Source organism: Staurois parvus, unplaced genomic scaffold (genome assembly GCF_062004578.1).
Source record: "Staurois parvus isolate SC_StPar_1 unplaced genomic scaffold, SC_StPar_1.0 ptg000424l, whole genome shotgun sequence".
NCBI lineage: Eukaryota > Metazoa > Chordata > Amphibia > Anura > Ranidae > Staurois > Staurois parvus.
The window spans coordinates 1,470,762-1,542,850 of NW_028318220.1; positions in this window are offsets into that span (position 1 = coordinate 1,470,762).

Here is a 72,089-nt window from a genome sequence, read left to right on the forward strand (position 1 = left end):
TTTTTAAGTAAATTATTTATTAATTCTTACTACTGCACTTGCAGATTATAACTTTCAATGCTGCTGGATCCTGCTCTCTTAGTGCTGCTTCTCTGAACTTCCAGTCTTCACAATGGACAGTGCATTTTCAAGCCAGTCTGTTAGCTTGGAGTGGGGAGGGAGGGAGAGGAGTAGGAGAGTGCCTTGTTAGTCTAGGCTACAAGACAGCGTGTTTCTATTGATAAACACAGTGTAGGAAGGCACAACTCTAGTCCCTGCATCCCAGCGTTACTCCATAGGATGCCACAAGTGAAAGGATTCACTGCAAAGCAGGAAACCTAGGACAGCAGTCTTTGCACTAGCTGTCAGGGACCTAGGTAATGATTAAGATGTAGTGCCTTCTAGTGTATATAGTTTGTTGAGAATCGTTAGAGACTTGCTAGAAGCCTGGGTTTAGACAGAGGGTTACTTCAGGTTAAGCTACAGGGCTCTACAGGTCAGTCCTCTGATACCTCCTCCTGCCGTAGAAGCTTTTAAAAGCAAGTAGGCAGAGGTGAGGAGGGGCTGATCTGCATATTTATGGGAGTATGACAAATCCCAGGCAGGAGCTTAGCAGTGTAGCAGACCAGGCCATAAATATGACAGAGCCTGGCCAGCAAGGGCAGTTGGGTGGAAGATGGACTTGTGAAGTGCTGCTCTGTATCTTGGGAGGGGGCCCTGGGGAAGGGTGGGTTCTGCCTCCAGGCTGGAGATAAGAGGAAAGCTGAAGGAGGGAGCTCCACTGCTCTGCAGTACACTGGGGAAGGAATGCCTGCATAGTTTGTAGAGGAACCAGTCCAGTGGAAGGTCTGAAAGCAGTTCTATCCACAGCTGAAGGACAAGGACAGTGTGAGTACCTCTACACCCCCAAGGCCTATAAGGGAGAGTCTGCTGGATGCAAGTTCTTGGCAAGTCTTCAGGGGACAGTTCATAGCTAACCCAATCCCTTGTCCTGGGATCAGATACCATAGCCAGGTGCGCTGGTATTTTATTCATTTAGGGGACTAAGCGCTCTTACAAGTTGGGACTTTGCTTAAAATCCACTCAAGGGGACTCAGAGCTCCTGCAAGGTATCACATTGCTAAAAACTGTCATGGTTTTTGGCTGGAACACAGTCAAATATCTGCCATTTTTGTAGTAGTTACAGAAGGAAATTGTCCTCATTTGTTATTCTTAAATTTTACTCATTTGTTATTCTTCAATCAAGTTGGGCATCCCATAACCCCTTTATATCCAAGTTAAATTTCCTAATAAATAAAAAAAACAAGCCCAGTTAGGGCTCGTTCACACTTGACTTTATTTCTAACTCTTGCCAAACGCCCGTATAGAGTTTGACAGGCGTTTGGGAAGCGTTTTTAACGCTCCTCAAAAGTTCCACAAATGCCCTATGTGTGGTTTTGAGGGGGTTGATAGGCGTTTGCCAAGCATTAAAACCGCACCACAAGCACATATAATGACGTTAAATGGTATTAACGCTCCGCAAATGCCTCGCAACCACGTCGCAAACGCCTGCCAGACGATTGAGGAGCTTCAATGGGAGGCTTCAACTCCTCCTGACTCAACACGAGGCATCAGTTTTGCCGCGACGCTAACGCTTCAGTGTGAACAGCACTGTGTGCTGCCATGTGCAGAATTTTCATAGGCATTTTGAGAAGCATTAAATACACTTCCCAAACACCTGTCTGACTGCTGACAAAGCTAGTGTGAACGTAGCCTAACGGTTTCTTGTGTTTGGAAAACACATGTTGCCTGACTGTGCAGGAAATAAGAAGGACCCAAAACCAGCGACTCAAGAGGGTAGCGCTACAAAGATAAAGAAGCTGCCTACTCACTAAGTGAATAAAGAAACATTCATCTTTGGGTGTTCCTTTTATACATATCACAACTTCACTATGCAGAATAAAGCTCTATCATGCCCCTTCCTGCATTCCACAGCTCAGTATTAGAGATGATATTTCCATCATTGAAATTCCCAGGTTCTGGTGCACTTGGTACATTTGGTTTGTAAAGGTACAAGTAAGCACCTAGGGGGTTCTGCTGGTGGTCTAACATATTTATTTATTTATTTTTACAAATAAATAGGGTGGTCTATCATTTTTTAGTCTGAGCACAGGTATACTGTTGCCAATAGGAAATTTTTACACGTAGTTCATGTAATATGTTTTTTTTTCTAGAGAAATATGGAATTTCTTATATGAAAAAGATATAGCAGGTGTGAAAGACTTGTTAAGTGTTCTTGCATGGCAAGACCACTTTCTGTTATCTCACATATATATTCTTATTATTATAGCCAAATTTACCACCCTAACTCCTCCCACAGTTTTTACACTACATAGACAGTAATATACTGAAACCGCCCTGTGCTATTACTTTGTGGAACGTTTCACCGAATGGTTCACGAAATATCAGCGTTTTTGTGGTGAGATTGGTCCCATAGGAATGAATGGCGGAATGTTCAAAACTAGAGTGGGAGCTGACAAAAGCTAGAGTGTGAGCTGAAAAATCAGGATATGATTTGTAAACTGCCATCACTCCCTCATTTTCAAGCCCACCTATACAAATCTTATAGCAAAACGTTCAGCTATCCCTGCTGCCACTGAAAATGTCCACGGCTAAGCCGTAGTCCTGATAGTTTTCACAATATGATCATTTGTTTGCAACTCACACCGCCCATTGATATTCATTGAAACTCCACTCTAGCCACCTCAAATTTGAAGGGCAATTTCTAAACTGCGACTGTGCCTTAATTTTTAATATTTCAGAGACATACTAAGCATCAAAATGTAGGTCTGGGTCTTGTGATTCTCACAACATAAAGCTCTTCAGTGTAGGATTTACAATTTTTAAACTACAACCATTTGAAGATGGCAACCGCCAGTGAAGTGAGCAGTTTGTTTTTAACCGCTCTTCTCTGCCCTTGCTGTAGAGTCAGTTGCCATAGGAACCCAGGTGTGGGAGCAGGCAGCAGAGTGACAAAAGCTAGTCTGTGAGCTGAAAAATCAGGACATGATTTCTAAACTGTAATATAAGGTGTTATAGTGAGCGCAACTGCAAACAGCGTATAAATGCATATACACAGAAAATGTTACTGAGCAGCTGATACACCGAAAAGGTAACCAAAATAAAACCTCCAATCAAACATATATGTTAAGTAAAATGGTGCAGCGCTAAATACTAGAGTACAGTTCATATACATGCGTGATATCACTCTAAAGGTGATCAAATGCATAAAAGTTCGATGCAATAGTGCGGATCATGTAAAGATCCTAATTCAAGGTGAGTGGACGTCCTGATCCAAGGTGTGATAATAGGTGTGATCACACAAATAGGTGAAAAACGCACTCACCAGATGTGCGTTTAATACACGCAATATGTAATCCTGCGTCACCAGGCAAAGAAACGATCATCAGATCCCAGATCAGATTGTAACCAGATCACCATCCCGGCTCCACGGACGTAAGGTCATCCGTGGACCCTATGAATATGTGCATCGCACGAAACGCGTCAGAGGGGCAGCAGCAGCAGGACACCTAACCACCTTATGAATACATATGTGCCCATCTGGAGGACTCAGGACCCTGGTGGTGATACCTGGTAGCGGTTTCGGATGACCTTACGTCCGTGGAGCCGGGATGGTGATCTGGGTACAATCTGATCTGGGATCTGATGATCGTTTCTTTGCCTGGTGACGCAGGATTACATATTGCGTGTATTAAACGCACATCTGGTGAGTGCGTTTTTCACCTATTTGTGTGATCACACCTATTATCACACCTTGGATCAGGACGTCCACTCACCTTGAATTAGGATCTTTACATGATCCGCACTATTGCATCGAACTTTTATGATTTCTAAACTGCCATCACTTCCTCATTTTCAAGCCCACCTACACATATCTTATATCAAAACATTCAGCTATCCCTGCTGCCACTGAAAATGTCCACAGCTAAGCCATAGTCCTGATAGTTTTCACAATATGACCAGTTTGCAACTCACGCCGCCCATTGACATTCATTGAAACTGCACTCTAGCCACCTCAAATTTGAAGGGCAATTTCTAAACTGCGACTGTGCCTTCATTTTTAATATTTCAGAGACATACTATGCATCAATGCATGTGGTCATACCTTCATCTGCTAGGCTTGATAATGCTGCTAATGTTTTTATAAATGTATGTTTTAATGTAACTGTGAAGCACTTTGGGCAACAACATTGCAATTAAATGTGCTATATAAATAATTAAAAGTTGAAATGCATTTCTCACTGGATCAAGCTTGCCATGTGCACTTTTTAAATTTGATCAATCAATTGGTTAGTGTAATGTTTACTATCTTTACTCACTCCAAACACTCCACACAGTTACTCTGCCCACTCCATAAAGTTACTCTGCCCAGTCCAACCTTTTCACAGTTACTCCAGCCACTCCAACCACACAACAGTTACTCAATCCACTCCACCCAGTTACTCCGCCCACTCCAGTTGTAGACTACTGGTGGAGGCAAGAACACTTCACACAATTTCCCCAGAAATTGTAGCTTTTCTAGTTTCTTTTTAACATTGTTTCGTCCTGTACAGGCATTATTGGCATTCTCAACACAACACTCTAGTCTTCCTAGAATGAAACATTTTCTCATGCCTAAAAATATCCCATCTTGTCCATTCTTATCTTTTTACTGTAAATCTTTGAATGCTTATTCAACAGAAGTTTTCTAAAATACCAGCAGACATACACAGACAAGCCGTCTGCTTTCCCAGAGCTCAATAACTGTATCCTTTTAAGATAAAGTACTGCAAGGCCTTTTCCCCTTACATGCCCCCTTCCTGTCTTTGGATTTCAGGTGCCAGATTTCTAACAAGTATTTGAATGGGTGCTGCCTTTCACGCCACCTCTGATAAGTGTGTCTGCAGCCAAAGGTCGTTAAATAAAAGAAGCATGTTTACACTCCACTGCCAACACTGAAGAAAGCATATGAGTCTGTGCCAGTGGAAAACCGTACTGATAAAAACAAATGCCACTTCAGAATCTAAATGTGTTGATTTTATAACTTTACATATTTTTTAAATAGGTCCTTACCAGCTGTGCATCAGCAAAGGAGTCTGTCTAGAATATGGTAGGAAATGTTTTGGGCAAATAATTAAGAGGTTAGCAGATAAACTGTTTAAAAGTGGTTTACCATTTGCTAAAAGATTTTGGTGTTAATGAAAATGAAAAGTCGCACACCAAGGGTGTCTGTAATCAGCTGACAAGTTTCATCACATGATCAGGACCAACCTCTACTGCATTTTATTTTTTTAATTACAGGTACTTATATAGAGCCGACAATTTTACTCAGAGCTTTACATATAATGTACATACATTCACATCAGTCCCTGCCCTTAACCACTTCCAGACCGGACACTTTTACCCCCTTCCTGACCAGGACAATTTTCAGCTTTCAGCGCTATCACACTTTGAATGACAATTGCGCGGTCATGCAACTCTGTACCCAAATTAATTTTTTACCATTTTTTTGAGACAGATAAAGCTTTATTTTGGTGGTATTTATTCACCACTGGGATTTTTATTTTTTTTCCTATGTAAATAAAAAAGTCCAAAAATTTTTAAAAAGTGTTTTTTTAATAAAATTTTGCAAATAAATAATATTTCATCATAAATCTTTGCCAAAATTTATTATGTTATCTTTTTAGTAAAAAAAAAATCCAAATTAGTTTATAACCAAAAATTATAATTTTTAAACATTTTTTTTACATTTTTATTTTATTTTTTTATATTATTATTTTTTATTTTTTTTTTTTTTTTTACATACTGTCACCCTAGCAGTACAGTGTCACCATGGTGACACTGTACTACTTGTGGGGGGTGATGAAGATTTTTTTTTTTTTACACTGATTGCTTTTACATCCTATATGGGTGTAAAAGCAATCATTTCTCTTTCTCTCTGTGTGCATTCTTGCACTCATTGAGATGTACTGAGTGAGCTGTGATTGGTCACAGCTTGTCACATGGTACAAGGCTGTTGTGAATAGCCTTGTACCATGTGACCTCTGTGATCATTCACAGATTTCACACGTAGTAAGCAATGATGTCACAAGTGACATCTTGCTTACTACTTTGCATGTGATCACTGATTGGTCAATCAGTGATCACATGATCGGGACCTCGTACAGAGGTCCCGTCCGACGATCGGTGTTTCACTGTGTCCGGAGGGAGCGCGCACAAGCAGGGTGCAGGGAGGCCATTTATAAACGGCCACCCGACTCTGCACTGCCACCGTCCGGCCGTTTATATGCAACGGCTGCTCGGGAAGTGGTTAAGGAGCTTACAATCTAAGGCCCCTAACTCACATTCTTACATACACATAATAGGGCTAGTTTACCTACCATAATGTCTTTGGAGTGTGGGAGGAAACCAGAGTTCCCAGAGGAACCCCACACAGGCACGGGAAGAACATGCAAACTCGTGCAGGTAGGTGCAATGGTCGGATTTCGATCCAATGACCCTAGTGCTGCTTGGTGGCAGTGCTAACCACTTAGATACTATGCTGCCCATATGTTTCATCCAATGGGCCTAATTCTAGAGGATGCCAAAAAGATTTTGCAATTTATAGGTACAGCTAAGTCATACAAATCTGAATGTTTGATATAGAGTATCCGAAGTTGTGCAGAAACCAAAGGAATGTTGCACAGTGGTCTACATACGGCCATCTAGCTTAAATGATATCTGGGGGTGGGTGGTTGTCCCTTTCTTGGTAAGCTCTGTGACCTTAAATTGTTCTTCTTAATCCTTTTTAGCCACTTTTTGTTTTTGAAAACGTGGATTGGCTGTAGATTACAGAAGTCCTTTAGCCATTTTGGCTAGCTTCCTGTGCATTTTTCCAATGGTTCTCCTTACTTTATGCATCAGCCTGAAGAATAACTCTCTTCTAATGCTGCTCAAAGTTTTCTACAGAATGCATTAACATGTATTTGACAAGTCAAGGTACATTTTTATCTGAAAATTGATATTACCCAGTGAAAGCAGATAAGGTATTATAAAAAGTCTCATACATAGGCTCAGGGCTGCTTATCAGCTTCTTGAGGGCTGTTTTAGCGTGCCTATTTTCTACCTCTAGTGTGGCATAAGTATATATCCTTGCTGCTTATATTAGCTGTTCTGCCTCATTGTTCTGTGGTCAATATATGCAACTGGTAGACAAGGACCCAAAGAGAGGCAACGCAAGAAATTCCTTGTGGTTCCCAGAATGTTAGAAATTACAGTGTGTTCCTTTTAATAAGGATGTACTGGGAAACCTTTATTTTCAATATCAAAACAAATGTCAAATTGACATTTACAGTTTCAGAATGCTTACACTGACTAATATAAAAATTAATGAGCACCTCTGTTTTAAGATACCACATAAAAAAGTAGTTCTTTTACATTCCAAGATATAGTAACTTGCCTTTATTTCAGGTAGTAAACTTTAGAGGACTGTCTATTTTAATGCTCTCCAGCTGGAAACAGCTTGTCCACCATTACATCAGTGATATAGATGTATACGTCGTTTGCTCTCATTTCTGTAATTGAATAACATTTTCTTACAGATTAAAAAGTCATATACAATGAAGTTTTTAATAAATCCTTATGGTGGGCCCCATGAAACTGATGTCACTACTTTAGCATAACATTTCTTCATAGACTAAACTGAGTTACAGCAGACTCTTTTACTGATCTTCTGTTACCTGCATGGGCCCCACTGTTCTTTACACTGACCTATTTAAACAATGTAGCTTTTACATTTACCATTTCCCTGTGGTACAAGAAATTGTGAATACAACTCTTGCACAAGTCTATATATGTACTTCAAACGACACTTTTCATAGTGTCAGCCATAGGGTTGGTGAGGCATACTAGGTAAATGGATCCTATATGTTCTTCCCATGTTTGTAACAGTTTCTTTCAGGTGTATTTGTATCCTTCACAAATCTATTCTACTTATATACTATTAAATTTATTTTTCTCCAGTTCTGAATGCACAGTTGGTTCAGGGGCAAAAAAGTGTAATTTGGATGGCTCAGCCCGAAATTCTTAAATGAGGTGTGAAACCCATTATTTTATGGATTTATGATGAAAGGGAGGCATGCATGTAAGCCCTGTTTAAAAAGTCTTTATCCACTTCACCTCCAGAAGATTTACTCCCCATCCTGACCAGGCCATTTGTTTATGTGATATGGCGCTGCGTTAATTTAATTGGCAATTGCTTGGTCATGCAATACTGTACCCAAATGAAATTTTATGTAGTTTTTTCCCCCACAAATATAGCTTTCATTTGGTGGTATTTGATCACCTCTGCAGTTTTTACTTTTTGTGTTTATAAATGGAAAAAGAACAGCAATTTTGAAAAAAAATTCTATGTTTTTTATTTTCTACTATAAATCCTATCCAATAAAATTTTTTTAAAAATCAAATGTCTTCATAAATTTAGGTGCAAATGTATTCTACTACATATTTTTGGTTAAAAAAAAATCCCCTTAAGTGTATATTATTATATTATTATTATTATACAGGATATATACAGTTGCAAGAAAAAGTATGTGAACCCCTTGGGATGAATTGGGCATAAAATGTGCTCTGAACGTCATCTAAGTCACAACAATAGAAGAACACAGCCTGCTGAACATAATACTACACAAACATTAGATGTTGCCATGGTTTAACTGCACATAACATGTAAACATTCACAGTGCAGGGAGGAAAAAGTATGTGAGACCCTAGCTTAATGCCTTCTCCCAGAGCTAATTGGAGCCAGAAGTGAGCCAACCTTGACTCCAATCAGTGTGATTATATTGGATGTGTTGCTGACAGCTGTCCTGCCCTTAAAAAACACACACCTGTTTTGGGTTTACTTGTTTTGGGTTTCATGCAAAACTCCACGTAATCCCAAGGGGTTCACATACTTTTTCTTGCAACTGTATAGCGCCAACGGTTTGCTCAGCGCTTTACATTATAGTGGGCTCTTGCAGGTACAATTGACAGCTTGGAGTAATTTAACCATCTGTCTGCCAAGCAATAATTAATATTATTATTATACAGGATTTATATAGCGCCAACAGTTTGCTCAGCGCTTTACAATATAACGGGAGACAATACAGCAACAATACAGTTCAATACAAGAGGGATTTGAGGGCCCAGCTCCTTGGAGCTTACAATCTAGGATATTTATCAGTTTGCGCAAAAGTTATAGCGTATACAAACTACGGGACATATACAAGAATTTTTTTTAAACAAGTTATGGTGGCAATCAGCGACTTATAGCAGGACTGCGATATTGCATTTTTGCACTAACTGACACTTTGTGGAAACCAGTGACACTAATACAGTGATCAGTGCTAAAAATATACACTGATTACTGTACTAATGACACTGGTTGGGTGTAGGGTGATCAAAAAAGAAAAGTGTGTACCTAGCTATATGCTTGGTGTACATTATATGGCGCTGGTACAAGAGGAAGTGATGGATCATGTTCCTAGCTCTGCAGGGACACACGATCCATCACTTTCTCCTGTCACAACGTAGGCATAAGCTCTGTTCTTCCTCCCTCCCCGATGATCTGTGGGTGCCAGCAAAGATCCATTCCCCAGGACTCACAGATCAGCACCTGCTTGTGACAGTTCACAGCAGAAGCTATTCGCCGGTGGCATGCATGCCCCCATGAGGCAGAAGTGCAAAATCACGTATATATTCTGCACGTATATATTCAATTATATATTTTGCACAGGAGAGCCACCCTGTAGCAGTGAAACTGCTATAGGGTGGATGTAAAATGGTTAATAAAAAGTGAGTTCCTAGCTGAAGTTAAAAATACTGCTATACTTATCTCCACAGTGATACTCCTCCTCCAGGTTAAAAGAAGCCCACCATTATCCAACCTACTTAATTTGAGCACAGGGCATCAAGGCTAGACTCTGCAGTTATCCAAACGGAGAAAGACCCTAAAAACAAATATATCAGCTCAGTTATATCATGAGATGCAGGAAATATTGTCTTACTACCTTTGACATGACAAAGCCAGAACTTTGTGAAATATTTGTGTGCATTGAGACATATGGCTAAATATCTGCTCCAGGTACCAGAGAGAAGTCAACAGACCCCAGCCATGTGTGCTTAGTTTTGATTATGAATTAAACTTGCAGGGCAAAGAAACAGGTTGACATAACTGCCACGCACCCATTTGTTTGCCCACCTCTCTGTTAAGCCCCCAAAACAAACAGACTACTAGTTCTTCAAGATATAATTAGCATATTACCCATTCCTGCTTTCCTCATGATACAGCACTGGGTGCTTGAGCAGCCAACTGCAAGAGTAATTCCAAGCAGCTGGGGAAGCCAGCAATTATGTGAAACTGTCCATTTGCATTGTATATCAGTGAAGGTAGGTAAAAAAAACATTCATTTAATCCAGGTATGTAGGCAAAATAATTGAACATATTTTAAATAGTGTTTCAGTCAGTCTGTGTTTGCAATATTTCCCTCAATGTTGCAAAAAAAAGAGGGATGGATTGACATGCTAACATATTCTTTTACTTTAGAAAATCAACCCATTATACCTCGGAGTACCTTTCAGGGTTTGTATTATTAACTACACACAGCTTAAGAAATATTACAGGATATTGTATCATTTTTAATTTTTTGCCTGTTCTCTAATTAAAATCTTAAATGTGAATCTTTATGTTCAGATCTAACACCAGCTCTTTTCGACAAAAAAAGATGCATAATTTGATAGTTTAGATTTCAAGGGTGAAAAGCTATTTTATGCAATGTACCTTTGAAACAAAACAAGTATTGTAGGGCTACATTGCCATGCTGGTCATGCTGATTGTGAAGTTGGTAACTGAAAACTGTAATGTGCTTCCCCCCATGCTGAGCTGAAGAAATGTTAACCTAGTTTAATGTTGGGGTCTGCGGAAATATCTTCTGTATTTCAAGTTGTTTAGAGTAAAGAAAATTGTCTCGTGTTATACTGACAAAGGATATGGAGGGGCATCTAAGCTGATCATTTCCCTAAGCCCAATTTTGTAAGTAACCTACCGTACGTTTTAGCATTTTTCCTTTTGGTGGGTAATAATTTGAACAAAAACTAGAAGCATCTTTGTGTTTTCAGTAACTTGTTCTGCCACTTGGTGGAGCATGTTTGTCATGCAAGCTCTATGTCTTCATCCTGCTAGCTACAAGTTCTTTATCTTGCTAAAAGTACAAAGTAAAAAAGCAAGATTTGACATATGGTTGTTTCATGTGTTTGTGTGTATCAGAAGGAACTATCTCTGGTGCTTATTGCTGCTAATGAGATTTTTCTTTTCATTGTCACATCTGAATTAGTAGAATGAAATAAATATTCTTTAGAACACATATGGCTTTATTACACTAAAATGCTTGCTTTATTTATTATTTAGTTATTGCTTTAACTCATGTTCAATTGCTATACACTTATACAGATTAGGCTCAATTCACAACGCTTGAATACACGTAAAAGTCACTCTAGTTTAGCCTTGTGGCTTTAATTTTCAAACCTCTTTGGACTCCACTAAAAATAACTGTCACTTTTGTATATAAATAAGTATATATAACCTAGTGTGTTTAGCTTTTTGAATTGAGTCTTTTGCATTTTTGAAGTCTTTCATTTTAATTGTCTTTAGCCGCAAAATGCACGCGCAAATGCAGCCTCCTGGTGTAAAGGTTCCACATAAAACAAAGGTTTTTCTGATGACTGTGCATTTTGATTGCAGTGAAAAATGTTAGTAAGTACATAGAACTGTATTCTTTGTGAATAGGTGCATAATTACAGTTATTCCTTTAGATCAATGTTTCTCAAGTAATGGGTCATGACCCAAGTGGGTCACGACTAGGGGTGGACTGGGCTGCAGGGCAAGTGCCCCACCCAGGCCTCCCTAATGCCCCTGCCATCACCCCAGACTTTGAAACACTTATCAAGAACAAGAAGCATCCCCAATTTTCCTATTAGTTCTAATTACTTTCATATGTTTCAATTACCGTTTATTTTATTGGGTTTTTACTTTAACAGCACTTTCATTTTCACTAGCTCTGTGATTACTGCACTATCCATTTTGGAAGGAAGCTGTTTGGTTACTGTTTAAAATGTGCATATATCTTACTGAATACTGCACAAGTTTTTTTGTGGAATACATTTTATAATGTTTCGGAAATTAAATTATTTTTGGGTCACGAATGAATGACCAAAGACAAATGTGGGTCCTGAGGTTCCACAGGTTGAGAACCACTACCTTAGATACTTTGGTTCAGTAGGTCTTTAATGATGGCTCTTGCAGGTACAATTGACAGCTTGGAGTAATTTAACCATCTGTCTGCCAAGCAATAATTATTATTATTATTATACAGGATTTATATAGCGCCAACAGTTTGCTCAGCGCTTTACAATATAATGGGAGACAATACAGCAACAATACAGTTCAATACAATAGGGATAGGAGGGCCCTGCTCCTTGGAGCTTACAATCTAGGAATAGGAATAATCACTTTTACAATAGAGGCATCCATTCAACAAATATGTCACAGCACTGAGATCCAGGTGGGCTTCAGATCAGTGTCTCGCTGTCCCCAATCTATTTTGGTAAACACAGCAGAGTCTCCAATAAGAAGATGTTACCACAGATCTATTAAACAGGGAAATGTCTGTCCAGTGTGCACTATTACTAAAGTTAGGTATAAAAAAAACTATATACAGTGCATTCATAAAGTATTCAGACCCCTTTTACTTTTTTCAATTTTGTTAAGTTGCAGCCTGATACTACAGTTGTTTAAATTCATTATTTCCTCATTAATCTACACTCAGTACCCCATAATGACAAAGTGAAACATAATTGTTTCATAAAACCTGTGGATTTATGAAAAAGGAAAAACAGAAATATCACATTGGCATAAGTATTCAGACTCTTTTGCAGCAACACTGGAAATTTAGGTGCCTCCTATTTCTCTTAATCATTGCTAAAATGTTTCTACACCTTGTGTCGGAGATCGCCGCGGCGCTGGTCCCGGCGCAGGCGCAGTGCGCCACCCTGTGCAGGGACGCGGGCTCTAGGTCCTGGCCGTCCGCGGCGTTCGAGCCCCGCGCATGCGCAGTAGAGGCCGCGGGCGCGCGCTTGGCACCAATGACAGCGCAGAGCGGGATATTTAAATGGCCCTGAGCTGTCATTCAGTGCCTTCTGGTCTTTCCTTGTATCCTGTATCTGCGAACCTGTGCTAAGTGAGTTATTGACCCGGATTGTACCTGACCTTGTTGCCTTCTCCTGCCCAGACCCTTGCTTTGCCTGACCACTCTCCTGAATGCCCCCGTTTAGATCTGACCTTCCGTTGCTGACCTGGCGTGTGACCCAACTACTCTCTGCCCGCTGCTTTGTACCGCTCCGTCCCCTCAGTTACTGACCCGGCCTGTTTGACCTTGCACTTGCTCAGCCATCCATCCATCCATCCCAACGGGATCACCCGACCTCCTCATATCAGGCTCTTCCCTGTGGGAGCCCCTGGCGAACACTGCTACCACTGACAGGTGTACTCAGTAGCCACGACCTGGTCTCAGGGTACTTCAAGTCCATCCCCACCATCAGGGGCCCTGGTGAACACGTACCCTGGGGCTTATATTCCGTGCGCTGGGATTGTCTGACCAGTGGAGTGCTAGTAGTACCGCCAGGCGGTCCCTTACACCTTGATTGGAGTCCACCTGTGGTAAATTAAATTGATTGGACATTCACACCTTTCTATAAAAGGCCTCACAGCTGACAATGCATACTGTGTCAGAGCAAATGCCATGAGATCAAAAAGAACTGCCTGCAGAGCGCAGAGACAGGATTATTGCAAGGCACAGGTCTGGGGAAGGCTACAAAAATTTCTGTTGCACTGAAGGTTCCTAAGAGCACTGTGGCCTCCATAGTTCTTAAATGGAAGAAGTTTGGCTCACTCAGGACTCTTCCAAGAGCTGATCACCCAACCAAACTTATTAATCAGTGGAGAAGGGCGAGATGGGTGATGGGACAAAGTTTCAGAAAGACAGCCATCACTACAGCCGTCCACCATCCTGGGCTTTATGGCAGAGTGGCTAGATGGAAGCCTCCCCTCAGTGCAAAACACATGAAAGCCCGCTTGGAGTGTGCAAAAAAGCACCTGAAGGACTCAGAAGGTGAGGAACAAAATTCTCTACTCTGATGAAACCAAGATTTTGCCTCAATTCTAAACATGATATCTGCAGGAATTGTCTGTAGTATCAGGCTGCAAAATAACACAATTGAAAAAAGTGAAGGAGGTCTGAAAATTGTATGAATGCACTGTATGACGAAAAAATAAATAACTGAAAAGTACGTTATACACCTACACAAAGAAAATGTTCCATATATTAAAGTAGTGCTCCATGTTAAAGTAAAAGAATGAATTAGCAAGTCGTTTAAAAAAAAATTAAAATCTAGGGAAAAGTGATAGTGTTGGAGTACATGCCCAAGCCCCTATAGCCCACAACACACAACCACTCCAGTAATACCTCACTGCTAATTTCTCAGTTTTAGCTACAAAAAAAATACTCAGTGTCAGCTGGTTTCAAAGCCTAGAAGGAGTGCTGACACCATGGGAATGATTTACTAAAAATGGAGAGTGCAAAATCTAGTTCAGCTGTGCATGGTAGCCAATCAGCTTCTAACTTCAGCTTGTTCAATTAAAGTAGTACTACACTGCATCTAAGCACCACAAACCAAAAACCCTACTTAAATAATGTTTAATATTCAAAGAAAAACTCCCCCATCCATCCATGTCTCCATGCTTTATTTTGCTGAGAAATCACTTTGAAAAACGCCCCCTAGTTTTTTTTTAATAAGGGCAGTAGCATTTACTTCTTGGAATCCATCTTCCCTTAGCTTATGGCATGCAGGAAGGAGGGTATGCTTAGCTAAGAAAACTCCTCCTCCACTCCTAAAGACTTCTGGAATATATGACACCATTTTCCTAGGCATGGAAACCAGGAAGTAACTGAAGAAATGTAAAAAAAAGTTTAAAATAAGTAAGTATGATGTACTTTTCCACCTATTTACTAACAGCATAAGGATTAAAAAAGGTCAGTGTTGATTGGGAGAGTGAAGTTCCGCCTTAAGCTTTGAGAAAAAAAACTGGAAGCAACACCAGATTTTGCATTCTCCTGCTTTAGTAAATCAGCCCCCTTGTGTCAGTGCTAGGACCCAGTAATTGGCCACTAAACCCAAGCATACCCAGAAAAACAAGGTATTTTATGCTGGCAGGTGGAGTTCTGAAGTCATGGCTGAGGAGGCGCAAGCTCACAATGGACTAAAATAAATGTCTTCTGAGTTTGTTCCTCATCAGCTGGGTAGTGAAATCTCAGACTACATCTAAAATATTTGTTGTGCTCTGTATATACTTCTACCTCCCTAAAATGATCCTGTTCTAGAACCTTTAGCAGGGGATACAATACACCAAATGAACATTAAGGGAGAAGAAATGGTGAACACCATTCTTACAGACCCTATGCTTTTTTTGTTAAACCAAACCTAATTTTGACCTTTTAATACATTTTTCAGCACTCACATCTGCAAATAAACGTATCCAAATATAACACCGTGACATTTTCTTCCATTTTTGTTCAATGGAGAATCTATCCTTGCTCCTGGTTTTAAACTCTTCCTCATCATGGAATGATCTTAAAGCTGAATTCCATGTTTCCTTTCACTATATATAGTTAGCCTTAGCCAGCTTGACTTAGGCTAACCCTAACATATGAAACCGTAAATGAAGCAAATTATCTTCCTATACTGAGGCAACTGGAGGGCATCCTGGAGAAGCTGAAATAAGGGCAAGACAATCACCTACTTTTTATGTCTTCTAGATCGCTGTTGACAGCAACAGTCTAGAAATTCCAAAACACCAAATTTTACAGTTTCTATGGGTCTAAAGCAAACCAATAATGTCCTGTAATATAGTAAAAAATACATAAATACATTTGTGCGCTCCGCCACAAACAAATAATAAAATATATAAAAGGACTGCAGCAACCCAAATATCCAGAATACTGGACCCAATAATAATACTAAAACAAAAGGTGCACTATCCCTTTAAATCAAAGAACAAATGAGTAACAGATTCGAGAATATGTGCAAATGAACAAATATAAACACATATAATACAATGAATATGTGCAGAAATATACAACGAGGAAAAAATTCATATACTGCTCATATAAATTTAATAGTTCATATTGGATCAATAGTGACAACGTGCTCAGGGTGCTCCTTAGAGAAAAAGAGGGTCCTCTTACTGAATTCAAATGATCTCAAGTTAGAGATCAAAAGCGCTCAGTCTCCAAATCAAAGGATGGCACTCTAAAAATAAAACCCAACCTTTTTTTAGGCAAAGGAATAGGAAAAACAAAAGGAACAAAGCAAGAGGGTGTAGGGGAGGAAGGAGGAACCCCCCCAAAAAATAAAGGGGTAACGTGAAGGTTTATTCAAACTGAGTGGGGTGGATCTTGCTGATCCAGAAAAGGAAGTCCTTATTAAGGGTCTTACATTTGCATCAGCTAGGTCTCTAGACAAAACTGAAACTTCTATTGACACTCAAAAGTTCATAAGCAGATTAGGTATCAACAGACATTTTTTGTCTAACCCCATTGTGAGAAATGGGGTTTTGGAACAGTTAGGGGAGGTTGTACATACAGGATTTAGACATGCTTCATTATTTAATCCCCCAGGGAATGTGAATTCTGATTTGATGGTGTTCAAAAGTATAGTGTTACTTGATTTAGAACAACCCACATTTAAAAACAGATTCCAAAAATGTTTACTAAATTATTATTATTATTATACAGTATTTATAAAGCGCAAATAGTTCGCTCAGAGCTGTACATTACAAAGGGGGACAGAACATGTGACAGAACAACAACAATACAATGCAAAACATGAGGGGATTGAGGGCCCTGCTCTTTCGAGCTTACAATCTAGGAGGGAGGGGATAGTGGTACGGGAGGAATAGCTGTGGGGGATGGGGTGGTAGGAAGAGTGGAGGAGATCGGCAATTAGCTGAGGGCGGGGTAGGCTTCCCTGAAGAGGTGGGTTTTCAGGGTGCGCCTAAAGGAGAGGAGAGTAGGTGATAATCTGATGGGTTGGGGCAGGGAGTTCCAGAGGATGGATGACACCCTGGAGAAGTCCTGGAGGCGGGCATGGGAGGAGGAGACCAGGGAACTAGAGAGAAGGAGGTCTTGTGAGGAGTGGAGTGTGCTTGCTGGGTGGTACTTGGATATTAGGTCAGTGATGTAGTTCGGGGCAGTAAATGGAATCAAATCCATTTGTGACCGAAAGGATTTAGTCATTCGGCCTGCCGATAAGGGTTGGAGGTATAGTCCTGCTTAATAAACAGGACTATCTGTATGAGATGGACAATTTCTTATTAGATAGAAACACCCTTCGAGGTATTAAATAAGGATCCTGCTTGGAAATATAAAACACAGCTGGAAAAGATAATACAGGGTGGTTTTAAGGAGGGAATTATTGATGAGAAGGAAAGGCAGTTTTTCATTCCTTTGGCTCCTGGAATCCCCATCATTTATTATCTTCCCAAAATTCATAAAAACTCCCACAACCCCTGGGTAGGCCAATCGTAAGTGGGATTGATTCCATCACCTCATGGATAAGGAAGTACATTGACTTCTCTTTACAATCATTAAATAGGACACCAGCCTTTCTAAAGGATACTGTTCAGATCATTAATGAACTATCTTCTCATATGGACATTGAGGGGTACATCTTTATGGTGACTGCGGATGTCTCCTCCCTTTATACTATCATTCCCCATCACAAAGGGTATGAGACTGCCAGCTACTTCTTTGTTTTTGTCTAGAGGACAATCTAAACAAAAATACTATTTATTTTGGATTTGTTAACGTTTGGCATGGAACACAACTATTTTTATTATGGTGGTAATTTCTTCCTTCAAAAGACCGGCGTGGCTGTGGGAGCGAAATTTGCTTCCAGCCTGGCCAACCTGTTCATGGCATTATGGGAAGATGAAGCCATATATGCCAACAGTGTCAGCAACTTAATGATGTCGCTATATAGATGACGCCTTTTTTGTGGCATGCATTTATGTCCCATTTAAATTCTAACACTTGGAGTATTTGATTTTCCTATGAATGGAATGATTACAGCTGAACATAACAAACTACTTACTAAAACATAGCTTATTTACTTACTAAAATGGCTTCATACCTGTGGGAAGATGTTATTGCATGTGGTTAAAGGCCATTCCTAAGGGACAATTTCAGTGCATTTGAAGGAATTGTTCCAAACATGAAGATTTCTCTGTACAAGCAGGTGTCCTGAAACAGAGGTTCCTGGTAAAGGGATACTCTTCAGATGTTTTAGAACAAGAATTTCAAACAGTTTTAGTACTTGACCGTGATTCCCTTTTATCCTCCAAAGAGAAAGTTTTCACAACCAATAAATAATAATAGGCTTTTCTTATGACCTTTTCCATCCCATCATAGTTGGCTCATTGGTGTCTTGAGAAAACACTGGAACATTCTAAAGGAAGACAGTGTTTTAGGTCCAGTGCTTCTCGCATGCCCACATGTAATTTTTAAGACGGCATATTTCCCTTAGGGATGTGATAGCACCCAATTTAGTAGTATAACCTCCCAAAAACAAGATGTTTGAGAACCTTTATTAGTTTCTATCTATGCAGGAGATGTGAAGTATGTAGAAATATGCAAAGTATGTAGGAATATGCAAACCATTCATACCTCCTCCCTGACTTCAAATGTCACTTCCAAAAACTACGCCATTCGTGATGTCACTTCCAAAAACTACACATTGTTCATGTGATCTCCAGTATGTGGGGAGGACAACATCAGGAAGGGTTTTCCATCACATAGCCTTTCGAGACATTTTGCCCAACATCATGGGAAAGATACCTATTTTTTACAGGTCATAAGAATTGAGATTTACACTCCACATTGGAGGGGCAGTAATTTGATATGACAATTTTCTCACTGTGAAATGTGGTGGATTTTTGACCTCAAGACTTACCAACCTTGGTTGATAATCTTGCTATTTTTGTCTTTTTGTTTTAGATCAAATGGTCAAATTTGAGTATATTTAGATCAAACGGTCAAATCTGAGTATATTTACGTTTTCTCCTGCTAGTACATTTTAGATATTTAGGAGTTTTTTGGATTTATTTAAAAATATTTTTTGTATATGTTTTATACTGTATATTCTTTTATACTGTATATACATTTTATAGTCTCCTTGAACTTTTTTTTTGTGTTCTACGTATTGTGATGATTACTGGATATAACACATGTATACAGTATATATTTTGTATTCAGAAGTGAGATTTTTTGTGCGTAATGTTTTTGGTTTTATTTTTAATTTCGATTTTTGTTTATTTTAGGTGATTCCATTTTGTATACAGGTTGACTCAGATTTTAGAGCTGTGCACTTGTACAACCACAAGATGGAGTAGTTTTTATGGAAGTTTGTCTTGCGGCCTTTAAGTCCTATCCATAGCAGCTATTTTATCATAAACAGATATTTCAGTATATTGACATCCCTGTACATCTTTTGTTTTTTCATATTTTTGATTAAGGAATAAATATGTTATGTGTTTGCAATTTTTATAATAGACTCTTTCTTCTTGTGGTTGTATGCAATCGTGGATCATTTCTGGTCTTTTCTGCTTTAAATGTATGTTGCTGACATCGCACATTGATCTCCAATCCCAGAGGGCGCCACTGTTTGGGAAACACATAGTGCATTACTTTTTTTAAATAAATCAAGTTGGAACGTACTGCACTACAGTATGGGGCTTCTCCCAATTTTTGCTCCATACATGTTATTACAGTGAGCGATATTTGGATGTCAGGGAATTTGTTAACATACCAATGAGGATTTTAACCAGCGAAGGGTTTGACAGTGAGAGTTCCATCCTTTTGATTTGAAGACTGAGCGCTTTTGATTTCTGTAACTTGAGATCATTTTAATTCGGTAAGAGACCCTTCTTTTCCTCTAAGGATCAGATGGAACACTTTTGCGTGGAAGTTTACAAGCACTGAGTACTTTGTCACTATTGATCCAACATGAACTATTAATTTATATGAATAGTATATGAATTTTTTTCTCGATGTATATTACTGCACATATTCATTGTATTATGTGTTTATATTTGTTAATTTTCACTTATTCACAAATCTGTTACTAATTTGTTCTTTGATTTAAAGAAATAGCACACCTTTTGTTTTATTATTAAGAATATCCTATACTGCCTAAAAGCAGCAAGGAAGCTGGAGGTACTCAAAATAAACTAATACATGGCAGAAAACATTGCTCCAATAGCCCTGCTACACATTTCGACTGAACTATATCTTTAGGCTACACTGGAAACAACTCTCGCTCTTTCCCTTAGGGCTAATTCACACAAGCATGGAATTAAAATTTTACAACTGCAGAATTCACATCATATCCACCTACCACCCCTTTTCATTTTATGCAGCCACAATAATATGTGATCTGCCTTAAATACAAAATCGTGGCTCTGCTAACTCTCATAGCCTTTAAAATTACGAATGTAGGAATGCTGTACATCTCTAGTCTGCAATAAAGTAATGATTTAATATCCACAATATACTGTGTTTTTCATTTACATCCCATTAAAAAATCACTCCAATCACATACCAAATACTCTGGGAGGAAGACTTTGGCTCCACCAACCACAGAAGATTGATCAGAGAAATTACCCATGGCAATAAAAATCTAGAAATATCTTTGCATTAGAAAACTCATATATAGTACTGTTCAGATGGTACTACACTTCTGCACAGTTTGCAAAGTGTAAGACATCATACTGTCCTAATTGGTTTAAAAGATGCCCCCAAGTGGGAATACCACACACATATGCTGAAGCTGCACACACACCCAATGACTATGGATAAGCACATACCTCATTATTGCAATTCTTTTCCTTAACCTGGGCAAAATCTCATGTAAAGCTTTGCCTAACCACTTCTTCAGGCCTTTTTTTTCTTAAGTCCCTATTTTTTTTCCATATATGCATATACACTATGTATATGTGTGTGTATATATATATATATATATATATATATATACACAGAATTACCGATCAAAAGTTTTAGAACACCCCCAATTTTCCAGTGTGTAATTAAGTTTTTATGCAGTTTAATGTCTCAGTGTACTCTGAAGATAAAGCATATACTGTAACTAATATCTGGACATTAAAAAGAAATCATGGAAACATTTTCCTTAAAAAAAAATCTAAATTTGTGTCTCCTCAAAGTAGCCAGAAGTTCTCACAGATGTGTTGTACTTGCAGTTTGCTTTGCTTTCACCCTTCTGTCCAGTTCAACACAAGCCAGCTTGATGGGATTTAAGTCTGGAGACTGTGCTGGCCATTCCATGAGTTGAAGCCTACCTTCTTGTTCTTTTCTTCTAAGGTAGTTCTGACACAGCCTGGAGGTATGTCATTACCTTGCTGTAGGTCGGATGAATCCCTGACTAACTAGGCGTATTCCAGCGGGTATTGCATGGCATTGCAAAATGCTGTGGTAGTAGCTTTTGTTGCAGGGTGCCACCTACTCTCTGAAAGTTGCCAACTCTAGATCCAACAAAAGAGGCCCAGACCATCATGCTTCCTCCTCTATAACTATAACTGGAGAGTGCAAAATCTGGTGCAACTGTGCATGGTAGCCAATCAGCTTCTAACTTCAGCTTGTTCAATTAAGCTTTGACAAAAAACAAAACTGGAAGCTGATTGGTTTCTATTCAGATCTTCACCAGATTTGGCACTCTCCAGTTTTAGTAAATCAACACCATGGTGTCACACCCTGAGGAACCATCCTTTCATCTACTCAACGACATAACAAAACCCTGCGTTATAAACTGAAGATCTCAAATTGTGATTCACCAGTTCATAAAACTATTTCAGTCTTCAGTAGTCCACTAGCAGTGCTGCATTGCCAAGGCCTCTTTTTATTATTTTGTCATCTTAACAAGGGTTTTCTTACAGCCACTTGACTTGTCAAACCTGCAGCCCGAAGTGTTCCCTTCACGGTTGAAACTGAGACTTGCTTACTTCGATTATTGTTAAACTATGCTTGAAGCTGTTGTTCTGTGAGCCACCTGTCATGCAAGCTGCTGAATCTCAGAAACTTGTCTTCTGGTTCTGTTGTGTTTTTGGGTCTGCCAGACCTCCTCCTGTCAGAGAGGAAAGACCTAAACATTTAAATCCCCATGAACAAGGGACACTTCTGAAAGATGGAAACTGACTACTGGAAAACGTAGGTTAAAAAACGTCTGTTTAGCCGCGTTTGCATAATACGTTTATGCGGTTTATGTGTGTTTGCATTTAGAAGTATTTTTAAAGATAAGATCCAAATGGATTATGGATGACATAAACAATCATACAGATAAAACGAATGCAGGACATACATTCCGAAATTCCATAAGGATTTTCTTTAGAAAATCTGAAATTTCATGCATTTTTTAATCCGATGATGCCACTGATGATGCCATTTCACTATTCGACCAACCAAGCCTTCAATTTCACCTCATGGTGCTACAGAAAATAATTTTCATGGCATCTTCTTTTCTTTTCAGATCACAGCTCATGTTCCTTGTTATTTTTCTATTCTATTTCTCACACAATTTTCCCATCATAGATTAGAAATTCTTTTTTTCTTTAATTCCAGCATGCCTGATTGCTCAAATTCGATGGCCGTACAAAAATTACACAATGCTGCAGCCCACTAATGGTGTGAAATGTGAAAGAAAATTATTAGTTATGATTTTCGAAAGAAAATTTGTTCAGAATTCGACCCATGTATGGCCTGCATAAGGATAACCATAAATAAAACAATCAGGAAAATATATAGATATAGAAAGCTGGCGTGGGTAGCCCAAAGTGACAATCAAAATACAGCTCTTCACACTATTATTATACAGGATTTATATAGCGCCAACAGTTTGCCCAGCGCTTTACAATATAACGGGAGACAATACAGCAACAATACAGTTCAATACAAGAGGGATAGGAGGGCCCTGCTCCTTGGAGCTTACAATCCAGGAGATGGAGGTGCCGCTTGATAACCAGACTGCTCACTTCACAAGAACTGTAAAACAAAAGGGACAACCAGAAGCACAAACACCATAGTGTGGCATGTAAAAATGAGAATATTTATTAAATAAGTAAAATACACTCACAAAAGTGACATTCGCTAGGTGAGACATTCAGAGTTACTTGGGGACTGGGAATAGCTGAGCAGTAACTAGAAGAACCCCAGCCTTGGCCACCGGCGTTGGGGTCGGAGGGTGCTGTGATGGAGAGGAGTCATTGTCACTGGTCTGCAAGGAATGCTGAAGCTTTTATAAGTGCATTTTACTTATTTAATAAATACTCTCATTTTTACATGGTACACTATGGAGTTTGTGCTTCTGGTTTCCCCTTTTGATTCAATCATTCAATGACCAGCTTTAGACGTTTTTTTGAGTTTTTGTTGCTAAATTTATCCCCACTGGGGAAATTCACTTCTCCATTTGTCTTGGTTACAATTGTCAATGAGACAGAAAGGGGAAATAAAAAAAAAGGTTTATTTTTCATCACAATTGAGAGAAAAATCACTCAATGGGTAACCCGGTTTCTGTGACAGATCTTTCTAGGATGGATATTATGTTCACTTTGGAGAGATTTGCTCTCTTTTAATGCTATCTCTGGAACAGCAAGTGAAGGGAAATTTCCCCAACAGAACAGGGTCTGCAAAAATATCTTGATAGGGGATTTTGACCCTCTCTTTTTCTTTTTAAATCTAAAATTACAGACTTTACGTACAAGTTAAAAGAGGAATTAACCCTTTTTATTCTTTCTTTGAAATAAAACTGTTGACATATAAACCCTGTATGTTGAACAACAGACCTCTCGGCTGTAATATGTATGTCATAAATTGACTGGAGAACAAGTTCTCTGATTTTAAACTTGAAAAGTTTGATTTCTGTCCTCTGGGCGCCCTTAGAAGACTTCGCTTGATGCATTTATTTGTTCTGTCCCAAAGGCAGTAGTATTGTTAGAGAAAAAAATCTATCCATGCAACCAGTGCTGGATGTCTGATGGTTTCCTAAGCAACACCCCTGCATGCTGCTTGTGTTACAGAACTAAAAATAGGCCTTTCAATAAGCTGTGCACACGGAGTGTAATTACCCCAATCCATTATTTAGCTCAGTACCTAAAAGGAGGCTTTCCTAATGGAACACTCTGCTTCATGCTGAAGTGTTACCAGCATTTTCCTTCAGTTTTATATGTTATTATGAAGGTAATTATATAACAAACTCCTTTCCGTGGTTCTCAGAGTGATGGCATAATGGTTTGCATAGGCTGATGAGCCTCTTTCCCCCAGTTGGCTGTACACAAAAGATTGTAAAAAAAAAATAATCACTTTTTTGAGTAAAGAACATATATTGGCACTTTTTTCATTTTTATACTTCATACTGTTTAGCATTTGATTCTCTGAACTGCTGGATTCGATTGAGGGCCTTGTTTTATAGATGTACTATCTGTCTCTAGTTGCAAAGAAATTGAGTGTAGTACCAGTACTGAAAATAAATGTTTATCAGATTAATAAAAATGTATCTGAAATGAGAACACAAATATAATATAGTCCAACTGTGGTTGCTGCATTTCTTTTTTTCTTTTTTTTTTTGGGGGGGGGGGGATTTTTTCCCTTTTATTTTCACCTGTCAGTAAAATACTTTCTGTTCTAGGGTGAACATGCTTGCTCACTGTTCTGTATATATGGAGGAAGCGTGTTGTCACCCTAAGACAGGAAGTGTGTTAGAACTGCAAAAGACCTTCCCTCTCCTCGTCTCTTTAATATATTGTACACGTTCTATACTTACAGTGAAGGAAATAAGTATTTCATCCCCTGCTGATTTTGAATATTTGCCCACTCACAAAGAAAAGATCAGTCTAAAAATCGAATGGTAGGTGTATTGTAACACTGAGAGACAGAAAAGGAACAAAAAATTCAAAAGAAATGCATGTCTAATAAATGATGCACTGATTTGCATGTTCATGAGGGAAATAAGTATTTGATCCCCTTCACAAAACATGACTTAGTACTTGGTGGCAAATCCCTTGTTGGCAATCACAGAGGTCAGACATTTCCTGTAGTTGACCACCAGGATTGCACACATCTCAGGAGGGATTTTGGCCCACTCCTCTTGCAGATCCTCTTCAAGTCATTAAGGTTTGGTGGCTCTCCCTTGGCATCAGAGACTCCGCTCTCTCCTCGCTCTCCTCCTATCTATCCCAACGTTCTATCCTTCAGCGTTGCCTATAACGCTACCACCTCCCCCTCTCTCCCCCTCTCTGTTGGGGTCCCCCAAGGCTCTGTCCTAGGGCCCCTTCTCTTCTCCATCTACACCTCCTCCCTCGGCAAACTGATACACTCCCACGGCTTCAACGATCACCTCTATGCCGATGACACACAAATTTACCTCTCCACCCCTCAACTCACCCCTTCAGTCTCCGCCCGTATCACCCACCTACTGAACGACATATCAGACGGGATGTCGCTCCATTTCCTCAAACTGAACCTTTCCAAAACTGAGCTCCTGATTTTCCCCCCAGCCTGTGCGCCCCCCCCCCCACCCTCTCCATCACGACCAACAATGCCACCATCAGTCCCACCCCACAAGCCAAAGTCCTAGGTGTCACTCTAGACTCAAAACTGTCCTTCCAACCCCATGTCCAAGCGTTGGCAAACTCATGAAGGCTCCACCTCCGCAACATCTCCAAAATATGTTCGTTCTTAACCCCAGACACTACTAAACTACTCGTTCACTCCCTTATTATCTTACGTCTGGACTACTGCAACTCCCTTCTCACCGGCCTACCTCATCGCAGACTATCCCCTCTTCAGTCTATCCTGAACTCAGCGGCCAGACTCATCCACCTCACCAACCGTTCCGCTTCTGCCACCCCCCTCTGTCAGTCCCTCCACTGGCGCCCGATTGCCCAACGCATTAAATTCAAACTACTAACATTGACGTACAAAGCCATTCATAATGCTGCCCCAAACTACCTCACCGACCTGATACCCAAATACCACCCTACCCGTAATCTTCGCTCCTCACAAGACCTCCTACTTTCTAGCTCCCTGGTCTCCACCTCCCACGCCCGACTGCAGGACTTCTCCAGGACTTCCCCCATCCTCTGGAACTCACTACCCCAATCCATCAGACTGTCACCTACCCTCCTCACCTTTAGGCACACCCTGAAACCCATCTATTCAGGGAAGCCTACCCCGCCCTCACCTAACAGTCGATCTCCTCCACTCCTCCTACCACTCCATCCCCCACAGCCACTATCCCCTCCCTCCTAGATTGTAAGCTCGAAAGAGCAGGGCCCTTGAATCCCTCGTGTACTGTTTTGTTACTGTATTGTCTCATGTACTGTCCCCCACTATAATGTACAGTGCTGAGCAAACCTTTTAGCGCTATATAAATACTGTATAATAATAATAATGTTTGGCAACTTGAACTTTCAGCTCTCACAGATTTTCAGTCGGATTAAGGTCTGGAGACTGGCTAGGCCACTCCAGGACAATATGCTGCTTCTTGAGCACCGTTGCTTTGGCAAGAAGGGAAGAATATTCTCACCCAAGATTTGATGGTAGATTGCCCTGTCCATCGTTCCTTTAACGCGGTGCAGTTGTCTTGTCCCCTTAGCAGAAAAACACCCCCAACGCAGAATGTTTCCATCACCATGTTTGACAGTTGGGATGGTGTTCTTGGGGTCATAGGCAGCATTCCTCCTTCTTCAAACACGGCAAGTTGAGTTGATGCCAAAGAGCTCGATTTTGGTCTCATCTGACCACAACACTTTCAACCAGTCCTCCTCTGCATCATTCAGATGTTCAGTGACAAACTTCAGACGGACCTGGACATGTGCTTTCTTGAGCAAAGGGACCTTGTGGGCACTGCAGGATTTCAATCCTTGTCGGTGTAGTGTGTTACCAATTGTTTTCTTGGTGACTGTGGTCCCAGCTGCCCGGAGATCATTGTCAAGATCCTCACGTGTAGTTCTGGGATGATTCCTCACTGTTCTCATGATCATTGACACTCCACGAGGTGAGATCTTGCATGGTGCACCAGACCTAGGGAGACTGACAGTTGTTTTGTGTTTCTTCCATTTGCAAATAATTGTCACCTTCTCACCAAGCTGCTTGGTGATAGTTTGGTAGCCCAGTCCAGCCTTGTGTAGGTCTACAATCTTGTCCCTGACATCCTTGGACAGCTTTTTGGTCTTTGCCATGGCGGAGAGTTTGGAATCTGATTGTTTGATTGCTCCTGTGGACAGGTGTCTTTTATACAGGTAACAAAATGAGATTAGCAGCACTCCCTTTAAGAGACTGTTTCTAATCTCAGCGTGTTACCTGTATGAAAGACACCTGGTAGCCAAAAATCCTGCTGAATGATAGGGGATCAAATACTTATTTCCTTCACAAACATGCAAATCAGTGCATCATTTGTTAGACATGCATTTCTTTTGAAATTTGTGTTGCTATTCTGTCTCTCAGTGTTACAATACACCTACCATTCGATTTTTTGACTGATCATTTCTTTGTGAGTGGGCAAACATTCAAAATCAGCAGGGGATCAAATACTTATTTCCTTCACTGGTATGCTGCAGTTTACAGAAGAGAAATGGGAAGTCTGATAATATTTCTGGCAGGATCACTACTTATTTTTTTCTGTATTTGCATTGCATGGACCTTGTCTCAACTGGATCTGGGTGCTCTAGAGTTGCCAGCAGAATTGCTTGATTCTGCCAGTGATTCTGGAACGTGGTAAAATTGAGGCAAAATGCATATCCAATAATTGTTAAAATCCAATGTTGTTAATGGCACCCCAAATGGTGTTTTGTTGCGTGACAAAAATGTGCACACAAGGCTATGAACTGAGCTTTCCAAAAACAAGACAAAGTCAACTACAAAAAGCAGGTACAGGAGCTACAGTACATAAGTGCATTTTTGTAGTAGATAGCAGCCTATTCAAATGAATTGTGTTGCTCTAAAAATGTGGCAAAGAACACGCATTTAAAAATGCACTAAAACAGGATGCTCTGCAGTTAATTTCTGGACATTTGCTGGTTGTCCTAAGCTTTGGGTGAGCATTGCTTCTGCCTCTTACTATCGCGGAAGTTCCAGTAATCAATCTGGGAAGGTCAGCCACTGAGGAATGAATATTTCTGTGACCCAATCAATCCTTTAGGTTTTTATTCAGAGTTATGGATGCACCTTACCAGACTGATCTATTCCCCTCAAGCTTCTGCCTGGAGTGATCCCTGTTTGGACCGTTCCTCAGCTGCGGCATTTGCTGTAGGCCCAGAAATGTAGCTGCCCTGCTGTAGTGTATATCCAAAGGAAAATGGGCTAAATGATGTCTGCCTACATGGCGCTGGCTGTACACTAGTAGATTTTCAAACACAGGGTTGTATGAATATTTGTGCGGAAATTTTTTGTACATTCTATGACTGGACGAATGTCGCTCAAAAGCAGTTCAACTTTTTCTGTTAACATTTTAGTTTTGTAATGAATGTGATTTTCCAAACAAAAAACACATACACTGTTAGAAAATAAAGTGTTACTAAACCCAGGACCCTGCATTCACACTGCTGATCACAAGCACTCTCCCAAGAAAAAAAAAAAACCTCTCTAGCAGTAAACACCAAACTGAGCATGTGCAGTGACTCCACACGATATGCCTTATCAGGAGATAATAGGGGGACACTGGAAGAATGGGAGGATCAGGGAAGACAGGATCAAACGTCCTTTTCACACAATGCAGAGGATTAACCCCTTAGGTTCCACAGGGAGTATAACAAGCATGCTTTACTGCATATACAGACTGATTTTACTGTTGGGGGTTTAGTAACACTTTAATTTTGTTCATTACTGCAGTCAAAAACAAAAGTAATTTTGACCCCACTAATGATTAGAATGAATGTTCTTAAAACAAAATAAATTGCTAATAAAAGTCTACTAGTGTATAGCTAGTTTAAAGAATCTTCTTGCAGAAATGTGTTGTAGAGGAGCCGGGTAGGATCTATTGCTGGACAGTATAAGGACATTGTTTATTATCTTCAGATCAAAGTATAATTTTCTGCTATCAAAGGGTCAAGAGCAGGATTGACTAGAGAAATCCACTGCCACTGTGACTTTTTTACAGGGTCATAAATCTGCCTTGCTGCTCCCACAAAACCAGCAATTACCAAGAGGTCGCTCTTACTACCAGAATACTGGTCTTATTTTTGTGCTCTTTTTGGGTACCTTGTACCCCCAAAACCCTTATTCCTAAATTTGAGTTCTGCAGTACATTTTATAAAAACCAAAGTAACTGGAGCCCAACCTATTTTTCTCCCCATCATACACCAAGAACCAGGTCCTGAAATGGAAATATCATGCTACTTAGTGGGTCATTCTGCACCACCCTTAGAGAAGGCTATAGCAGATGGTACTTGGCTTGAAAAAAATGCCACATCTAATGGACTGATAAGATACATATTGAAATGGTAAAAATGTTTAAATATACTCCGGGGCGGGGATGCCTTCTGACAAAAACACTGGCATTATAGGACAACATTTTTTCTTATGTAATATACTCATTTTGTGAATATTAAGAATGTGTCAGTTTGTTTAATATGCTTGGTTGTAACCAGAGTAAAGGCCATTCAGTTTATATGATCTTTATAAACTGTCAAAACTGTCAAACCTATTTAAATGTCACGCTTGCAATGCACTGTGTACACTGTACAGCCTCATCCAAAATTCTAGTTTTGGCTGCGTCAGAGTTTTTCTTAGAAGCCTGTGCAAAGTGTAATATCAAATTACAAGAATTCAGTGCTATAGATAGACATTTTAAGGTCCGCTAAAGCGGTATTAATCTCAAAACCAAAAATATCATATATTGCAGCTTACCAATTATTAGATGTAGTGGTGGTGGTTGTATTTGTTTTCTTCTTCTTATTATTATACAGGATTTATATAGCGCCAACAGTTTGCTCATCGCTTTACAATATAACGGGAGACAATACAGCAACAATACAGTTCAATACAAGAGGGATAGGAGGGACTGATCCTTGGAGCTTACAATCTAGGAGGAAGGGGCTCGTGGTACAAAAGGTAGTAACTGTGGGGGATGGACTAATTGAAAGAGTAAAAGATTCCATTATTAGCTGAGGGCAGCATAGGCTTCCCTGAAGAGATAGGTTCTTATGATTTTTTCCCTTTGTTTTCACCAGTTCTCTGGCCAGTAGCACACCTCCTGTATTATATAGGTACCACTCTGGGTGAATAAGCACAGGAGCAGATCTGGACAGTAACATTGTCAGTCTTGGGGGGAGGGGAGTGTTAGAAGTACTAGCAGATTTAAATATACTAAGAAATTGAAGTTCCAGTTCCAGAAAACAGTTTTTTTTTTCATTTGGGATAAAGGTTTTACATAATGAAAGGTGATCATTTTAACCACTTCAATACCTGGCATACTCCCTTCTTGCCCAAGCCAATTTTCAGCTTTCAGTGCTGTCGCACTGTGAATGACAATTGCGTGGTCATGCAACACTGTAGCCATATTACATTTTTATCATTTTTTTCACACAAATAGAGCTTTCTTTTGGTGGTATTTTAATCACCACTGATTTTTTTATTTTTTGCTAAATAAAACAAAAAACACCTGAAACCTTTGAAAAAAAACAAAACATACTTTTCTTTGTTTCTGTAATAAAATTTTGCAAATAAATAACATTTCTTCATAAATTTAGGTCAAAATGTATTCTGCTACATTTCTTTGGTGAAAATAATAATAATAATTGAATTTGTATTTTTTTTTCAAATGTTTCTATCTTTTTATTTTTTAATACATTTTTTCTTTTTTTTACTATTTTATTTTTCAGCACACCATGGCCAAAGCAATTCAATGTTACCATAGTAACATTGAACTACTCTGGGCAAGTGATCAGGATTTTTTTTAACACATTATGATTGCTAATACCAATGTATTTCATTGATATTTGCAATCATTGTTACTGAATGAAACTGATTCATTCAGTCTTTTGTTGTGATTAGCTGTGATTGGGCAAAGCTGATCACATGATACAGATGGGCTGTGATTGGCCCTGTCTGTATCATGTGACTGCCTTGACCAGTCACAACTAACAATATAATTGTATACAATCAATGGCATGACAGGAAGCCATCCATTGTACACAATTGACATGTGATCTGCTGTGATTGGTCACAGGGGTCACATGACACTGGCAACAGCCTGGTGTAGTGATATGTCATCGGCTGTGCCCCGTGGCCACGTGAGCGGCTCATTTTGACAGGAAATCATATGACACCCAGTCACAACGGCGAGTGTCCCACCCGGCCGTCAATCTGCTATAGGTCGGGTGGGAAGGTGTTAAGTACCCTGGTCATTGGAAAATAGTCTGTCGCATCCCTTTACCTGCAAGATAGCTTTTCGGTTTAAAAATAACAGACTTATTGGCTAGATTACCAGTTGAAAATAGAAGAAAACTAATGCAGCCATCACATCTAAGAATTGGTAAGTGGCAATATAATAAATGTTTGCTTTTGGGTTTTATACTGCTTTAACACCTAATGGAATTCCAGTTCTAATGAAAATACAGTTTCAGTACATTGGCATTCATATCAAATACATACTTTTGCATTTGAATGCAGTTCGAATGCATGCATTTAAATGCAAAGTGCAGCATTTGACAAGAAAAGGCTGCATTTTAACCTGCTTTGCCTGTAATCCAAAGTCAACTCAGTAGGACCTGCTGTGTCTGGAGAAACACAACACAAAGCAGGCCAAAATGGCTTCTGAAATGTACTGCTACATTAAAGTTGTTGAGAATCTGGCAGCCTGCATTTGACCCGAGTTCTAAATGCAGGCAAGCAACACCTGTATTCATGTGTCCGTCCTAAGAGCAGGTCATTTGGGATTTTTCAACACGTCTGTAGTTGAAAGTGATGGTTTTTACTGCTAGGGGAGGCATGAAAAGCCTAAACATTGGGGAAGTGTGGCCACATTTCCAAGATAAAAAAATAATTGCTAATATGTGGGACATGGCTCTGTGTAGGTTTGGCCTTGACGCTATATGCAAAATCGGAGTCGATCACGTGAGTGGCCAGGGGATGGAAAATGCAAGTGGTTGTGGCCCGGTTTTACAGCCCCCTGACTGCACACCTAAAACCAGACATGCAGCCACTCAGGGCTATACACATGCCATGGCCTGGGATGCAAAAATAAAAAACCTGCCACATTAAATGGACAGTACCAATGCTGAAAGCAACCTATTCAAGTGAAAGGGGCCACATCGCAGCCTCCCTGTAACTGTATGCAATGTGTGGCGCTGTTTCTTAGCCTTTTCGGGGTTAAAACAGGAGGTGAGGAGGCGAGTTATAACCTCATAACTACCTGTCAATGGTCCTCTGAAAAACCTTACACCACTTTGTTTTCAATTCTGACACCATGACTTATTTTCAGCCTACAAAACCTGAAAAGCCACAGGGTTCTTAGATGACTAAACAATAAGAGATGAAAAACAAATCATGACAATTAACATGCTGTTAAAAACTTTATTGAAAATTCTTTACTACATTTAAGATGGGAATAGCATGGTAAAAATCATAGAGCACTTAAACTTTAAAAGATTGAAGGCAGGGATTCTGAGAAAATGTGAAGGAGCAAATAATCAAAAGCATAACACTATGCTGCATTTAGTTACAGCAAGACATATTGGTTTGTACTGTCTAAATTGAGAGAAATGTTTAGTTGAAATATATTCAATATTCAAAATAATAAAACTCATTTAAATTAAAATTCAATGCACTCTTACTGCTAAAGTGTTTGGAGATGATTAAGATTCTTCGACAGCTTAGCTCATCAAGAAAGTGAAGATCCAACAAATGAGCAGCAGGACGGGTAAGGTAAGTATAACTCATTTCTTTACAGGGAGTTCTCTTTGATGACAGTCACTTTAAACTAACAAGTGTTTATGGTGCTTTCAATTATCGTCTGAGTCAACCCTGTAAATTGTTGCATTCCTGTTTTTTGCAAATACTTCAATAAAACCCATAAAAAATATTCTCAGAGTGTCGAAGTGTTCTGGGCATAATCGGAGGTGTCACCAGATTCAGGTGGGAGCTGAACCTATATATCTATCCAAGCATCACCTTAGGGTGTGCTACAAATGGATCACTATTCCTCCTAGGAATGCCAATAATGAGGCATTGTTTATTCCCATTGACGCCGGGGCATTTTCTACTCACACTGGCCCCAGTCCGGCCCCCTCAAAGTCTGGACAGTAAATCTGCCCTTTTTGTTCAGAAAGTCTAAACCATGCTGTCACGGTGTAAGGTCAGGTTCAGAGACCAGTTGCTATAGCAGTAAAAGGCTTACCTGGAACCAGCAGGATAGGTACACCAGCGGATCCCCCTGGGAATGACGCAGGCTCACCTGAGGTGCGGGGTCTAAGTATTAACCGGTATTCACCAGAGCTCCTAATGGTGGAGATGGATTGGGCTGCGTGTTAATACCAGGTCGCAGATCTCAGGATCACCCCACCAGGGAATGAGCAGACTGGGAACCAATAGCGGATCAACAGGTTAGGGATCAGACGAAAGCAGAGTCGGTCACAAGCCAAGGGTCGGTCACAAATGGTAGCAGATCAATCGTGGTCAGGAACAAGCCAAAGGTCAGTAGCGGAGGTGTAGACAGCAGCAGGAACAGTAGCAGGATATTGGCTGGAAAGGCACAATAATCTGGCAAGGAGGAAGTCCAAGGACATGGCTTATATAGGAAGTTCATGGGAGGAGCAAGGAGTTCAAGGTTCAAGAGCAAACAAGGCACAAGGCAGGATTATCCAATAGATGAGGCAAAGTGTTGTCCAGCATCCCAGGTAGCTCAGTGAGTAGAGTTACTGCCTGACACAGTAGAAGTCCCAGGTTCAAGTCCAGGCCCTGACACATGCAGTCAAAGAACTAAGATGGGTATTTCTTTTGAAGTGATTAAAAGTTGCAGAATTGGTGGTCAGTTTGGTTTCCATTGGTAAATGGAAGCCAACCAGAGGTGTCTGCACATACTTGCAGCAGCATTTTTGTCCTCTGCTGCAGATGAATAGTGGGTTTCCAGGTAGTGCTGTTGATTTCCCGCTCTCCCACCGACTCTTCTATTGGTGTCATTGTGATGGGCTGCCACGCTGGTCAATAGGAATGTGATTGTAACACCCTCCTGGGGAGGTTGCTAGGATTATAGGCAAATGTAGTTATTTTTGGCTCCTCTGTAACCATTGGAGCAGCTGTTGATTTATGTGGGCTGTTCTAGAACTCACAGGCTGCAGGTTTACTTACTTCCCCTTCATTTTGTGTGCTTCCAGAACATAGAGGGCTGGGAGACTCAAATGGGCAACTTAGATATTTAATGTGCTGCAGCCAATCCCTGGGGAGGTGTGTGCAGTAGGTGGATGGGGGAACATAAATATTCTGGGATCTGGAGTAGCCCTGTTCTTGTCCTGCTGGAGAAGTTCCCAGTCTGAGCTGCTGCCCCTTTGAGGCAGTTCTGCTGGAGTCTGCTGATGTTCATCGACGTCCCAGCTATAGCAGGGCTAGGGGCCTTATTCCTAATTACCTTTGAAGCTAAACTAAGCAGTTTCACCTAAGATCTGGTCTGGAGAACTCACTGAAAAGTGTCTGCTGGAAGCTAGACGGTGTGCAGCTGCCCTTGGAAAATATGAGCATTGACCTGAGCCCAGGAACCTAGTGACTGTGTGCTGTTCTACATTTGGGGTGCCAGCGGTAGCTCTCTGGGACAGATCAGCTCTGGCCTTTCCCTTTGTTTCTGGCTTAAAGACTGTTCAAAGTAGCAGCACCCAATAAACTGTGCACTACTGTTAGCATTTTTGTAGTATCCCATACCACCCCAGCCCTTCTCCTGTCGCAAGTTCTACAAACAATACATCTTAAAAATCCCCTAGACAGTATAATGGAGCCAGAGTGAATGGATTGTTGCCTGGGTGATTGATAGCCTCTGCACTGTTTGGGAAAGAACCAGTTAAAATCAACAGCTCCTGGGGGGGTAGTGCTACATGATCATAACTGCTCAGTATTTAATTGTAGCAGTTAATTGTAGCAGAGGAGATAGGCTGTAGGTAAGTTCAATTCTTGCTGATTGCACATTATACCTGCTGATAGCTCTCTCTCTTTTTTTTTAACTGTCACAATAAGATTAGAGAAAAATTCCCTACAAGCCAGTTGCACCTCTGAGAAGAGCTAGAGGAAGTGAGGGTTAAAATGCAAATGTTAATACATAAAATGTGCAGAGTCAAGACATAAAAAAATTACACCAATTAATATACAAACAATGCATATATATAAAGTGCAAAAATGATAAATATGAAGTGCACCCTTCAAGAAGTGCACAAAAATTAGAGTGCCAGTGTATATAAGAAAAAAGTGCATCCACCAGCAGTTCCTTGTAAAGGTAAATCTTTACCTAACAAATACGCCAGTAGAGTGCGTCACCATCTGCCATCCAAAGTAGTGTGCACGAGCTGACAGGGAGAACTGTTCTGTTTACAAACACTTCTCCCCATCGGAGATGCTCGGCAATCACCGAGCGCCGGCGAGTAATTACCGGCCGGGACGCGGTGATTGACAGCTGCAGCCGCGAATGGCGACCCCTACCTAGAAATACAAAATCATGTGTATATATACGTGATTTTGCACACCCGTGCCGCCATGTGGCAGTATATCTGCTATAGGGTGGTCGGGAAGCAGTTAAAGTAAAACTATAGGCATTTTGAATAGAGTATGGGAGGGTTATAACCCCTGTCAGTTTATTTTTGCCATCTGTGTCCCATTGGGGATATTTACCTCCACTTCCTGTCCCTTAGCCAAAACAGGAAGTGAGTGAAAATCCAAGCAACTTAAAGGAGTTCCTTGGGGACTCCCAGGTCTTCAGGTCTGGTATGGATATGGAAAAAAAAGGCATGCTTCCCCCACCCCGTATGGATTTTTAGGGGAACTTCACCATAAACTTTTCTTTAAAAATGGCGCAGAGTCCCCCCCAAAATCCATACTGGATGCTTATTCCAGTGCCCCCTTCTGAACCATACCAGGCCACATGCCCTCAACATGGGGGTGCTTTGGAGGAGAGGAGACCCCCCCAAAGCACCTTGACACCATATTGATGTGAACAAGGGCCTCTTTCCCACAACCCCGGCCAGTGGTTGTGGAGGTGCAGGGGCTAACTAATCGGAATCTGGAACCCCCAGATCCCAGCCTCCTCCTGTGTGAATGAGTTTAGGATACATAGTACCCCTACTCATTCACCCCAAAAAATGTCAAAAGTAAATAAAACCCCAGAGACAGTTTTTAGCAAGTCCTTTTTTTTTTAAAAAAAACCCTAAAAATAAATGTCCCCCAAAGTAGATCCAACGTCAATCACACCCACATAAAAAAAACAAAAGAAAAAAAGCTGTTTACCTGTCATTTTGCAAGTGCCATGTCCCGTAGAGAAACACTCAATGAATGACAGGTAAACATGGGGCCAGGGTCACCCGGTGAGTGTCTCTCCACAGGACACATCATGTTTGGTGGGCAGCAGGCTTTTTTTGTGCAGGTCTGCATTCTTCACAATTAACATTGGATCTTCTTCCAGGGACATTTATTTATTTAAATAAAAAACTTGTCAAAAATTGTCTCTGGGATTTTATTTTTTTTTTGAGTAGGGGTGACTTTTTCTAGGGTAGGGGTACGTATCCCATGCTAATTCACATGTAAGGGGGATCTGGGGGCACCCTTGTTAAAGGATGCTTCCAGATACTGAGCCAGCCCCGCACCCCTACAACGACTACCCAGGGTTGTGGGTAAGAGGCCTTTGTCCAAAGCACCCCCCCCGCATGTTTAGGGTACGTGGCCTAGTATGGTTCAGATGGGGGTGCTCACTCACCCACCCCTTTTTCTCTGGCCTGCTGGGCTGCATGCTCAGATAAGGGTCTGGAAAATGTAAAGGTAAAGGGTATGGATTTTGGGGAGACCCCATGCCATTTTTTTAAATATTTGGTGTGGGGTTCCTCTCAAAATCCATACCAGGCCCGAAGGGCCTGTTATAGATTGGGGGGGACCCACACACTATTTTTTTTTTGTTTACATTCTGCTGTCAGTGGGGAATCCCATTTCCCATTACAGGGTGACAGGGCCATGCATGTAGGCACGAAGTGGCTGTTGGAGATTAGCATCAATGAGATGCAACAACTGATTTAAAAAAATTATAAAACCAAGTTGTTTTTTTTAATTGGTTATGACACACAGTGCTTTAGGAAACTAAATGTCTTTCAGTTGGTGTTTACATTTAATTTTCCAAACACATAACTTGCTATAAAAATATGAACATTCCTAGATGCTTTTTGGACACCAGTGTATATAAAGAGCGTGCAAACAAAGTGCATATATCCTAGATGATTTATTCTGTTCTGATTAAATTCTTCCTCATGCTAAAATCTATCCAATTTTAAAGATTTTTCTATTTTACACATACTGCCATTATATAATCCTCTACCTGGACCTCCTTACAATTAAAAGACTGCTATTTTAATATATATAAACAAATAATTTTGTGCTAGATGCGTGAAGAAATCCAAATCATAAATTAAATAAATAGTGATAATATGTAGTAAACAATGCTGCAAATTAAACAAATTAATTTGATGAACAAAAGAACCCTCAAAGTGATTCAGTAGCGCAACAAATATGTATATATATGCTTGTGAATAAATAAATAAGTGATCATTCAACATAAGTGAAAAATAAAATAAAAAGTCCATAAATTGTCTTTTCCATCAAATAAATCTTCTAATTCCCAAAAAGAAATCACCACGTGCAAAAGGATGGCGTCCCCCTTTCGAGTATGCACTCACCGGATAGCCATGCCCCCCATTCTCATAGTTGGCTCAAATTGCTTATAAAGTGAATCCAAATGGGAAGGAAATCAACCAAAATCGATATTGTTAGGCTGGCCATAGATTATACAATTTTCTTTAGAAAATTGCTTTACATTTACCAAAACCCATATAGTACGAGGTCAAACCTAAACACTTTCAATTGTATCCAATTAAGCAGGCCCTTGCACTACAAACAGTAGTTGAAGTAAAATCTAAAAGAAATTGGGCAGAAATTGAACAGAAAATTGTATGGCCAGTCTTACACTCCTCTCTGTTTATCCTCCAATCTCCATGCCTGTCATTCCCATGATCGGCTGGCGACACTTCACAGGTTAACAGATTCTTAATAATGAGGAACTTATAGCAAAATGGATAACACTCTCCTTCTCCTTAATCTCTCTCTCTCAGGATTAGTGGTCATGTAGAAACAAAAAAGAAATAACCCAGTGGTGCAGTAAGAAATAACACCTTTAATCGCCATAAAGACAGCCACTTACAAAATATAAGCACATTAAAAGCCCATAGGTGTTGCAGTGAGATCTAAAACACTGGTGGATATCAAGGCAATGCTCTCACCACCGCTGGATCCCAAAAATGGCACTCCCGCGTCACTTCTGGTTCTGTCACTTCCAGTCACTGCACAGCTTCGAGGGCGAGGCTGTGTGGCAACCGGAGGTGTCGGAACCAGAACCGGAAGTGATGAGGGAGCGCCATTGTTTGGGATCCAGTGGTGGTGAGATCTTTTGCACGTGGTGATTTCTTTTTGGGAATTAGAAGATACATTTGGTGGAAAAGACATTTTATGGACTTTTTGTTTTATTTTTCACTTATGTTGAATTATCACTTATTTATTCACATGCATATACAGTCATGGCCGAAATTGTTGGCACCCTTGATATTTCTCCAGGAAATCATGTATTTCTCACGAAACGTATTGCATTAACACATGTTTTGCTATACACATGTTTATTCCCTTTGTGTGTATTGGGACAAAACAAAAAAAGGGAGGAAAGAAAGCAAATTCGACATAATGTCACACAAACCTCCAAAAATGGGCTGGACAAAAGTATTGGCACCCTTTCACAACTGCGGATAAATAAGAATGTTACAAGCATGTGATGCTCCTGTAAACTCACCTGGGGCAAGTAACAGGTGTGGGCAATATAGAAATCACACCTGAAAGCAGATAAAAAGGAGAGACGTTCACTTAACCTTTGCATTGTGTGTCTGTCTGTGCCACACTAAGCATGGACAACAGAAAGAGGAGACGAGAACTGTCTGAGGACCTGAGAACCAAAATTGTGGCAAAATATCAACAATCTCAAGGTTACAAGTCCATCTCCAGAGAACTAGATTTGCCTTTGTCCACAGTGCGCAACATTATCAAGAAGTTTGCAACCCATGGCACTGTAGCTAATCTCCCTGGTCGTGGACGGATGAGGAAAATTGATGAAAGATTGCAACGCAGAATAGTCCGGATGGTGGATAAGCAGCCCCAAACATGTTCCAAAGACATTCAAGCTGTCCTGCAGGCTCAGGGAGCATCAGTGTCAGCGCGAACTATCCGTCGACATTTAAATGAAATGAAACGCTATGGCAGGAGACCCAGGAGGACCCCACTGCTGACACAGAGACATAAAAAAGCAAGACTACAGTTTGCCAAAATGTACTTGAGTAAGCCAAAAGCCTTCTGGGAAAACGTCTTGTGGACAGATGAGACCAAGATAGAGCTTTTCGGTAAAGCACATCATTCTACTGTTTACCGAAAACGGAATGAGGCCTACAAAGAACAAAACACAGTACCTACGGTAAAATATGGTGGAGGTTCAATGATGTTTTGGGGTTGTTTTGCTGCCTCTGGCACTGGGTGCCTTGACTGTGTGCAAGGCATCATGAAATCTGAGGATTACCAAAGGATTTTGGGTCGCACTGTAGGGCCCAGTGTCAGAAAGCTGGGTTTGCGTCCAAGATCCTGGGTCTTCCAGCAGGACAATGACCCCAAACATACGTCAAAAAGCACTCAGAAATGGATGGCAAAGAAGCGCTGGAGAGTTCTGAAGTGGCCAGCAATGAGCCCAGATCTAAATCCCATTGAACACCTGTGGAGAGATCTTAAAATTGCTGTTGGGAAAAGGTGTCCTTCCAATAAGAGAGACCTGGAGCTGTTTGCAAAGGAAGAGTGGTCCAAAATTCCGGGTGAGAGGTGTCAGAAGCTTATTGATGGTTATAGGAAGCGACTGATTTCAGTTATGTTTTCCAAAGGGTGTGCAACCAAATATTAAGTTAAGGGTGCCAATACTTTTGTCCAGCCCATTTTTGGGGTTTTGTGTGACATTATGTCATATTTGCTTTTCTGCCTCTGTTTTATATTTGTTCCAATACATACAAAGGGAATAAACATGTGTATAGCAAAACATGTGTTAATGCAATACCTTTTTTGTGTGAAATACTTGATTTTCAGGAAAAATATCAAGGGTGCCAACAATTTCGGCCATGACTGTATATATATATATATATTATTTTTTTTTTGCGCTACTGAATCACTTTGAGGGTTCTTTTGTTGATCATATTTAATAAATATATTTAATAAATATGCAGACCGGGAGTGACTTTCAATGCTTTAGAAGCTGGAAAGGAGAGGTCACATGGGGCAGATCTAGACAGCAACAAGCAGGGTTGGTTCCAAGGAAGCAGTTAACAATACAAATGGATCCAGGAGGTATAATTAAAGTTTTATGTTGTTGTAAACTCAGTTCATTAATAACATATCCAGTACAACTTGTTAGTTTTGGCACTTTTGGGGTGGATTTACTAAAATCACATAGACTGTGCACTTTGAAAGTGCTGTTGTTTCAGAGCTTAGTAAATGAGGGGGAGTTCTGCTGACTTCTATCATCCAATTCTGTGCAAGCAAAAATGCATTTTTTTAAAAAATTTCCTTGCATGTGATTAGGGATTTTTTTTTTGCAAACTGAAGCTTCATCTCATTTACTAAGCCCTGTAGCAACTACACTTGCAAAGTGCACAGCCTGTTTGCCTTTAGTAAATCAACCCCTTTGTGTAAATTAAACAAAGCATGTTAAAGCTGGAACTCCCCTTTAGTACTGCTGGCTTTGTATGTACTGTATTATGCGGTCTCCCCTATTACACACAACTTCTAGACCTCAAGAATTTTTTTCAGATGAACCAATAAATTCAGTATCCGTCAGATGCCAAATATACAGTCACTAGTCCCCTGAATCCCAGACGTTTTCTTATGGGAAAGTTGTGACTGGACGCTATTATTATACTTGGCTAATTAAGTCCATGTTGGAATATGACCTGAGGTTACATATTTTTAATGCTTTGCTTATGTACAGTGAACTGAAAATGTAGAATTTCAAGTGTGAGAAGAAACTAGGAGTAGAACTGGAAACGCAGCAGCCTGATACATCTGGCAAAGCGTCGCCCTTGATAAGATGACTTTTTTTTTTTAATATGGAATAGTAATTGAGCAAGAGGCAAAGACAGGAAGTCGGGGTCCTGGGAAGATGACACTAGTATTTTTCCCCTTTTATTGGATGCCTTCAACATTTGTTTTTTGTTCTATGACAAGAGGACAGGATTATATCTGATTATGAAAGTGGCTTAACTGTCATTTTATGACTTTAAGTATGTGGTTTATGACACAATAATTATGTACATATTAATTTACCACATAGAAAATTCATTACAAATGCACTGGACAGAAATAGACCATGTTTTTATACACAAAATATTGTAATGTTAGCTAAATAAAGGAAAAGAACTTTAAATGGCTGATGAGCCCAGTCAGTGTACATTATAAATCTAAATTTTTCCTGTTTTCATTTTTAGGTCATTTAAAAGGTTTACATCCAAGGGTGATGATGGCTGGCTGTGCTCTGTCTTTATCTACTTTGTATCAGAGTTTTAACCTGAGTAGTAAAATGTGATTTACCCTTCGGTCATGTGGAAATTGGAGTGCTAGCTATAGCACAAAGTAATTATTTAGTAGCTTAATAACTTGGTGCTTATATGTATATTATTTCATTGCTATGTTTATTTGTGGTCTTTGTTAGTCTTAAAACATACCTGTACACTAATCGCTATGTTGAGGATTTTCAACATTTCGCTCTCATTGCTGTAGGAACCCCAGCCTGCAACTGGTTTGCCTATCTACTTTGATGGTTTAATATGCTTCAGTGCCAGAGCTATTAATCTCCCTGGAGGTATCCCCAAGTTTCAGTACCACAAGCGGTAACCCTGAGCTACACTCGGGAATACCTTGCAGCGTTGCTCCAGGATCTCTTCTTCATTTACCTTGTCCTGCGCTCCCGCGATGTCCCCCCTGCAGTGTCCCCGTCAATGTCCTCCGGCCGATGCCGGCACCCGTCTTCTGGGTTCCGTTTCCTGCGATGTCAGGAAGTACGGGGACGGAACGGCGGGAAATTTAAAAATGTTAAAAAGTGACATTCACTAAATACACTAAAATCACATAGTATAACATTACTGTATCAAACCATTTCACATACATTTTGTCCCGAGTGCTTTGTCCTGTGCCCTGCCTACATTTTTACCGTTCTTTCTGCCTGGAAACTGGTAAATGTCCATGGCGTCTAAAAAGCGTCCCTTTAGGTCAAAAGCGGGTTTAGATCAGCTATAGAACAGCGATAGTAAATTATTACCACTTGCAGAATTGAGTGATAATGATTCGTGGGGAAATTTATCATCAGACACTGAAAACGATTTTGCAACTTTGCTCAGTGATGTGTGAACTTGGCGCTATACTTCAAATTTCATTTTTTTTTGTTTGATTATATTATTGAATTAAATTTATTATTATATTATTATTTTTTATGATTATTTATTAAATTATAATTTATGATTTCGTGTTTCAAATTTTAACATATGTTTACTAGACTCTTGTTCGGATAGATTTCAGTGAGTTATTCCTAAAAATTACAGGCCTACAATAAAAAAACGACATATTTCCATGCAAAAAAAAGTACCGCTTTGAGCACAGAAATACTAACATAATCAGACCGCTAGGGAGGCTACAGGTAGAATGCTCTTTTTTAACCACCTTCCGCTGGCCATATAGTACAATGACGGGCGCAAGGTGGTTCTCTCGTTCTGATATGACGTCCTTCCATTCTCACCACGCATGCGCGGCTCAGGGAGCGCGCGGCGTGGCGATCGCCGGTGCGCTGTGTCCCTCGGACACAGCGGATCACGGAAAGAGCCGAAGATGTTGGCTCGGTCATGTGATCAGCTGTGTCCAATCACAGCTGATCACATCTAAACACGGAAATGCCGGTTATCGGCATTTCTCTCCTTTCGAGCTGTCAGCTCGAGAGGAGAGCCGGTAATCGGCTTTCCGCGGAGGGGACATGTACACTGATCATCAGGGCACTGATGATCAGTGTGCCCTGATGATCAGTGTGGCCCCAGAAGTGCCACCTGTCAGTGTCCATCAGTGCCACCTGCCAGTGCCCATGAGTGCCACATCAATGCCACCTATCAGTGCATACTAATGCACATCAATGCCACATATCAGTGCCCATCTGAGCTGCCTTTCAATCACACCCATCAGTGCCACCTATCAGTGCCAGTCAGTGTCACCTATCAGTGCGCGTCAGTGACGCCTATCAGTGCCAGTCAGTGCCGTCTAACAGTGCCAGCCAGTGCCGCCTAACAGTGCCAGTCAGTGCTGCCTAACAGTGCCAGTCAGTTCCGCCTATCCGTGCCAGTCAGTGCTGCCTATCAGTGCCGCCTATCAGTGCCATATATCAGTGTCATGTATCAGTGCTGCTTTTCAGTGCCCATCAGTGATGCCTGTCAATGCCCATCAGTGCAACCTACCAGTGCCTCCTCATCAGTGCCCATCAGTGCCACCTATCAGTGTCCATCAGTGCAGCCTATCAGTGCCCATCACTGCAACATGATTAGCGCACATCAGTGAAGGAGAAAAATCACTTATTTACAAAATTGTATAACAAAAACTAAGAAAAAACTTTTTTTTTTCAAAATTTTCAGTGGTTTTTGGTTTGTTTAAGAAAAACTAAAAATCCCAGAGATGATTAAGTGCCACCAAAACAAAGCTCTATCTGTCTCAAAAAAATGATAAAAATTTCATATGAATACAGTGTTGCATGACTGCGTAATTGTCATTCAAAGTGTGACAGCGCTGAAAGCTGGAAATTGGCCTGGGCAGGAAGGGGGTATAAGTGCCCTGTAGGCTAGTGGTTAAATAACAAACATATTATACTTACCTGCTCTTCGCAGTTGTTTTGCATAGAGTACCAGCACTCCTGGCTCCTCCCTGCTGCTGAGTTCCCTCAGAGCATGCAGCTTGCTATGGGGTTACCCAAGCAGGTTCACTCCTGAGATGTTGCTCTGCATGTTGATTCACACACAGAGCCGTGGTTCGGCCCAGCTCCCTCAATCTCCTCATTGGCTCACTGACTGTGATCGACAGCAGTGGGAGCCAATGGCTGTCACTGCTGGCTCAGCCAATGGTGAGGGAGAGTCCCCGGAGAGCCAAGGCTCTCGTGCACATCGTTGGATGGTGACGGGTTTCAGGTAAATATTAGGAGGGGCTGGGGGTGGGGGGCTGCTGCACACAGGTTTTTACATTGATGCATAGAGTGCATGAGGATAAAAAAAACCTTGAACTTTTACAACCACTTTAAAGCCTAAGTGCAGCCAAAATAAAAAGAGAAAAATCAGCACAAGAAATGTAGAGTCAGAAGGATGTGACCTTTGTGCTGATACCTCTTCTTTTAGTTGAAATCCTCCTTTGTCCATGCCCCACCCCCTACAACTGCTGCCATAATGTTAAGGTGTGGCAGAAAAGGGACTGTAACAGACTCTCATCAAGAGGGCCCGACTAGTTCTTCCCTGATGCTCAGTTCATAGAAACCGTTACTACAGCTTCTATGAATGAAATGTAATCTATGAATGGAGGACAGGTGGATGATTGATAGCTCTACCACCTCCATTCATAAATCACCTTTCATTCATAGAAGCTGCAGTAATGGCTTCTATAAATGGAGCAGGTGGAAGGAAATGACGAGCATAGTTGGGCTTTCATGATAAGAGCCGGTAGCAGCCTTTTTGTTCTTTTAACCCTCACTGCACTAGTAGATTATGGTGGCGGGATGAGGGGCATGAACAGAGGCATCAGTACAAGGGACACATCCTACTTACTGTACATTATATCCCTTGTGCTGATTTTTCTGTTTTTGGTTTGGCTGCACTTAAGCGTTAATACTGCCTGTGACGGAGGAAAGGCAGGACAGGACACACAGAGTAGATGGCAAACGCACAAAGCTTTATTGAGACAAACAGACGGCAGTCCTTCAATAAGGGGTTTGGCAGAAAGGGTGAATTTGCCACTAAAAGGGGTAACGAGGGGGCTCCACCCACTTATAGTCCACCAGGAGAGCTAAGGGGGTGTCCCTGTAACAGGGGTAGTCCGACAAAGGAGGGGGGTGCGAGGGGTCACCACAGCAACAGTTCAGGTAACACAGCTGGGAAGCAGGTACTCACGGATCCAACAGGGTGCCTGGTCTCCCAGGGGTAGAAGTGGAACACAGGTACCTGTGGAGTCTGGATCAGGCGGGTGGTCTCTGGGAATGGCAGGCAGTCTGTGATAGTCTCTCCCCTTCTGTGGGGTCTCCGGCAATGACAGGCAGGCTGTGATAGTCTCTCCCCTTCTGTGGGGTCTCTGGCAATGGCAGGCAGGCTGTGATAGTTCTCCCCTTCTGTGGGGTCTCTGGCAATGGCAGGCAGGCTGTGATAGTTCTCCCCTTCTGTGGGGTCTCTCTCAATGACAGGCAGGCTGTCTCTGGCCGTCTCTCCCCTACTGTGGGGTCTCTGTGAGGCTGGAGGTGGGCTGGCAGAGTCTAGTCACAAAGGTCCTGCCATAGCTGGGGATCCTTTGATGACTGCACAACGGAATACGCCCGGAGCGCCCGGCACCAGCCTCTTAGGCTCATGCGGGATGATTCCCGGTTGCCTTGGCAACTGGGGCCAGGCCAGCGCTGGCATCAGCTAGACTCTGGAGCCCGGGCCATCCCTGTGGGAGGTTCGCACTTCTCCATGGAGAGGTGTGAATCTCGCCACCTCCTGGCTGCCAAAGAGGAAGAGACAGGACGGGGTGGTGGAAGTCTCACCTCTCATCCTGCAGTGGCAGTATGAGAGGGGTGAACACTAGACCCCAGGTATGAATCAGGCTAGTGACAGGGACATCCTGGGGTCAGGGATGATGTCGGCCTAGATAAAAGGCAATTTGGGAGGTGTGCGGTGAGCTGGCAGGGCAGCTGGCCGGGAGGGAGGGGGGCCCACAGTAATTGAATTAGGCCATTGAGTTAGGCCATCTGACTGAGTGACACAGGGGACAATTGGAATGATACAGAGCAGGATGCTGAGGGCACGTGATACAGGGCATTAATAAGGGGATTAATAATTGGCAGGCCCCTATACCGTGACACTGCCTTTGACTGTACGTTTTTACACCCTCTGCTAAAAAGATCTCTAATGTGACATGGCCTTCCAAGAGGAAAAAGGAAAACCTAAACCCAAGAACAAAAATGTAATATATTGGTGCTTACCAGTTCTTAGATGTGGTGGATGTTGTAGCTTTTGTTCAGATGCAGAACATTTTCAGCAGGTACTGAAATTATCTGTTGATATTATCTGAAATGCAGTGGTCTTGTCACTTCCTCTGATATGAACTGAAAGTGTTATTTCCCTCTGTAAACTACAAATCTACCCATCCCCCCCTATAAATGGGATGAACAAAGGCAGACATGTTTGAAGTCCAGCTTGGGCAGCGACCATGGTTTGCTCCATACATACAGTGGAGTGAGTTCAGCCATCCAGGGACAAGAAGTGTATTACTGGCAGGATTACCAGTTGAAAATAACAATAAATATCTTAAAAAAGAAAACAAATGAAGCCACCTCATCCAAGGAGTGATAAGCTGCAACATATTATATTTTGGTTTTTGGGTTTAAATATGTTTTAGGCTTCCGTTCCATATTTGTAGAATCTCCTGAGGATCATCTTGCTGACTGTTTATGGAAACATCATAATGTGCACAAAAGAAAATAGAAGAAACCAGCAGTTAAGGCTTTTCCTTTTTTTGCTACCCTGTATGTTTTTATTTTTCTGGTTTCAATTATTTTATTAATTCATTTTATTGGTAAGACAGTAATAAAAATCTTTAGCATTTTTATTGTCTTTCAAAAAGATTTGAAATCCACAGGGCCTGTCTAACAGGCCTCTGTTTATGGTAACGGAACATCTGCTGCTAATTAGTTGCTGAAGAAAGAAAGAAAGACATTTGTAAACAGTTTTTAATACGAAAATATGCCAAGTGCAAAGTGAAAACACATAAAGAGCTGTGACTTAGATGGAGGATTTGATAATGGCAGAGCATGGTGGTAAACTATGTAATCAGAAGATTCATCATTAATGGTGTCCTACAGACATAATAGCTTCAATCAGGAGGTCTTGACATCTATGAAACTGAGCCATAGGATATTCTAACCATACTGATATGTGGTTCTTTATTCCTCAGAAAAGTGTGACTGAACCATGTCAACATCTTTTATGGCTGCTATAAATGTGAAATTCATGAACAAAGCATGTGTATGAGACCACACAGATAGAAGCCTACCAAATTTCCTTTAATGCAGTCATTGAAAATTAATAATAAAATCTTTCAGTCTTTGTATTTTTTTATAATTCAGCATTAGAAGGAGGCCTCAAAACCACTTCATAATTTAGAGTCCTCGGTAGACAAACCATAAAATAAACCAACAAATATCTGCTGTTAGTGGACTGCCATGAACATTGTATATTGTATACCAGCCTTTTTTAACCAGGTGCCTTCAGGTTTCTTCACGGGTGCCTTGGCAAAATGCCTGCAAATTGCCCAAAAATTATTATTATTATACAGGATTTATATAGTGCCAACAGTTTTCTCAGTGCTTTACAAAATGAAGGTAGACATTACAGTTACAATACAAATTGGTACAAGAGGAAACGGAGGGCCCTGCTCGTTACAATCTAGGAGGAAGGGTTGAGTGATACAAAAGGTAATAGCTGTAGGGGATGAGCTGATGGAGGAAATAAAAGGCAGTTTACTAGTTAGGATAGGCTTCATTAAAGAGAGGGTTTTCAGGGATTGTCTAAAGGTGGATTGATTAGGAGATAGCCGGACAGATTGGGGTAGGGAGTTCCATAGGATGGGAGAAGCTCAGGAGAAGTCGTGGAGATGAGCATGGGAGGAGGTGACATGGGAACTAGAGAGCAGGAGGTCTTGGAAGGATCGAAGAGAGTGGCTTGGTTGATATTTTGAGACCAGGTTAGTGATGTAGCTGGGGGCAGAGTTGTGGATGGCTTTGTAAGTTGTTGTTAGTATTTTGAATTTAATTAGTTGTGCGAGTGGAAGCCAGTGGAGGGATTGGCAGAGGGGGGTAGGCACTAAGCCTAAGTGGTTGGTAAGGTGGATGAGCCTGGTAGCAGTATTCATGATGGACTGGAAAGGGGATAGCCTATGTAAAGGTAAGCTAATGAGGAAGGAGTTGCAGTAGTCAAGGCCAGAGATAACCAGGGAGTGATTTTGGAACTTTGTGGTATCATTGGTTAAAAAAGGGCGTATTCTGGAGATGTTGCAGAGGTTGAGGCATCATGATTTGGACAGGGATTGGATGTGGACCTAAAAGGATTGTTCAGAATCCAGGGTTACCCTTAGCACCCTGGCATGCGAGGATGGTTTGATAGTGGTGCTATTGATCCTGACCGAAAAACCGGGACGAGGCACATGGGGGAGGAAATATGAGCTCAGTTTTGGACAGATTGAGTTTTAAGAAGTGATGTGACATCCAGTCTGATATGCCTGTTAGTAAATCGGTGATATGTGAGGAAACTGATGGGGTGAGCTGAGGAGTAGAGAAATAGATTTGTGTGTCATCAGCATAGAAATGGTATTGGAAACAATGGGAAGCTATCAGCTGACCCAAGGAAGAAGTGCAGATCGAAAATAGGAGAGGTCCAAGGAGAGAACAGTGAGATGAGCGGTGAGATAGGTAAGATTTGAAACAACACAGTACAGTAACGGAGACCAAGCAAAACATTTTTTGAGGAGGAGAGGGTGGTCAACTGTGTCAAAGGCAGCGGAGAGTTCCAACAGTAAGGGTATGGAATAGTAACCATTGGTTTTTGCAGTTAGTAAGTCTGTTTTAGTAAGTGAGATTTAGGAGAGCAGTTTCTGTGGAGTGTTGTGGGCGAAATCCAGACTGAAGGGGATCGAGAAGGTTATTCGCAGTGAGGTGGCAGCTCAGCCTGTTGTAGACTAGACGTTCAAGGAGTTTGAAAGCAAAAGGGAGTAAGGAGATGGGTCTTAGGTTGCTAAGATTGGTGGGGTCCAGTGAGGCCTTTTTAAGTATGGGGGTGACTAGCGCATGTTTTATAGAGTTGGGGAAGATGCCAGTAGAAAGTGAGAGATTGAAGATACAAGTTAAAGACTAAAGGATAGAACCAGAGGGTGACCGTAGTATTTTTGAAGGAACGGGTCCAGGGGACAGGTGGCTAGGTGGGCTTTAGAAAAAAGTTTACCAACCTCCTCTATAGCAGCTGGGTTAAACAAGGGAAGTATAGATTGCGCAGGTGGACAAGGAGTGTAGGGTGAGGGAGATATCTGTACAGTAGAGATCTCATCACGAATTGTAGCAGTCTTATTTTTGAAGTGAAGGTAAAGAAGTGGAGGTAAAGAAGGATGAAGTAGAGAGTTAAAGGTAGAAAAGAGTTGAATGGGATTGCGTGAGAGGGTGTTAATGAGAGTAATAAAATAGGTATGTTTGGCAGTGTGGAGACAGGAATTGTATTTTTGATGGGCAGATTTATATTGGTCGAAGTCTTGCTGGGTCTTAGTCTTAAGCCATAAATGCTCAAGAGCATGGCTACATTTTTGGAGGCATCTGGCATTGTTTTGTTTTCCAGGGTTGTAGCAGTCGGGGCCTAATTCTGTGTGTAGTGAGGGGGGCCAATGTGTCCACGGTGGATGACAGTGAAATGTTGTAGACAGAAGTGGCCAGGTTGGGGTAGGACAGGGCGGCTGAGATTTTGTCATAGAGACAATCTGTTGACGAAAAAAAGAAAAGAAGGGTTAAGATAGCAAAGGTTTCTATGGGTAACTGTTTGGTAGTTGGAAGACAAGGAGGAGGAAGCCAAGGAGAGAGTGAAGAACGGTCTGCATAAAAGTGCATAGATGTGTCCCAAAGGAAATAAGTGAATGGTATATGTCAACTGTGATTAGTGGGGAAAAAATCTCACTGCTGCCATGGTAAAAACACATAGGTTTGTTTGCTGGGACAACATGCTTTGCGCAAATGTGTTTACCAAGTCTCTTGAGATAAACAGCATGCGTGCAAAACATTTTGCGGCAACCGGCCTCTTCCTTCTAAAGCTGTGGCTCCAGAGAGAGTTGCCCCCCTCCGTCTCTCCACATCGTGGTGACATCACCCGGGACGCTGGGACGTCGGATACACGTGGTCCCTGCACTAACAGGCATTCTACACTCCACTGCTTCCCTCTGAGCGGATGGGCCTTCCATCTTGGAACATGGCTTCTTAAAGGTTATCTATTTTTTAGCATATGATTTATTAAAGGCACACCTTTACATAAGGTGTATTCCTTTTATCACAAAACTACACAGCACCTGGCTACTGTTCAAGGAAAGAGTGAAGCTAATAAGGGAGTTATCAGAGAGAGGAAAAGGAAAGTTGGTGAGTTTGCAAGGAGTGCATAGGTAGGAGAATACAAGGTCGTAGCAGTTACCATTAGAGTGAGTAGAAGCATGTGTCCATTGTTTTAGGTCAAAAGAAGTGGTTAGGCTCAGAAGTTTAGAGGCAGCAGGAATGTTAAGATTAACAGGGATGTTGAAGTCACTGAGAATGATTGTGGGAATTTCAGAAGAGAGAAAGTAAGGCAGCCAGGCAGAGAAGTCATTAAGGAAGCTTGATACTGGTCCAGGATGCCGATCGATCACAGCAATTCTTAAAGAAACGGGAGAGAACATACGAATAGGGTGAACTTCAAATGAGGAGAGGGAGGTGAATGAAGGATCTGAACTTTTCTTTGAGGGGATAGAAGAATTCCAACTCCACCTCCTTTCCGTCCATTAAGCCTGGGAGAGTGAATCCAGAGGAGACCACCAGGGGAGAGGGCAGCAGGAGAAGGAAAGTTAGATTCGTGATGCCAGGTTTCTGTAATTGTTAAAGGAGTTTGTGATAAAGAGGTCAGAGGTGAGTTTGTTACAGACAGAGCAGACATTCCAAAGGGCACAGGAACAGAGGAGGCTGGTTCTAGGAAGAAGAGGAATAGTAACCGGATTGTGTGGATTGCGGCTACTGTTAGAGGATAGGGGGTGCCTGGTATGTTGGTCAAAGGAAAAAGATGGCGGCCCAGGATTTGGGGAAATGTATGACTTATATGGAGGGACATGTCCCAGTGTCCTGGAGGTTTTATTAGTATGTGGGTTCAGAATTAGCAGGAGTTGATGAGTACAATAATAAGTTGAAGACAGGAGTGAGGGTGATATATATAAGCTGTGGGGTGGAGAAGAGGGGTGAAGGAGAGAGAGTTTGAAGAGAGAGGATACAAATGAGAGAAGGAGGAGGAGGGAGTGCATGTTACAGAGTGGTGAGATGAAGAAGCAGACTGGGTAAGAGCTGAGAGCTGGATGGGGAAGCAGGTCACCTGTAGTATGTTTAGTATTTGAAGTTGTCTGCTGTGGTTTCTCACTTTGTGCTTTCACTGAAGTGCAGAGCCAAAGTGCAATTCTCAATACTTAATCCAAGATCAATACTTTATCCATGATGATAGTTGCCAATGCTACCCCTGGCTGTGCCTCCCCTAAGGAAGGCCTAAATTTATACTGAGTTGGGTGGGGGTATTGCCAATGAATTGTATACAAGCCAGCAGGTGGATCAAGCCTGCCTTTTTGTTATACAAAGCCATAGGTTTTCATTACAATCCTCTAGCTGCCAGCGTCCGATCAAGCAATGATATGGCGGGCATTGGATATGTACAGCACTGAGGTCACATTAGCTGAGTGAGGGAAAGAGTCAGAAGATATACATTTGATTGCTAGTCAGTACCAGTGTGCAAAGGTGAATTTGCTTTGGAAGAATAAATCTCCACAGCTGGGTGACCTGTGTGTGCAGATGTTGCTGCATTATGTAAAACTATTAGTTTAGTTTTTTACATTTTAGAATGGCGTTCCTTGAGATTGTGTATAATTGTAAAGGATGCTTTGACCGAAATAAGGTTGAGAGATAATATGTATACCATATTAAAAAGAAAAGTAATAATCAAAAAACATCATGAACAACCAGACTCAAAAAAAAAATAAACCATTTACAAAAATGAAAAACACCTATCCCCTTGAACAGCCCTCCCACCTAGGATCCTCCTTCCAATACTTGAAATTAAGAAACTTAATATAGCTCCTCCTATTATACACAGGATATCTATACTTATCATTGAGCTCTATATTGTTCATAGATGCAACAATACAATGTCATTTTCAATGCTTTCCTGGAACATAGGTGAACATTTACAAATGTTTCCATACTCCAAGAGAAAAACCCCAAGAACTGATTCAGTGCTACAAAACCATTAAATAATATATAAACTGTAGTGAATAATGATTGTTATATCAATGCAATAAATAATAACAACAATAAATGTGAATCAAAAACTGTGTACCGTGCTTCAACATGTACAGTTCGTAAATCTTCAACACTGTGTTCCATGTACAGTATATCTTCTATGATTATAAAAACCACCTCCACCACCAGTAGCTGCTCACCTTCGACTTTGACCTACTGATATTCAGTTAAATTACGCCTGCCCCTTTAAGGGAAAATTGCCTTGATATGCCAGACAGTTGGACTCCTCTCATACATCAAATGGACCATATATGTAATTCCACAATTCCAGAAGTAATGCTCACAAAGAATTTTAAAACATCATAGTGTTTTCCATATTAAAATCAAAAATTTATTATAAAATGAAGATAAAACATACTCACATTTTCATGTACACAAGAGCTGGTGCACCACAGATATACAGCATTTATCATTCCTTAAACCACCATAGGAGGCATTGGTAATAGAGGCTGTATCCTTCTACTGTCCCCTTTAAACTTAGGAAATGCTCTGTGAGGTTGCGCAGGGGTATTTCTGTTTATTACATACTCCAAGTTTGATTGGTTCCTTCAGTATAAGACCATTTAAACCATGGCAGGGACACCTCACTCAGTGTATGCCATTATGCTTCAGTGGTTCCTCCAAGTGTCAGTGTCTAACATGGATTCCACCTCTATAATTTCCAAGACTGTACAGCGCTTGTGGTGCAAAGTGACTGGATACACTTTTGACATATCAATCCAGAAGAGGAAGTTTTAATAATGCAAACCTTGCTGTGGTAATTTTAGGAACAGTTCTGAAATGGGCATCTCGACTGCATCCTCTGCATGAGAAGGAGTTGAGAAAGCCATATGTGTCCAAGGCGGCCGCATGTGGCGGTGTATGAGGCCAGGGGATGGTAGATGGAGCGTCTATCATCCCAGAACCGTTCCTACAATTACTACAGAAAGGTTTGGAGTTGTTCTGCTGCACATTATTGTTACTGTTTGTTTTTTCATTGCATTATTATTATTATACAGTATTTATAAAGCGCCAACAGTTCGCTCAGCGCTGTACATTACAAAGGGAGACAGAATATGCGACAGTACAATAACAATACAATGTGATACACGAGGGGTTCGAGGGCCCTGCTCCTTCGAGCTTACAATCTAGGAGGGAGGGGATAGTGGTACAGGAGGAGATAGCTGTGGGGGATGGGGTGGTAGGATGAGTGGAGGAGGTCGGCAATCAGCAGGGGGTGGGTAGGCTTCCCTGATGAAGTGGGTTTTCAGGGTGCGTCTAAAGGAGAGTAGAGTAGGTGATAGTCTGATGGATTGGGGTAGGGAGTTCCAGAGGATGGGTGACGCCCTGGAGAAATCCTGGAGGCGTGCATGGGAGGAGGAGATGAGGGAACTAGAGAGAAGGAGGTCTTGTGAGGAGCGGAGTGTGCGTGTTGGGTGGTACTTGGATATTAACTTCCTTAGCGGTTTTCCCGAGTGTAGCTCGGGATAAAATTTCAATACCAAGAGCGGTAACCCCGAGCTACACTCGGGCTTACCATGCGGCGTTGCTCAGGGGGTCCCTGCAGCACTTACCTTGTCCTTCGCTCCCGCGATGTGTCCCCTGCAGCGTCCCCGGCCATCTCCTCCGGCCGATGCCAGCATCCGGCTTCCGTGTTCCGGTCCCTGTGACGTCGGCACGTACGGGCGCCGGAACCGGCGGGAAATTTGAAATTTTTTAAAAATGTCATTTTTGCTGTCATTGCTGTTGCAATGCATTTCACATACATTTTGTCCCTACTGCTTTGTCCTGTGCCCTGCCTGCATTTTGCCTGTTCTTTCTGCCTGGAAACTTAGAAAAGTCCATGGCGTCCAAAAAGCGTCCCTTTACGTCAAAAGCGGTTTTAGAACAGCGATATTAAATCAGAACCACTTGCAGAATTGAGTGATAATGATTTGTGGGGAAATTCGTCATCAGACACTGAAAACGATTTTGCAAATTTGCTCAGCGATGTGCGAATTTGCCTCTGTATTTCAAATTTCAGTGTTTTTGGTTTGATTATATTATTGAATTAAATTTATTATTATTATATTATTATTTTTTATGATTATTTATTAAATTATAATTTAATTTTTCAAGTTTCAAGTTTTATCCTACCCGGGATGTTTACTAGACTCTTGTTCGCACAGATTTCAGTGAGTTATTCCTAAAAATTACAGCCTACAATAAAAAACTACATATTTCCATGCAAAAAAATGGTACCGCTTTCAGCACAAAAAATCGGAAAGAATCATAACGCCGAGGAGGTTAAGTCGGTGATGTAATTTGGGGCAGTAAGATGGACAGCTTTGTACGTCAGTGTTAGGATTTTGAATTTGATCTGTTGTGCAATCGGAAGCCAGTGGAGGGATTGGCAGGGGGGGGTGGTGGAAACGGAGCGGTTGGTAAGTTGAATGAGTCTGGCTGGTCAGGATCGACTGAAGCGGGGATAGCCTGTGGTGGGGCAGGCCAGTGAGGAGGGAGTTGCAGTAGTCCAGTCGTGATATGATGAGGGAGTGGATGAGCTGTTTAGTGATTTTTGGGGTTAGGAACGTGCAGATTTTGGCTATGTTGCGGAGGTGGAGTCTGCATGAGTTTGTTAGTGATTGGACTTGGGGCTGAAAGGATAGGTTGGGGTCCAGAATGACACCAAGTACTCTGGCCTGCGGGGCGGGCCTGATAGTGGCATTGTTGGACGTGATGGAGAAATCAATGGGGGGTGGTGTGCGGGCATTATTAAAACTTCCTCTTCTGGATTGATATGTCAAAAGTGTATCAAGTCACTTTGCACCACAAGCGCTGTACAGTCTTAGTGTCTAATATTACATACTACTCCTGATGGTTGGTAGAGCTGCTGTGGAACTGGTCCTTGTCTTGACATATGCTACACTACACTGAAGAAATTAGTACCCAGAAGTTTTTTTTCCATTTGTGTAATCCATGTTATCATTCTCAAAATTGAATATGTCCATATTACATAGTTCCAAGGAACAGCCCTAAGAGCCAAAGTACCATCGAAATGATTGTGTATATAATCAGTTCTTTTCAAACATTATCAGTAGTTCCTGAAGAATATATCCATAGATTTTGAGAGACTATTTTCACGTAACTCACACGCTCCTGATATAGACACACAAGCCATAACATACGCACCATCATGTGCTATCCTTATCTAACACTCCACACTCCCTTAACACAAGAGCTTATCAATATATAGGCCAGTATACAATATAGCTATACCGACTTGTCTATTATGCTCTTGGTATCTGCTGGTTTCCAATATACACTTGATATAATGTTATATTCCATCTTCATCTGTGTTGCAGTTTAAATCCGTGGCCCATCTGCGAAACGGGAGACAATGTGCTGTGTTTATATTTAGACTGTGATCAATAGTTGTATATGTTTTGATATGCCTTTTTCTTCTAATAAAAGTATTTTTGGAAAAAAAAAAAAGATTTTGAATTCAGTAAAACACGATCCCAATAGTATATTATGTAAAAAGCTCTCAAAGGGTAGATATTACACTTGCCAAACCACAATGATGCTCAAAGCAGATATATCACACACATTATGGGGGAGAAACACTACACTCTACCCCTATGTAGATCATAAGAAACAGTTATTTCAGTATCTATAGAAACTAAGCTCCAAGGAGCAGCGCCCTCCTTTCCTTCTTGTATTGAACTGTATTGTTGCTGTATTGTCTCCCGTTACTGTATATTGTAAAGCGCTGAGCAAACTGTTGGCGCTATATAAATCCTGTATAATAATAATAATAATAACTAAAGAGAGCTCATCATGTTACAGGGTAATATTGCTGATTCACATGTATTGCACAGCCACCAATCCTATTCAATGTCAGTAGCTATAGATATCTTCTAAATTTATTAAGCACAATCACTTACTGATTGAAGTCATAATAGTCAAAGAATCTAAATTGGTTATGAGCATCCATTGCCATGGGAATCGGTCCATGATATACTGTAACTACAAACTGTACCAGGAGTCATCAATTAAGTTAGCATTCCTAGAAGGTGGAAGGTACCTGGTTTCGCTGGTAACACCATCAGAGGTCACTCTTCATCAGAAGTCACCTTTCACACTGGCTAGTCACCAATTAAGGAAAGACAGGTCAAGATGTTACCCATTCAGCCAAAAATGCCACCTGATATGCTCCACATCTGCCCTCTTTATACTACCTCCTCATCCAGCATCGTGATGTGGGTGCATTCATGATGTGCAAAGTCAGGGCAAATGTGATCCACCAAAGCTGCAGAGAACAGAAGGGAACATGTACCAAAGGGCAGGGTGATTCCCAATCTCCCCACAAGATGACTCCCCCAGTGATTATATATTACTGGCAAATACCCATGTAAGAAACCTTTCCATTGGGGCAAACAAACAAATTTAAACAGAAGGAACATATACACTAAAAAGGGTGAAACCAGGCAGCAGGTGTTAATCTCCCAAAACATATAGTATTGAATGCTTTTACCAACTTTATCCTATTCATTAATAATTAAATCCATATTGGAATACCAATCCCCCTTTTCATATAAATCGTCTGTAGCCACCAACGATACACCATCCCATCTCTCCCTTCCATACTCTATGCCGTTTAATGGGGATAGGTATACTATTGTGTTTTTTTTTTGTTCCAAAAATAATTTTATTAGAAAAGTTAAGGCAGATCAATGTACATACAAATATGGATTACATACTATTGTGTTTCTGTATAATAAATGATTTATTTTTCTTGTGTATAATTCTAAAGGGTGCTTTGACTGAAAAAAGGTTGAGAGACACTGCTGTATACCATATACAAAAAAAGAAAATGAAAAAACATCATGAACAACCAGACTCCAAAAAAAAGAAACCTTTTATATACAAAAATTAAAAACACCTATCCCCTTTAAAAGCACTTCCACCTAGGATCCATCCTCTTTCCAAAACACAATACTGGAACTTAAGAAACTTAATATAGCTCCTCCTATTATCCACAGGGTACCTATACTTATCATTAAGCTGTATATTGTTTATAGATGCAACAATATAAGGTCATATTCAATGCCTTCCTGGAACATAGGTGAACATTTACAAATGTTTCCATACTCCAAGTTTGAGAAAAACCCCAAGAACTGATGCAGTGCTACAAAACCATTAAATAATATAGAAATAGTAGTGAATAATGATTGTTATATCAATGCAATAAATAACAATAAATGTGAATCAAAAACTGTCCCGTGCTTCAACATGTACGGTTCATAAATCTTCAACACTGTGTTCCAGGTACAGTATATCTTCTATGATAATAAAAACCACCTCCATTATCTACTTATGGATATACTATTGTGTTTTTAATTTCTGTATAATAAATGGGTTCTTTTTCTTTTTGGAATCTGGTTGCCGATAGTGTTTTTTGATCTTTATCGTACATCTTGTCTATGATATAGTTATTTGTTGGTTTAATTTGATATAAATAATTTGGCAAATAGACTATGCACTTTGCAAAGTGCAATTGATGTTTTTGACACCACAGGGAACTCCATGCCCAGAATTCCATGGGTATATAAAAAGTTAACCATGAAATCTCACAGTGCTCAAATGAAAGTTTAGGGATGGAGGACTACATTCCTCTTTCCTCTGACTTGCCAGTGCTGAATTAGTTAAAGTGTTACTAAACCCAGGACCCTGCATTTATTTGCAATTATTTAATAAATATAAACTGCTAAATACCTTTTCTCATCAGCAGTTAGAGCAGTCTTTTGACTTCTATCAGTGTTCAGCAGAGAACTGGTTAAAGCTTGTACTAGGAGTTTTCATTCTGCTCTAGGAGGATGCAGAACCGCTGACCTCTGTCTGGACAGTGTTGATTGGCCCTGTGCTGATCACATGCACTCTCCCAAGAAAAAAAAAGCCTCTCTAGCAAAACACACAAAACTGAGCATGTGCAGTGTCTCCACACAACATGTCATATCAGGAGATAAGAGGGGGGCACTGGAACAAGGGGAGGATCAGAGAAGTCAGGATCAAACAGCCTTTTTACACAATGCAGAGGATTAACCCCTTAGGTTCCACAGTGAGTATAACAAGCATGCTTTACTGCATATACAGACTGATTTTACTGTTGTGGGTTTAGCAACACTTTAATGCTGTTCAGCTTCTTACATGACATGCTGGGTGAAACTGGGAAAGATAATTATCAGTTTAAAAAGTATATTAAAGTGTGTTGTGGCATGTTGTGTGTGTTTTTTTTTTCTTTTTGTATGTTTGGTATGTCGGGCTGGTTAGCTCTGGGAGGACAGAATAAAAAACATATGCAAACAAAAGGCTAACCAAAGACATGCTAAACCTGTATTAAACAAGCAGGTTCAGAATTCTCATAAGCAAAACTTAAAAAACAAGCAAAAACCACTATAATAAACAGAGTGAATATAAATATCTCAATCCTGGCCCAAAATGGAGTAAACGTTTTGCTAAAGCTATTGATAATTTTACCCCTTAGAGTTCAGACTGCCAAAAGACGTTTGAGTTATTCACCCTTCGGTACGGGTCCAAATAGCAAAAGGGTGTGCATACAGTAGAGAACAATTTTAAACTGAATACGAAGCTGTAAAAAATAAGTTCTCATAGGAGCAATGTCTCTAAAACTTGGTAAGGACATTGGGTAGCAGTACAGCACAGTCCCTATAAGGTTCTGTAACCACAGATACTAGAGAACAACCACAATTTCAGTTACCTATATAGTACATAAACAGCTATTTGCACTTAGATTCTGTCTCTCACAGTGCAGTCCAGGGTAGGTCTGGCTAGACAGGCAAACAACTGAAGCGATCTCTGGGCTGGTACCACAGGCAAGTGCCTGGAGGTGTACAAGGCCTGGTACCACAGGTAGGAATCTGGAGACACAGGTACTAATTGGAGCAGTGCTGCCCACAGTGGTGCACAATAGAGAAGACCCAGTGCCAGAACGGAAAAGAGGTGAGTATGACAATGTCCCCTGTAATATCCTGGGCTACCCTAAGCTATAGTAATTTAGGTATTGTATACGTTTACTGTCCTCTTTCTCGTTGACCTTAAGACTTTTGAAATTAACCTCCCTAGCAGTATGATTATTTCAGATTTTTGGTGCTGTAAGCGTTACCATTATTTTGCATGGAAATATGTAGTTTTTTTATTGTAGGCTGTAATTTTTAGGAATAACTTACTGAAATCTGTCCGAACAAGAGTCTATTAAACATCCCGGGTATGATAAAATTTGAAACACGAAATCATAAATTATAATTTAATAAATTATCGTAAAAAATAATAATATAATAATAATAAATTTAATTCAATAATATAATCAAACCAAAAAAACTGAAATTTGAAATAGAGCACCAAGTTCGTACATTGCTGAGCAAAGTCGCGAAATCGTTTTCAGTGTCTGATGACGAATTTCCCCACAAATCATTATCACTCAATTCTGCAAGTGGTTCTGATTTACTATCGCTGTTCTCTAGCTGGTCTAAAACCACTTTTGACCTAAAGGGACGCTTTTTGGACGCCATGGACTTTTCTCAGTTTCCAGGCAGAAAAAACAGACAAAATGCAGGCAGGGCACAGGACAAAGCATTAGGGATAATATGTATGTGAAATGGGTTGAAACAGCAATGTTTTACTATGTAAAATTTGTTTGGAAAAAAATGAAATTTTTTAAAATTTTCAAATTTCCCGCCGCCGCCGGCGGTGCCCGTAAGTCCCGACGTCACAGGGACCGGAACACAGAAGCCAGATGCCGGCATCGGCTGGAGGAGATGGCCGGGGACGCTGCAGGGGACACATCGTGGGAGCGAAGGACAAGGTAAGCTCTGCAGGGACTCCCTATGCAGCGCCGCATGGTAAGCCCGAGTGTAGCTCGGGGTTACCGCTTTTGGTACTGACATTTTACCCCGAGCTACACTCGGGAATACCGCTAGGGAGGTTAATACTTATTTTTTGCACTGCACATTACTAACTGCACTAAATACTGTTGTACGTTTGTTTGCCTGAGGCAGTAGTGATTGCGTGATTTGCTATAAAGTATTTGTGCCTTCATTGTGTTCAAATAGGTTTGCATGTGTGCCATTTTTTTCTGGAGTGGCTCACTAGCAGCTTTGATGGCAATTAACTGAACTTGTACCCAAACATGCAAGCACTTATAAAACTCACACACATACAGAAGGACTTTGTGCCTTAGGCACCTATCCAGTGCCAGGTGGGACTTCTACTTGCTTTCAGAACTGCCTGAATTCTTTGTGGAATGGTTCAATAGGACAAAGAAATTATTTTTGGTCTATACTGACTTGACAGAATGATACAGTACTTGGAATTATTTTTGGTCATACAATAAAGTCATACTAAACACACAGGGGTTTATTTACTAAAGCTGGAGAGTGGAAAATTGAGTTCAGTTCTGCATAGAAACTAGCCAGTTTCCAGGTTTTATTGCCAAAGCTTAACTGAACAAGGTGAAGTTAGAAGCTGATTGGTTTCTATGTAGAAGTGAGACTGATTTTGCACACTTCAACCTTAGTAAATAAACCCCACATTGTCTAATTTACATTATCCATTCTCTTTCTGTATATAGATGATGGCATTATAATTATTTTAGTAAACAAAATATAATATACAGCAGTCACTTGACCCAGCTCTTTCCCAGCCTGTCTGCAGGAAAACATGAGCAGGAGGAGCTTCTAGTCCTTTGCTGCTGATCACATGATCAAAAATAAACAGCCTGTAGGATACAGAGTAAAAATAAATAATTAATATCTATAACCTGATTTAAATAGTCATAGAAATATATATTTGAAATCAGATTTTGGCTATAATATGATGTGGGTGCATTTCTGCCAGTTACAGGCCGTGTCACGCCCCTCCAGTCTGCTTCTTAGAATAACAGGGCTGGAGAACCGCCGTCAATCAAGATATAATATCCTGCCCCCTCTGTGTTTAGCTGGTTAGTGGGCATGGAGGAGGCACAGTGGCTAAATGGTTAGCTCTTCCACCTGGCAGTACTAGGGTCATTGATTTGAATCCCAACCACGGCACAACCTGCCTGGAGTTTGCATGTTCTCCCTGTGCCTGCGTGGGTTTCCTCTGGATAATTCAGTTTCCTCCCACACTCCAAAGATATGCTGGTAGGTTAATTGGATCCTGTCTAAATTGGCCCTAGTATGTGTATGTATGAATGTAAGCTAGGGACCTTAGATTGTACGCCCCTTGAGGGTTAGGAACTGATGTGAATGTACAATATATATATGTAAAGTGCTGTGTCAATTGATGGCACTATATAAGTATCTGAATAAATAAATAAATAAGGAGGGAGTGGGCTATCATTTACCACTGTGTATACAGTTGCAAGAAAAAGTATGTGAACCCCTTGGGATTACGTGGAATTTTGCATGAATTGGGCATAAAATGTGCTCTGAACACAACAATAGAAGAACAGTCTGCTGAACATAATACTACACAAACATTAGATGTTGCCATGGTTTACTTGCACATAACATGTAAACATTCACAGTGCAGGGAGGAAAAAGTATGTGAACCTTTGGACTTAATAACTGGTTGACCCTCCTTTGGCAGCAATAACCTCAACCAAACGTTTCCTGTAGTTGCAGATCAGACCTGCACAACGATCTGGAGTAATTTTGGACCACTCCCCTTCACAAAACTGTTTCAGTGTAGCAATATTCTTGGGATGTCTGGTGTGAATCGCTCTCTTAAGGTCATGCAACACCATTTCAATCGGGTTGAGGTCAGGACTCTGACTGGGCCACTCCAGAAGGCGTATTCTGTGCTGTTGCAGCCATTGTTTTGTTGAATTACTTGTATGCTTTGGGTCATTGTCCTGTTGCATCACCCATCCTCTGCGGAGCTTCAGTTGGCGGACAGATGGTCATACATTTTCCTGCAAAATGTCTTGATAAACTCTGCAATTCATTTTCCCATCAATGACAACAAACCGTCCAGGCCCTGAGGCAGCAAAGCAGCCCCAAACCATGATGCTCCCTCCGCCATGTTTTACAGTGGGGATGAGGTTTTGATGTTGGCGTGCTGTGCCTTTTTTTCTCCACACATAGTGTTGTGTGTTCTTCCCAAACAACTCAATCTTGGTTTCATCTGTCCACAGTATATTTTGCCAGTAGTGCTGTGGAACATCCAGGTGCTCTTTTGCAAACTTCAAACGTACTGCAATATTCTTTTTGGACAGCAATGGCTTCCTCCGTGGTGTCCTCCCATGTACTCCATTCTTGTTTAATGTTTTCCTTATTGTAGATGTGTCAACAAAAATGTTAGCACATGCCAGAGATTTCTGTAGGTCTTTAGCTGACACTCTGGGATTCTTCTTTACCTCATGCGGCATTCTGTGCTGTGCTCTTGCAGTCATTTTTACAGGACGACCACGCCTAGGGAGAGTAGCAACAGTGCTAAACTTTCTCCATTTGTAGACAGTCTGTCTTACTGTGGAAACATGAACATCAAGGCTTTTGGAGATACTTTTGTAACCCTTTCCAGCTTCATGCAAGTCAACAATTCTTGATCGTAGGTCTTCTGAGAGCTCTTTTCTGCGAGGCATGGTTCACATCAGACAGTGCTTCTTGAAACCAGTAAACCCAAAATAGGTGTGTGTTTTTTAAGGGCAGGACAGCTGTCAGCAACACATCCAATATCATCACACTGATTGGAGTCAAAGTTGGCTCACTCCTGGCTCCAATTAGCTCTGGGAGAAGTCATTAAGCTAGGGCCTCATATACTTTTTCCTCCCTTCACTGTGAATGTTTACATGTTATGTGCAATTAAACCATGGCAACATCTAGTGTTTGTGTAGTATTATGTTCAGCAGACTGTGTTCTTCTATTGTTGTGACTTAGATGACGTTCAGAGCACATTTTATGCCCAATTCCAGCAAAACTCCACGTAATCCCAAGGGGTTCACATACTTTTTCTTGCAACTGCACACCCACATGTGTGACTCTATAGTCACATGGACTGCTCAGATTGATAGGGGTAAATGCTCAGGGTAGAAATACATTAAAAACTAAACATGTGCACTAGCTGCCAACACTGCTCTGCATAATCCACAACTGCAGTGGGGACATGGAACAGCAGGGGTAGACAGAACAGCAGAATCAACTAGGTTTTTTGCAGAATACAGAAAACAAATGCCATAGTGACTGAGTGAGTATGAAACAGCATGTAATACAGCATGTATTGATAGATTTTAATTATGTGGGTTTAAAGACACTTTAATGCTGAAAACCTTCACATACCCATTACCTTAACCTGTGCTTTTTTCAGCAGAAATTGAGATTTAGCAATCCAGCCAATTATTTTTTATTAATGCTTTCATAATCCTGTGTCCACTGTAGCAAAATACACGAGCATCCGGACACACCTGAGATTATCCCTACTTCAACATGGAGAGATCCCCAATGCTCATTGGTGTGGTTATTTTAGCAGTTGTTGACTACTTGCCATTGTGAACTATTCTGGCCATTCTCCACTGGCCTCTCTCACTGGATATTTTCTGTGTTACATGCCATTCTCCTTATAATCTGGTTATTGCAGTCAGTGAAAATCCTGGGAGATCAGTCGTTTCTGAGATGCTGCCACCATTTAGCAAAGGATTTAAAGGTATATTTTAGCCAGTCTATTAGGTTTGCTTTCTCTCTGTGCAGATGTCCTTTGTGGTAAAGATTTTAATCTTCTTGAGTTACTCAGAGTTCTGTTGTCCTTTGCTTGCAGATTTAACTAGGGATTAAACTCGACTTTTTACACGATGTTCTGTTTCTAAAGCAACAGACCTTAAAGTGTCACTAAAGGCAACACTGTTTTTCTAGTTTTGTATAGAATGGAGAGGGATTAAAACTCTTGTCAGGTTTTAATGCTGTCTTTGCCCCCATTAGGGAGATTCACCCTATTTGTCCTGTTTACTGTTATCAATGAAAGTAAAAGAAAATCCCCAAATTTTGGGTTGTCCCCAGAAAAGTAAGAGGGGAAATTTTTCAATAGGGACACTAGCTCTGGTGGCTGATTGGGAAATTGCAAATTACACGTTTCCTTATTAATGTTGGCCTCACAAATGTTTAAGAATGCCTCCAAGCCTTGGTTAAAGGGCTATACGAGGACTCCGATTACTTAACCCCTTGATGCCAACCTTACACAAATATGCGGCCTCTTGGCGGCTGGGCATTTCCGCCGAGCACCCGCATATTTGTGTACCATTGGAAAACACATATGGGCTGAGAGCTTGTGCCCTGCGCGCTCCCAGTACATATGTCAGTGTCTCACGGAAAGGTCCCGATCTCCCCTTGTGATCGGGACCTTTTCTGATCATGTGACTGCCGTGACAGCGAATCATAGTGGTCACATGACCCTAAAACCCCACCCTGCCTCCCGGCATCTGAAACCCCTTAAAGGGCCGGGAGGCGCCGACGTGAAGAGGTTTAATAACAAAGGAATGTGACTATATGGACAAGCCAAGAATGTGCCATTTTTCTTTAGAAGGTCATCATGATGTTTGGGGGGGGGGGGCTGGACATTCCCTACACACAAGTCCAGTATATAACACACAGCTAGAATGGAAATATTTGTCTCGTCTCAGAGCTGTGGTAAGCATGCGTCTGTGGTCACCTGTGTGCCATGCCATGTAATTGGAGGGACCCATGGTGGAAACAGCATCTTTAGTTAAGTATTCTTGTTATATTTTATTTTTCTTGATCTGTATCTATCATTACTTGTAATAAATGTTATACTTACAAGTATTTATGTGATCTCCCTTTGCACATATTGAATACAACCCCAAAACCCTAACAAAACAGTGACATGCCAGAATTCTCACACTTTGGAGGGATTTCCTCTCATTTGCTGTTTTGGGAGGTAAGGGGAGTCTCCACCATGGGACACAGATGGCAAAAAGAAAACTGACAGGGGTTATGACCCTCTTTTACTCTATCCCAAAAAAAATCTACTTTGCTTTTAGTGACACTTTAAACATTAAAACTGCAGATAATACTGTAGTTGAAATTACCACTAAAATTGTTTGTGATTTATTTTTTTGTTTGGACTGCAATTTTTTAAAATCTTTATTAAACTATTTTAAGGTTACATAAGGACAAGAACAACAAATTGCCACATAAATAGTTAGGCCCCTTTCATGCTGGTGTCACCCGTTCAATCAGTTTGCACATCCAGCTTCAGTTCAGTTAAGTTTACATCAGTTCAGTTTGCCTTAGGTTCCATGCACACTAGCATTTTTTTAAGCTCCTAGAAGCCATTATTAGCATTTTTTTTCTGCTCTTAGAAGCTAAATAGTGTTATCCTATGTACTCTTAGATTGTAAGCTCCAAGGAGCAGGGCCCTCCTAACCCTCTTGTATTGAAATGTATTGTTGCTGTATTGTCTCCCATTATATTGTAAAGCGCTGAGCAAATTATTGGCCCTATATAAATCCTGTATAATAATAATGATATGTGTCCATGCACACTACTTTAGGCTATTAGCATTTTTTGAGCTTCAGCATGCAGAAACACAAAAACAACTAGAGTTTTTTTGAGCGTTTTTCCAGCAGAAAAAAGCGCTAAATGCTCCTAAACAATGCTAAACGCTACTAAAACATTCCTGACCCTAACATCTCAGATTCGTGTTGGAAATGTCACCAGGCGACGGGTACACTCTTGTATATCTGGTGGGAATGCCCATTGCTGCAGCCTTTCTGGTAGAAAATCCAACCCATAATCACGCAAGTAACCTCGTATTCATTAGATCTCTCCCCCGCACAATTCTTGCTCCACCACTCCACACTTCCATTTAGGACGTACCGTAAATCACTTGCCATGCACATGGTCAACACGGCAAAACAGTGTATCCCAGTCCACTGCCGCTCAACACATGTTCCCACTATTCGAGAATGGTTTGCTAGGATCAACAAAATTGAGGAAATGAAGGAATTGATTTCTGTTGCGAAAGAACATCCCGAGAGATTCAGGAAGACTTGGGCTTTTTGGAGCCATTTAAAAACCACCACTACCTATCGCCTCTTAGTTCATGCACAGCCTATACCCCCTGACTGAATGATTAGACACTATGCTGTTTTAGGGAACACCCTGTCCACCGAAGAAGCATTTGGTACATATTTGGTTGGGTTGTGACTCGGCATCATGGCCTACATTTCAGATTCTTGACCTACGTGTTACCCCTTTGACTGACCCTGCATGTATTGCATCCTAAACTATAAGACTATTTTTTTTCTGGCTCGTACCAAATGATTTGAATGATTTTATCCACAATTGTCCACCTTAACATCCCCTTTACTCTCTAGCCCATTCCTCCCCCCTCCCCCCCCCCTTTTTTTCCCCTCCACCTCTCATTCCCCCCCCCCCCCCCACTACCTCACTCTACGTTTCCATCTCTTTCTCTAGCTATTCTTCTTTCTGACTTTTCTTTATTTCACGCTTTTTTATACACCTTCATTATTCATATATTCCCAACAAATATGGCATTTCATTTCGCATACTGGTGTGCCTGATTTCACATGGTTTACACGCTCCTGAAATGGACACACAAATTTTGCCATATAAATCATCCTGTGCTAGCATTTCCCAACACGTAACATTCACTCAACATAATGGCTCACCAGTACATAGGTCAGTAATCATTTTACCTGTTTTGATTTATCTACTATACTCTTTCTTTCAAACTCTACTGGTTTGCTATATACATTTGCAATAAGGATATATTTTAACCAGATGTGTACTTTTGTTTAAACCCATGGCCCATCTGTGCAATGGGATGCTACATGATGTGTCTATGTTTGTACTGTGATCCGTATTTGTATGTACAATGCTATACCTTACTTTTTCTAATAAAAATATTTTTTGTAAAAAAAAAACAAAAACGTTCCTAACAGTTTTTTTCTAGCTTTTTATTTTTTCCTCTACGTGTACTGTAAAAATGCTAATAAAATGCTAACACTGCTAAACGCTTCTGAACACTACTAAAATGCTACTGAAAAACACTATTATTAGCGTTTTTTATCCAGCGTTTTGTCCAGTTTTTTTTTATCTTAAAAAAAAAAGCTAGTGTGCATGGAACCTTAAAATGTTTGCATCCATTTTTTCTTTGCAGAGGTAAACAGAGGTGACAAAAGTATAAACAAAATAATGTTTCTTGCCTAAAAACAGACATAAAGAGAACAGATGTAAACAGATGGCATACAAATTTAAATGGAAAGCAAACAGCCTGGTTCCATTTAAAAAAACTGACTTGAACGGGCACGGATGTAGGCTGTTGTAAATGGATGATCATCCGTTTACATCTGCCCACCCATACATTATTTATTTATTGCAGGTACTTATATAGCGCCATCAATTTACGCACTGCTTTACATATATTTTGTACATTCACATCACTCCCTAACCCTCAGGGGGCGTACAATCTAAACAACATAGGCATACAGTTGTGGTTCAGTCTGGATCCATCTGAAAACTGACAGATGGATCTAGATCGTATGCCCTTGTCAAACAACTTTGTTATTATTGTACATGGCAGATTTAATAAACAGAAAAAGCAATCCAATTTCCCATCAGTATTTTATTTAGTTATTAGGTTGGAGAGCTGAAATCATGGCAATGTGGAGAGGGTAACTGTAGAGTTTACTAAACAGGTACAAAGCTAGAAGCAATATTACAAAACAGGTTCAGGATGGCAAAACAACATGCATACACTGCAGAATAATGGACGTTGCACATACATGCACTCTTCATGGTAATGTCTTTGTGAAAAAGTCTGTATATCTCTTTTACAGAACACTGCTACTTATCAATACCTTCATAGACAATGTTCCTCACAGTGACATTTAAGGTAGATCTGGTAACACAGGTGAACAGCTGGGGGGATCCAAGGACGAAATACCACCCTACTGGCAATGGACTACTCAGGTAGCAATTGTGGTTTCTGTCGAAACTGTGTGCTATTAGGCTCTGGCATGGCTGTCCCGAATGCTAGTTTTCTGTGTGTCCATTTGTTCACCAGTGTTTTAACGTTGTGCTAAATTGCAGGTCAACACAGAAGGGTGAATTGGCCCTGAATGAATAAAAGCTGACATTTATAAGTATCCCTGTCAGTAGTGATTGGTTTGTCTTGGCCCTTTAACTGCCACTTTTGCTGAACAGCTTGGTCTGTTAAAAGAAGTGTCAAAAGGTGAAACAAAATGATAACAAAATGAAAAAAAGAAACCCAATGCAGCTACCACATCTAAGAAATGGTAAGCTGCAATATAATAAATGTTTGTTTATTGGGTTTACTACCACTTTAAAAACAACAGCCCCGTAAACCAAGAAAAGATAGGAAACTAGATAAACACAAAACCCTAGATAGATTGTATCTGCTTATGTGCAGTGAAGTGGTTAACACCACTGCTGAAATAAAACACCTGAACAGACTTGGCAGTATTTTGCTAAAGATTCAAATCCTGAAAATAAGAGATGACCAGTGATGAGCTCAGGGATCTGAAACTGCAGGAGCTATCCCTCCTAGATTGTAAGCTCCCATGATCAGGCCCTCCTATCCCTCTTGTATTGAACTGTATTGTTGCTGTATTGTCTCCTGTTATATTGTAAAGTGCTGAGCAAACTGTTGGCGCTATATAAATCCTGTAGAATAATAATAATAATAATAATATCCCGCCAGGAAGCTGTCACTGTAGACAACCAATCATAAGGCTGAGGCATACCCCGCCCTGCATCCACAAGTATACACATCCATCTTGAGCTCATTCCTACAGAAGGTCATCACACTAAATTAACCCATAAAAGTCAATGTGACAAGGAAATCTTTTTCTGGTACAAAAGGCAACCTCAAGCTTTGTTACAGAAGAGTAAATATATTTGAAATATATTTTAAAAATAATCTTCTCAAATACATTCAATATATTTCAAAATATATGTCAATAAATGTATCTATATATATTTATATATATATATAGATATATATCCTAGATTGTAAGCTCCAAGGAGCAGGGCCCTCCTATCCCTCTTGTATTGAACTGTATTGTTGCTGTATTGTCTCCCATTATATTTGCGCTGAGCAAACTGTTGGTGCTATATAAATCCTGTATAATAATAATAATAATTTTATATATATATATATATATATATATATATATTGCATGTTGAAATGTGTTTTTATTACAAAATATTTTTAAAAATACATTTCAAATATACTGTATGTGTTTAAAACTACAAATCTACATTTTTGGAATGCATTTACAAATATTTCTAAAAGTATACAGTATGTTAAAATGACTTTTTTCTATGTTAAAAAAAAAACTGAAGAATATATTTAAAAAAAATATATTTTGAAAAATATTTTTTTTTAAATATATTCTTCAGATTTTTTTTAACATAGAAAAAAGTAATTTTAACATATTTTTACATGTATTTGTAAATGCATTCTAAAAATGTAGATTTGTATTTTTTAAGACATACAGTATATTTGAAATGTATTTTTATAAATATTTTTCCTATATTTTGCAATATTTAACATGCAGTGTGTATATATACATATATATATATATATATATATATATATATATAAGTCTATTGATTATGGCCAAAATTGTAGTATTTCAAATATATGTCAATATATTTGGGAAGAATATTTTTAAAATATAGTTTTTCTTCTATGTGGATGTGTAGTGAGTGGGAGGGAGCATGCTGCTGCATTGTCATTCATTTCTTGGGAAGAGGCAGATGGGATAATGAATGCAGCAGGAAATGGAGAAGATTGTTTGGTGTGCTGGTGGAAGTGGTTGGTGCATTTGCCAAGTGAGAGTTGCTTAAAGGCACACTCAATATTAAAAAAAATATTGATACTATTCTAGATTTTCTAATGAATCTCACAAAAAGTAACACAAAGCTCGGTAAGTTTGCATATTGAGTATTTTTGGAATGCTAACATCTAACAACTATACAACTAACAAAATTCTCTCTGGACTCACATGTCTGGAAAAGCATACTACCACTATATTCAACAACAGTTCAGGTTAGAACAGTATTAATTATTTTAAGCAGAGGTGTAACATGGGATCTACAGACATATAGAAGCTTACCTTTTGTGTAAATGACTCCCAATATGGCAGAAAATGTCTGGTAATCTCTGCCTAGGCCGTCTTGTGCAATCTCATATTTTTATACTAGGGTTCCTTGGGGTTGTAGAGATGTTGATGGGCCAACACCAGCTGGATTAGTGCTCGGGCCTGGTAATGTGCAATCCCTGTTTTCAGGAGGCTGTCACAGTTTTGAAATTGTCTCTGGATGTAGCCCATGTCCCGATTCCCTGGCTGGCTTTATGGTGCGGGAGCCACTCAGCCCAGGTATGATTGTAAAAATGCTGGAATCTTCCCTTTCTTTCCTCCCTGCCACTTGATTGGACAGCACAGCCCTGGAGAAGAAGCAGAAAAGTGATTTGCAGCATGGATTTGGCCCTGCCCTGGGACTTGCCCAACCAAGGCAGGGAAAAGATAGCATACCCAGAGTCTGGGAATAGTCTTCAGAAACTGCTGCCCACTGCTGGAGGGCCCTGCGCTGGTGTGTAATGCCTCCCCCTCTCTACTCTATGTTCTCCCCTATTAACAGCCCCACCTGAATGACCTGTCCCTGCTATCAACCCATTCTTCCCCAATGCCTGTCCCCTTTGTACTGGCTATCTCCACCATCAACTGCTCCCTCTGTTCTGCCTGCCTGCACCATCAACTGCACCCTCTGCACTGTATTCCCCCACCATCAACTGCCTCCTCTTTAGTGCCTGCCCCCAACATCAACTGCCTCCTCTTTAGTGCCTGCCCCCAACATCAACTGCTCCCTCTGTACCTCCTGCCTCACCATCACCTGACTCCTCTGTACTGGTTTCATCCACAATCAACTGCTCCCTCTGTACCTCCCGCCCCCACCATCAACTGCCCCCTCTGTACTTCCTGCCCTCCTATCAGCTGCCCCCACTGTACTGCCTGCCCCCACTATCACCTGCCCCCTCTGTACCTCCTGACCCCACCATCAAATGCTCCCTCCGTACTGCCTGTCCACATCATCAACAGCCCACTCTGTACTGCCTGTCCGTACCATCAACAGCCCCCTCTGTACTGCCTGTCCATACCATCAACAGCCCCCTCTTTGCTGCCTTCCCCCACCATCAATTGCCCTCTCTGTACTCCCTGCTCCTACAATCTGGTCATCTAA